The following is a 72,089-nucleotide window of genomic DNA, read 5'->3' on the forward strand; positions in this document are numbered from 1 at the left end:
TTATATTGAAAAGAATCAATTTTAAGTTTTTCTACAAGTGTCTTCTTTAGTTACACTTATTTTATATTCAAATTCGACAAAACATGCTGGTAGATTTGTACTATCTTTTATTATTTATCATAATTATTGTTTCTCCAATCATTATACTTATTTAATAGACTTTTTTCTTTAGATGGCAATACAGCAGATCACTCAAGGCTTGCTGAGACATGACTACGCATTCATACCAGTTGAGAAAATATCATTATCCTACGTTGAAAATTAACTAGAAGATACTGATAATTATATAGGTTTTATGCAATGTACGTGAAATGGCTATTGAATGTAATTGATAGTAAATTAATAGTAGTGTAACAATTGAAATTTGTTAAAAATCTGAATAAAGGATTGGGAAACACATTTAGCTTGAAATTTTCATTCATAACACTTGCCTTAGCTGTAAAAATCTTTTAATATTATTTACTATATTTATTTCATTAATAGGTTTTAATTTAACCACATCCCAAAGTGATTTAATTTAAATTGTCAAGATTCAATAGATGTTTTACGGTGATTTTATTCAAATATAATTTCATATTATTATGTTCAAATCAGAAGTATTTCTGAAGAATAGTAATGTCATACTATATTGCAAAAAATCAATTTTATATTTTCCTATGAGTGTATTTTAAAGTTACAATTATTTTACCTTCAAATTCAACAAAACAGCTGGTAGATTTTAATAATATTTGATTGCTTATCATAAATAATGTTTCTTATCATCTATTATATGATTATATTTCATATCTTTTTGCATTTATACATTTGTATTTTAATTCATGTTACTACTGTAAGATTCTTTCAAATATTTTCTATTAAAAATGTAGTTGGTCTCTTAGTTTTTGTTTGATTGTTTTAATTTCTGAATTATTCAATGGTTACCAAACACTAGTTGTCATAAAAAGATTTTCGTTCACCTTATGGTGTGTAGTAGTGAAATTTTATCCTCCAACCATTTTATAAATTTAACTGACTAAATATTTTCAGATGGCAGTACATAGATCACTCGATGCATGCTGAGACATGAATTCACATTTCTACCACTTCGGAAAGTATCAATATCCTACATGTAAAATGGACTAGAAGATACTGAAAATATTAATGGTTTTATACAATGTACGTGTAATGGTTATCGACTGTAATTGATATTTAATTAAGAGTAGTGTGACAATAAGTTAATGCCGAGAAATTCTGACAATTACATGAAGAAAGAAATTCAAATTTTGTATTACTAACTTTCATTAATTTCATTTAAGCTTATACTTCATAAACACTATAAAACGTGTATTTATATGGTAATTTAGACAAATATAAAAATTCATATTTTTAACTGCTTATAAAACACTCAATTCTCACGTTAGTCACATCAAACTCAGATTATTAGATTAAGAAAGATATTCTAATTTTCTATTATTAACTTTCATTAATTTCATTTAAGCGTATACTTCATAAACACTATAAAACGTGTTTTTATATGATAATGTAGACAAATATAAAAATTCATAGTTTTAACTGCTTATAATAAACTCAATTCTAATGTTAATGTCATCAATCTCAGACCATTAGATTAAGAAAGATATTCTAATTTTCTATTATTAACTTTCATTAATTTCATTCAAGCTTATACTTCATAAACACTATAATACATGTTTTTATATGATAATTTAGACAATTATAAAAATTCATATGTATTTTATATTGAAAAGAATCAATTTTAAGTTTTTCTACAAGTGTCTTCTTTAGTTACACTTATTTTATATTCAAATTCGACAAAACATGCTGGTAGATTTGTACTATCTTTTATTATTTATCATAATTATTGTTTCTCCAATCATTATACTTATTTAATAGACTTTTTTCTTTAGATGGCAATACAGCAGATCACTCAAGGCTTGCTGAGACATGACTACGCATTCATACCAGTTGAGAAAATATCATTATCCTACGTTGAAAATTAACTAGAAGATACTGATAATTATATAGGTTTTATGCAATGTACGTGAAATGGCTATTGAATGTAATTGATAGTAAATTAATAGTAGTGTAACAATTGAAATTTGTTAAAAATCTGAATAAAGGATTGGGAAACACATTTAGCTTGAAATTTTCATTCATAACACTTGCCTTAGCTGTAAAAATCTTTTAATATTATTTACTATATTTATTTCATTAATAGGTTTTAATTTAACCACATCCCAAATTGATTTAATTTAAATTGTCAAGATTCAATAGATGTTTTACGGTGATTTTATTCAAATATAATTTCATATTATTATGTTCAAATCAGAATTATTTCTGAAGAATAGTAATGTCATACTATATTGCAAAAAATCAATTTTATATTTTCCTATGAGTGTATTTTAAAGTTACAATTATTTTACCTTCAAATTCAACAAAACAGCTGGTAGATTTTAATAATATTTGATTGCTTATCATAAATAATGTTTCTTATCATCTATTATATGATTATATTTCATATCTTTTTGCATTTATACATTTGTATTTTAATTCATGTTACTACTGTAAGATTCTTTCAAATATTTTCTATTAAGAATGTAGTTGGTCTCTTAGTTTTTGTTTGATTGTTTTAATTTCTGAATTATTCAATGGTTACCAAACACTAGTTGTCATAAAAAGATTTTCGTTCACCTTATGGTGTGTAGTAGTGAAATTTTATCCTCCAACCATTTTATAAATTTAACTGACTAAATATTTTCAGATGGCAGTACATAGATCACTCGATGCATGCTGAGACATGAATTCACATTTCTACCACTTCGGAAAGTATTAATATCCTACATGTAAAATGGACTAGAAGATACTGAAAATATTAATGGTTTTATACAATGTACGTGTAATGGTTATCGACTGTAATTGATATTTAATTAAGAGTAGTGTGACAATAAGTTAATGCCGAGAAATTCTGACAATTACATGAAGAAAGAAATTCAAATTTTGTATTACTAACTTTCATTAATTTCATTTAAGCTTATACTTCATAAACACTATAAAACGTGTATTTATATGGTAATTTAGACAAATATAAAAATTCATATTTTTAACTGCTTATAAAACACTCAATTCTCACGTTAGTCACATCAAACTCAGATTATTAGATTAAGAAAGATATTCTAATTTTCTATTATTAACTTTCATTAATTTCATTTAAGCGTATACTTCATAAACACTATAAAACGTGTTTTTATATGATAATTTAGACAAATATAAAAATTCATAGTTTTAACTGCTTATAATAAACTCAATTCTAATGTTAATGTCATCAAACTCAGACCATTAGATTAAGAAAGATATTCTAATTTTCTATTATTAACTTTCATTAATTTCATTCAAGCTTATACTTCATAAACACTATAATACATGTTTTTATATGATAATTTAGACAATTATAAAAATTCATATGTATTTTATATTGAAAAGAATCAATTTTAAGTTTTTCTACAAGTGTCTTCTTTAGTTACACTTATTTTATATTCAAATTCGACAAAACATGCTGGTAGATTTGTACTATCTTTTATTATTTATCATAATTATTGTTTCTCCAATCATTATACTTATTTAATAGACTTTTTTCTTTAGATGGCAATACAGCAGATCACTCAAGGCTTGCTGAGACATGACTACGCATTCATACCAGTTGAGAAAATATCATTATCCTACGTTGAAAATTAACTAGAAGATACTGATAATTATATAGGTTTTATGCAATGTACGTGAAATGGCTATTGAATGTAATTGATAGTAAATTAATAGTAGTGTAACAATTGAAATTTGTTAAAAATCTGAATAAAGGATTGGGAAACACATTTAGCTTGAAATTTTCATTCATAACACTTGCCTTAGCTGTAAAAATCTTTTAATATTATTTACTATATTTATTTCATTAATAGGTTTTAATTTAACCACATCCCAAATTGATTTAATTTAAATTGTCAAGATTCAATAGATGTTTTACGGTGATTTTATTCAAATATAATTTCATATTATTATGTTCAAATCAGAATTATTTCTGAAGAATAGTAATGTCATACTATATTGCAAAAAATCAATTTTATATTTTCCTATGAGTGTATTTTAAAGTTACAATTATTTTACCTTCAAATTCAACAAAACAGCTGGTAGATTTTAATAATATTTGATTGCTTATCATAAATAATGTTTCTTATCATCTATTATATGATTATATTTCATATCTTTTTGCATTTATACATTTGTATTTTAATTCATGTTACTACTGTAAGATTCTTTCAAATATTTTCTATTAAGAATGTAGTTGGTCTCTTAGTTTTTGTTTGATTGTTTTAATTTCTGAATTATTCAATGGTTACCAAACACTAGTTGTCATAAAAAGATTTTCGTTCACCTTATGGTGTGTAGTAGTGACATTTTATCCTCCAACCATTTTATAAATTTAACTGACTAAATATTTTCAGATGGCAGTACATAGATCACTCGATGCATGCTGAGACATGAATTCACATTTCTACCACTTCGGAAAGTATTAATATCCTACATGTAAAATGGACTAGAAGATACTGAAAATATTAATGGTTTTATACAATGTACGTGTAATGGTTATCGACTGTAATTGATATTTAATTAAGAGTAGTGTGACAATAAGTTAATGCCGAGAAATTCTGACAATTACATGAAGAAAGAAATTCAAATTTTGTATTACCAACTTTCATTAATTTCATTTAAGCTTATACTTCATAAACACTATAAAACGTGTATTTATATGGTAATTTAGACAAATATAAAAATTCATATTTTTAACTGCTTATAAAACACTCAATTCTCACGTTAGTCACATCAAACTCAGATTATTAGATTAAGAAAAATATTCTAATTTTCTATTATTAACTTTCATTAATTTCATTTAAGCTTATACTTCATAAACACTATAAAACGTGTTTTTATATGATAATTTAGACAAATATAAAAATTCATAGTTTTTACTGCTTATAATAAACTCAATTCTAATGTTAATGTCATCAAACTCAGACCATTAGATTAAGAAAGATATTCTAATTTTCTATTATTAATTTTCATTAATTTCATTTAAGCGTATACTTCATAAACACTATAAAACGTGTTTTTATATGATAATTTAGACAAATATAAAAATTCATAGTTTTAACTGCTTATAATAAACTCAATTCTAATGTTAATGTCATCAAACTCAGACCATTAGATTAAGAAAGATATTCTAATTTTCTATTATTAACTTTCATTAATTTCATTCAAGCTTATACTTCATAAACACTATAATACATGTTTTTATATGATAATTTAGACAATTATAAAAATTCATATGTATTTTATATTGAAAAGAATCAATTTTAAGTTTTTCTACAAGTGTCTTCTTTAGTTACACTTATTTTATATTCAAATTCGACAAAACATGCTGGTAGATTTGTACTATCTTTTATTATTTATCATAATTATTGTTTCTCCAATCATTATACTTATTTAATAGACTTTTTTCTTTAGATGGCAATACAGCAGATCACTCAAGGCTTGCTGAGACATGACTACGCATTCATACCAGTTGAGAAAATATCATTATCCTACGTTGAAAATTAACTAGAAGATACTGATAATTATATAGGTTTTATGCAATGTACGTGAAATGGCTATTGAATGTAATTGATAGTAAATTAATAGTAGTGTAACAATTGAAATTTGTTAAAAATCTGAATAAAGGATTGGGAAACACATTTAGCTTGAAATTTTCATTCATAACACTTGCCTTAGCTGTAAAAATCTTTTAATATTATTTACTATATTTATTTCATTAATAGGTTTTAATTTAACCACATCCCAAAGTGATTTAATTTAAATTGTCAAGATTCAATAGATGTTTTACGGTGATTTTATTCAAATATAATTTCATATTATTATGTTCAAATCAGAATTATTTCTGAAGAATAGTAATGTCATACTATATTGCAAAAAATCAATTTTATATTTTCCTATGAGTGTATTTTAAAGTTACAATTATTTTACCTTCAAATTCAACAAAACAGCTGGTAGATTTTAATAATATTTGATTGCTTATCATAAATAATGTTTCTTATCATCTATTATATGATTATATTTCATATCTTTTTGCATTTATACATTTGTATTTTAATTCATGTTACTACTGTAAGATTCTTTCAAATATTTTCTATTAAAAATGTAGTTGGTCTCTTAGTTTTTGTTTGATTGTTTTAATTTCTGAATTATTCAATGGTTACCAAACACTAGTTGTCATAAAAAGATTTTCGTTCACCTTATGGTGTGTAGTAGTGAAATTTTATCCTCCAACCATTTTATAAATTTAACTGACTAAATATTTTCAGATGGCAGTACATAGATCACTCGATGCATGCTGAGACATGAATTCACATTTCTACCACTTCGGAAAGTATTAATATCCTACATGTAAAATGGACTAGAAGATACTGAAAATATTAATGGTTTTATACAATGTACGTGTAATGGTTATCGACTGTAATTGATATTTAATTAAGAGTAGTGTGACAATAAGTTAATGCCGAGAAATTCTGACAATTACATGAAGAAAGAAATTCAAATTTTGTATTACTAACTTTCATTAATTTCATTTAAGCTTATACTTCATAAACACTATAAAACGTGTATTTATATGGTAATTTAGACAAATATAAAAATTCATATTTTTAACTGCTTATAAAACACTCAATTCTCACGTTAGTCACATCAAACTCAGATTATTAGATTAAGAAAGATATTCTAATTTTCTATTATTAACTTTCATTAATTTCATTTAAGCGTATACTTCATAAACACTATAAAACGTGTTTTTATATGATAATTTAGACAAATATAAAAATTCATAGTTTTAACTGCTTATAATAAACTCAATTCTAATGTTAATGTCATCAAACTCAGACCATTAGATTAAGAAAGATATTCTAATTTTCTATTATTAACTTTCATTAATTTCATTCAAGCTTATACTTCATAAACACTATAATACATGTTTTTATATGATAATTTAGACAATTATAAAAATTCATATGTATTTTATATTGAAAAGAATCAATTTTAAGTTTTTCTACAAGTGTCTTCTTTAGTTACACTTATTTTATATTCAAATTCGACAAAACATGCTGGTAGATTTGTACTATCTTTTATTATTTATCATAATTATTGTTTCTCCAATCATTATACTTATTTAATAGACTTTTTTCTTTAGATGGCAATACAGCAGATCACTCAAGGCTTGCTGAGACATGACTACGCATTCATACCAGTTGAGAAAATATCATTATCCTACGTTGAAAATTAACTAGAAGATACTGATAATTATATAGGTTTTATGCAATGTACGTGAAATGGCTATTGAATGTAATTGATAGTAAATTAATAGTAGTGTAACAATTGAAATTTGTTAAAAATCTGAATAAAGGATTGGGAAACACATTTAGCTTGAAATTTTCATTCATAACACTTGCCTTAGCTGTAAAAATCTTTTAATATTATTTACTATATTTATTTCATTAATAGGTTTTAATTTAACCACATCCCAAATTGATTTAATTTAAATTGTCAAGATTCAATAGATGTTTTACGGTGATTTTATTCAAATATAATTTCATATTATTATGTTCAAATCAGAATTATTTCTGAAGAATAGTAATGTCATACTATATTGCAAAAAATCAATTTTATATTTTCCTATGAGTGTATTTTAAAGTTACAATTATTTTACCTTCAAATTCAACAAAACAGCTGGTAGATTTTAATAATATTTGATTGCTTATCATAAATAATGTTTCTTATCATCTATTATATGATTATATTTCATATCTTTTTGCATTTATACATTTGTATTTTAATTCATGTTACTACTGTAAGATTCTTTCAAATATTTTCTATTAAAAATGTAGTTGGTCTCTTAGTTTTTGTTTGATTGTTTTAATTTCTGAATTATTCAATGGTTACCAAACACTAGTTGTCATAAAAAGATTTTCGTTCACCTTATGGTGTGTAGTAGTGAAATTTTATCCTCCAACCATTTTATAAATTTAACTGACTAAATATTTTCAGATGGCAGTACATAGATCACTCGATGCATGCTGAGACATGAATTCACATTTCTACCACTTCGGAAAGTATTAATATCCTACATGTAAAATGGACTAGAAGATACTGAAAATATTAATGGTTTTATACAATGTACGTGTAATGGTTATCGACTGTAATTGATATTTAATTAAGAGTAGTGTGACAATAAGTTAATGCCGAGAAATTCTGACAATTACATGAAGAAAGAAATTCAAATTTTGTATTACTAACTTTCATTAATTTCATTTAAGCTTATACTTCATAAACACTATAAAACGTGTATTTATATGGTAATTTAGACAAATATAAAAATTCATATTTTTAACTGCTTATAAAACACTCAATTCTCACGTTAGTCACATCAAACTCAGATTATTAGATTAAGAAAGATATTCTAATTTTCTATTATTAACTTTCATTAATTTCATTTAAGCGTATACTTCATAAACACTATAAAACGTGTTTTTATATGATAATTTAGACAAATATAAAAATTCATAGTTTTAACTGCTTATAATAAACTCAATTCTAATGTTAATGTCATCAAACTCAGACCATTAGATTAAGAAAGATATTCTAATTTTCTATTATTAACTTTCATTAATTTCATTCAAGCTTATACTTCATAAACACTATAATACATGTTTTTATATGATAATTTAGACAATTATAAAAATTCATATGTATTTTATATTGAAAAGAATCAATTTTAAGTTTTTCTACAAGTGTCTTCTTTAGTTACACTTATTTTATATTCAAATTCGACAAAACATGCTGGTAGATTTGTACTATCTTTTATTATTTATCATAATTATTGTTTCTCCAATCATTATACTTATTTAATAGACTTTTTTCTTTAGATGGCAATACAGCAGATCACTCAAGGCTTGCTGAGACATGACTACGCATTCATACCAGTTGAGAAAATATCATTATCCTACGTTGAAAATTAACTAGAAGATACTGATAATTATATAGGTTTTATGCAATGTACGTGAAATGGCTATTGAATGTAATTGATAGTAAATTAATAGTAGTGTAACAATTGAAATTTGTTAAAAATCTGAATAAAGGATTGGGAAACACATTTAGCTTGAAATTTTCATTCATAACACTTGCCTTAGCTGTAAAAATCTTTTAATATTATTTACTATATTTATTTCATTAATAGGTTTTAATTTAACCACATCCCAAATTGATTTAATTTAAATTGTCAAGATTCAATAGATGTTTTACGGTGATTTTATTCAAATATAATTTCATATTATTATGTTCAAATCAGAATTATTTCTGAAGAATAGTAATGTCATACTATATTGCAAAAAATCAATTTTATATTTTCCTATGAGTGTATTTTAAAGTTACAATTATTTTACCTTCAAATTCAACAAAACAGCTGGTAGATTTTAATAATATTTGATTGCTTATCATAAATAATGTTTCTTATCATCTATTATATGATTATATTTCATATCTTTTTGCATTTATACATTTGTATTTTAATTCATGTTACTACTGTAAGATTCTTTCAAATATTTTCTATTAAGAATGTAGTTGGTCTCTTAGTTTTTGTTTGATTGTTTTAATTTCTGAATTATTCAATGGTTACCAAACACTAGTTGTCATAAAAAGATTTTCGTTCACCTTATGGTGTGTAGTAGTGAAATTTTATCCTCCAACCATTTTATAAATTTAACTGACTAAATATTTTCAGATGGCAGTACATAGATCACTCGATGCATGCTGAGACATGAATTCACATTTCTACCACTTCGGAAAGTATCAATATCCTACATGTAAAATGGACTAGAAGATACTGAAAATATTAATGGTTTTATACAATGTACGTGTAATGGTTATCGACTGTAATTGATATTTAATTAAGAGTAGTGTGACAATAAGTTAATGCCGAGAAATTCTGACAATTACATGAAGAAAGAAATTCAAATTTTGTATTACTAACTTTTATTAATTTCATTTAAGCTTATACTTCATAAACACTATAAAACGTGTATTTATATGGTAATTTAGACAAATATAAAAATTCATATTTTTAACTGCTTATAAAACACTCAATTCTCACGTTAGTCACATCAAACTCAGATTTTTAGATTAAGAAAAATATTCTAATTTTCTATTATTAACTTTCATTAATTTCATTTAAGCTTATACTTCATAAACACTATAAAACGTGTTTTTATATGATAATTTAGACAAATATAAAAATTCATAGTTTTAACTGCTTATAATAAACTCAATTCTAATGTTAATGTCATCAAACTCAGACCATTAGATTACGAAAGATATTCTAATTTTCTATTATTAACTTTCATTAATTTCATTTAAGCGTATACTTCATAAACACTATAAAACGTGTTTTTATATGATAATTTAGACAAATATAAAAATTCATAGTTTTAACTGCTTATAATAAACTCAATTCTAATGTTAATGTCATCAAACTCAGACCATTAGATTAAGAAAGATATTCTAATTTTCTATTATTAACTTTCATTAATTTCATTCAAGCTTATACTTCATAAACACTATAATACATGTTTTTATATGATAATTTAGACAATTATAAAAATTCATATGTATTTTATATTGAAAAGAATCAATTTTAAGTTTTTCTACAAGTGTCTTCTTTAGTTACACTTATTTTATATTCAAATTCGACAAAACATGCTGGTAGATTTGTACTATCTTTTATTATTTATCATAATTATTGTTTCTCCAATCATTATACTTATTTAATAGACTTTTTTCTTTAGATGGCAATACAGCAGATCACTCAAGGCTTGCTGAGACATGACTACGCATTCATACCAGTTGAGAAAATATCATTATCCTACGTTGAAAATTAACTAGAAGATACTGATAATTATATAGGTTTTATGCAATGTACGTGAAATGGCTATTGAATGTAATTGATAGTAAATTAATAGTAGTGTAACAATTGAAATTTGTTAAAAATCTGAATAAAGGATTGGGAAACACATTTAGCTTGAAATTTTCATTCATAACACTTGCCTTAGCTGTAAAAATCTTTTAATATTATTTACTATATTTATTTCATTAATAGGTTTTAATTTAACCACATCCCAAATTGATTTAATTTAAATTGTCAAGATTCAATAGATGTTTTACGGTGATTTTATTCAAATATAATTTCATATTATTATGTTCAAATCAGAATTATTTCTGAAGAATAGTAATGTCATACTATATTGCAAAAAATCAATTTTATATTTTCCTATGAGTGTATTTTAAAGTTACAATTATTTTACCTTCAAATTCAACAAAACAGCTGGTAGATTTTAATAATATTTGATTGCTTATCATAAATAATGTTTCTTATCATCTATTATATGATTATATTTCATATCTTTTTGCATTTATACATTTGTATTTTAATTCATGTTACTACTGTAAGATTCTTTCAAATATTTTCTATTAAGAATGTAGTTGGTCTCTTAGTTTTTGTTTGATTGTTTTAATTTCTGAATTATTCAATGGTTACCAAACACTAGTTGTCATAAAAAGATTTTCGTTCACCTTATGGTGTGTAGTAGTGACATTTTATCCTCCAACCATTTTATAAATTTAACTGACTAAATATTTTCAGATGGCAGTACATAGATCACTCGATGCATGCTGAGACATGAATTCACATTTCTACCACTTCGGAAAGTATCAATATCCTACATGTAAAATGGACTAGAAGATACTGAAAATATTAATGGTTTTATACAATGTACGTGTAATGGTTATCGACTGTAATTGATATTTAATTAAGAGTAGTGTGACAATAAGTTAATGCCGAGAAATTCTGACAATTACATGAAGAAAGAAATTCAAATTTTGTATTACTAACTTTTATTAATTTCATTTAAGCTTATACTTCATAAACACTATAAAACGTGTATTTATATGGTAATTTAGACAAATATAAAAATTCATATTTTTAACTGCTTATAAAACACTCAATTCTCACGTTAGTCACATCAAACTCAGATTTTTAGATTAAGAAAAATATTCTAATTTTCTATTATTAACTTTCATTAATTTCATTTAAGCTTATACTTCATAAACACTATAAAACGTGTTTTTATATGATAATTTAGACAAATATAAAAATTCATAGTTTTAACTGCTTATAATAAACTCAATTCTAATGTTAATGTCATCAAACTCAGACCATTAGATTAAGAAAGATATTCTAATTTTCTATTATTAACTTTCATTAATTTCATTTAAGCGTATACTTCATAAACACTATAAAACGTGTTTTTATATGATAATTTAGACAAATATAAAAATTCATAGTTTTAACTGCTTATAATAAACTCAATTCTAATGTTAATGTCATCAAACTCAGACCATTAGATTAAGAAAGATATTCTAATTTTCTATTATTAACTTTCATTAATTTCATTCAAGCTTATACTTCATAAACACTATAATACATGTTTTTATATGATAATTTAGACAATTATAAAAATTCATATGTATTTTATATTGAAAAGAATCAATTTTAAGTTTTTCTACAAGTGTCTTCTTTAGTTACACTTATTTTATATTCAAATTCGACAAAACATGCTGGTAGATTTGTACTATCTTTTATTATTTATCATAATTATTGTTTCTCCAATCATTATACTTATTTAATAGACTTTTTTCTTTAGATGGCAATACAGCAGATCACTCAAGGCTTGCTGAGACATGACTACGCATTCATACCAGTTGAGAAAATATCATTATCCTACGTTGAAAATTAACTAGAAGATACTGATAATTATATAGGTTTTATGCAATGTACGTGAAATGGCTATTGAATGTAATTGATAGTAAATTAATAGTAGTGTAACAATTGAAATTTGTTAAAAATCTGAATAAAGGATTGGGAAACACATTTAGCTTGAAATTTTCATTCATAACACTTGCCTTAGCTGTAAAAATCTTTTAATATTATTTACTATATTTATTTCATTAATAGGTTTTAATTTAACCACATCCCAAATTGATTTAATTTAAATTGTCAAGATTCAATAGATGTTTTACGGTGATTTTATTCAAATATAATTTCATATTATTATGTTCAAATCAGAATTATTTCTGAAGAATAGTAATGTCATACTATATTGCAAAAAATCAATTTTATATTTTCCTATGAGTGTATTTTAAAGTTACAATTATTTTACCTTCAAATTCAACAAAACAGCTGGTAGATTTTAATAATATTTGATTGCTTATCATAAATAATGTTTCTTATCATCTATTATATGATTATATTTCATATCTTTTTGCATTTATACATTTGTATTTTAATTCATGTTACTACTGTAAGATTCTTTCAAATATTTTCTATTAAGAATGTAGTTGGTCTCTTAGTTTTTGTTTGATTGTTTTAATTTCTGAATTATTCAATGGTTACCAAACACTAGTTGTCATAAAAAGATTTTCGTTCACCTTATGGTGTGTAGTAGTGAAATTTTATCCTCCAACCATTTTATAAATTTAACTGACTAAATATTTTCAGATGGCAGTACATAGATCACTCGATGCATGCTGAGACATGAATTCACATTTCTACCACTTCGGAAAGTATCAATATCCTACATGTAAAATGGACTAGAAGATACTGAAAATATTAATGGTTTTATACAATGTACGTGTAATGGTTATCGACTGTAATTGATATTTAATTAAGAGTAGTGTGACAATAAGTTAATGCCGAGAAATTCTGACAATTACATGAAGAAAGAAATTCAAATTTTGTATTACTAACTTTCATTAATTTCATTTAAGCTTATACTTCATAAACACTATAAAACGTGTATTTATATGGTAATTTAGACAAATATAAAAATTCATATTTTTAACTGCTTATAAAACACTCAATTCTCACGTTAGTCACATCAAACTCAGATTATTAGATTAAGAAAAATATTCTAATTTTCTATTATTAACTTTCATTAATTTCATTTAAGCTTATACTTCATAAACACTATAAAACGTGTTTTTATATGATAATTTAGACAAATATAAAAATTCATAGTTTTTACTGCTTATAATAAACTCAATTCTAATGTTAATGTCATCAAACTCAGACCATTAGATTAAGAAAGATATTCTAATTTTCTATTATTAATTTTCATTAATTTCATTTAAGCGTATACTTCATAAACACTATAAAACGTGTTTTTATATGATAATTTAGACAAATATAAAAATTCATAGTTTTAACTGCTTATAATAAACTCAATTCTAATGTTAATGTCATCAAACTCAGACCATTAGATTAAGAAAGATATTCTAATTTTCTATTATTAACTTTCATTAATTTCATTCAAGCTTATACTTCATAAACACTATAATACATGTTTTTATATGATAATTTAGACAATTATAAAAATTCATATGTATTTTATATTGAAAAGAATCAATTTTAAGTTTTTCTACAAGTGTCTTCTTTAGTTACACTTATTTTATATTCAAATTCGACAAAACATGCTGGTAGATTTGTACTATCTTTTATTATTTATCATAATTATTGTTTCTCCAATCATTATACTTATTTAATAGACTTTTTTCTTTAGATGGCAATACAGCAGATCACTCAAGGCTTGCTGAGACATGACTACGCATTCATACCAGTTGAGAAAATATCATTATCCTACGTTGAAAATTAACTAGAAGATACTGATAATTATATAGGTTTTATGCAATGTACGTGAAATGGCTATTGAATGTAATTGATAGTAAATTAATAGTAGTGTAACAATTGAAATTTGTTAAAAATCTGAATAAAGGATTGGGAAACACATTTAGCTTGAAATTTTCATTCATAACACTTGCCTTAGCTGTAAAAATCTTTTAATATTATTTACTATATTTATTTCATTAATAGGTTTTAATTTAACCACATCCCAAAGTGATTTAATTTAAATTGTCAAGATTCAATAGATGTTTTACGGTGATTTTATTCAAATATAATTTCATATTATTATGTTCAAATCAGAATTATTTCTGAAGAATAGTAATGTCATACTATATTGCAAAAAATCAATTTTATATTTTCCTATGAGTGTATTTTAAAGTTACAATTATTTTACCTTCAAATTCAACAAAACAGCTGGTAGATTTTAATAATATTTGATTGCTTATCATAAATAATGTTTCTTATCATCTATTATATGATTATATTTCATATCTTTTTGCATTTATACATTTGTATTTTAATTCATGTTACTACTGTAAGATTCTTTCAAATATTTTCTATTAAAAATGTAGTTGGTCTCTTAGTTTTTGTTTGATTGTTTTAATTTCTGAATTATTCAATGGTTACCAAACACTAGTTGTCATAAAAAGATTTTCGTTCACCTTATGGTGTGTAGTAGTGAAATTTTATCCTCCAACCATTTTATAAATTTAACTGACTAAATATTTTCAGATGGCAGTACATAGATCACTCGATGCATGCTGAGACATGAATTCACATTTCTACCACTTCGGAAAGTATTAATATCCTACATGTAAAATGGACTAGAAGATACTGAAAATATTAATGGTTTTATACAATGTACGTGTAATGGTTATCGACTGTAATTGATATTTAATTAAGAGTAGTGTGACAATAAGTTAATGCCGAGAAATTCTGACAATTACATGAAGAAAGAAATTCAAATTTTGTATTACTAACTTTCATTAATTTCATTTAAGCTTATACTTCATAAACACTATAAAACGTGTATTTATATGGTAATTTAGACAAATATAAAAATTCATATTTTTAACTGCTTATAAAACACTCAATTCTCACGTTAGTCACATCAAACTCAGATTATTAGATTAAGAAAGATATTCTAATTTTCTATTATTAACTTTCATTAATTTCATTTAAGCGTATACTTCATAAACACTATAAAACGTGTTTTTATATGATAATTTAGACAAATATAAAAATTCATAGTTTTAACTGCTTATAATAAACTCAATTCTAATGTTAATGTCATCAAACTCAGACCATTAGATTAAGAAAGATATTCTAATTTTCTATTATTAACTTTCATTAATTTCATTCAAGCTTATACTTCATAAACACTATAATACATGTTTTTATATGATAATTTAGACAATTATAAAAATTCATATGTATTTTATATTGAAAAGAATCAATTTTAAGTTTTTCTACAAGTGTCTTCTTTAGTTACACTTATTTTATATTCAAATTCGACAAAACATGCTGGTAGATTTGTACTATCTTTTATTATTTATCATAATTATTGTTTCTCCAATCATTATACTTATTTAATAGACTTTTTTCTTTAGATGGCAATACAGCAGATCACTCAAGGCTTGCTGAGACATGACTACGCATTCATACCAGTTGAGAAAATATCATTATCCTACGTTGAAAATTAACTAGAAGATACTGATAATTATATAGGTTTTATGCAATGTACGTGAAATGGCTATTGAATGTAATTGATAGTAAATTAATAGTAGTGTAACAATTGAAATTTGTTAAAAATCTGAATAAAGGATTGGGAAACACATTTAGCTTGAAATTTTCATTCATAACACTTGCCTTAGCTGTAAAAATCTTTTAATATTATTTACTATATTTATTTCATTAATAGGTTTTAATTTAACCACATCCCAAATTGATTTAATTTAAATTGTCAAGATTCAATAGATGTTTTACGGTGATTTTATTCAAATATAATTTCATATTATTATGTTCAAATCAGAATTATTTCTGAAGAATAGTAATGTCATACTATATTGCAAAAAATCAATTTTATATTTTCCTATGAGTGTATTTTAAAGTTACAATTATTTTACCTTCAAATTCAACAAAACAGCTGGTAGATTTTAATAATATTTGATTGCTTATCATAAATAATGTTTCTTATCATCTATTATATGATTATATTTCATATCTTTTTGCATTTATACATTTGTATTTTAATTCATGTTACTACTGTAAGATTCTTTCAAATATTTTCTATTAAGAATGTAGTTGGTCTCTTAGTTTTTGTTTGATTGTTTTAATTTCTGAATTATTCAATGGTTACCAAACACTAGTTGTCATAAAAAGATTTTCGTTCACCTTATGGTGTGTAGTAGTGAAATTTTATCCTCCAACCATTTTATAAATTTAACTGACTAAATATTTTCAGATGGCAGTACATAGATCACTCGATGCATGCTGAGACATGAATTCACATTTCTACCACTTCGGAAAGTATCAATATCCTACATGTAAAATGGACTAGAAGATACTGAAAATATTAATGGTTTTATACAATGTACGTGTAATGGTTATCGACTGTAATTGATATTTAATTAAGAGTAGTGTGACAATAAGTTAATGCCGAGAAATTCTGACAATTACATGAAGAAAGAAATTCAAATTTTGTATTACTAACTTTCATTAATTTCATTTAAGCTTATACTTCATAAACACTATAAAACGTGTATTTATATGGTAATTTAGACAAATATAAAAATTCATATTTTTAACTGCTTATAAAACACTCAATTCTCACGTTAGTCACATCAAACTCAGATTATTAGATTAAGAAAAATATTCTAATTTTCTATTATTAACTTTCATTAATTTCATTTAAGCTTATACTTCATAAACACTATAAAACGTGTTTTTATATGATAATTTAGACAAATATAAAAATTCATAGTTTTAACTGCTTATAATAAACTCAATTCTAATGTTAATGTCATCAAACTCAGACCATTAGATTAAGAAAGATATTCTAATTTTCTATTATTAACTTTCATTAATTTCATTTAAGCTTATACTTCATAAACACTATAAAACGTGTTTTTATATGATAATTTAGACAAATATAAAAATTCATAGTTTTAACTGCTTATAATAAACTCAATTCTAATGTTAATGTCATCAAACTCAGACCATTAGATTAAGAAAGATATTCTAATTTTCTATTATTAACTTTCATTAATTTCATTTAAGCGTATACTTCATAAACACTATAAAACGTGTTTTTATATGATAATTTAGACAAATATAAAAATTCATAGTTTTAACTGCTTATAATAAACTCAATTCTAATGTTAATGTCATCAAACTCAGACCATTAGATTAAGAAAGATATTCTAATTTTCTATTATTAACTTTCATTAATTTCATTCAAGCTTATACTTCATAAACACTATAATACATGTTTTTATATGATAATTTAGACAATTATAAAAATTCATATGTATTTTATATTGAAAAGAATCAATTTTAAGTTTTTCTACAAGTGTCTTCTTTAGTTACACTTATTTTATATTCAAATTCGACAAAACATGCTGGTAGATTTGTTCTATCTTTTATTATTTATCATAATTATTGTTTCTCCAATCATTATACTTATTTAATAGACTTTTTTCTTTAGATGGCAATACAGCAGATCACTCAAGGCTTGCTGAGACATGACTACGCATTCATACCAGTTGAGAAAATATCATTATCCTACGTTGAAAATTAACTAGAAGATACTGATAATTATATAGGTTTTATGCAATGTACGTGAAATGGCTATTGAATGTAATTGATAGTAAATTAATAGTAGTGTAACAATTGAAATTTGTTAAAAATCTGAATAAAGGATTGGGAAACACATTTAGCTTGAAATTTTCATTCATAACACTTGCCTTAGCTGTAAAAATCTTTTAATATTATTTACTATATTTATTTCATTAATAGGTTTTAATTTAACCACATCCCAAATTGATTTAATTTAAATTGTCAAGATTCAATAGATGTTTTACGGTGATTTTATTCAAATATAATTTCATATTATTATGTTCAAATCAGAATTATTTCTGAAGAATAGTAATGTCATACTATATTGCAAAAAATCAATTTTATATTTTCCTATGAGTGTATTTTAAAGTTACAATTATTTTACCTTCAAATTCAACAAAACAGCTGGTAGATTTTAATAATATTTGATTGCTTATCATAAATAATGTTTCTTATCATCTATTATATGATTATATTTCATATCTTTTTGCATTTATACATTTGTATTTTAATTCATGTTACTACTGTAAGATTCTTTCAAATATTTTCTATTAAGAATGTAGTTGGTCTCTTAGTTTTTGTTTGATTGTTTTAATTTCTGAATTATTCAATGGTTACCAAACACTAGTTGTCATAAAAAGATTTTCGTTCACCTTATGGTGTGTAGTAGTGACATTTTATCCTCCAACCATTTTATAAATTTAACTGACTAAATATTTTCAGATGGCAGTACATAGATCACTCGATGCATGCTGAGACATGAATTCACATTTCTACCACTTCGGAAAGTATCAATATCCTACATGTAAAATGGACTAGAAGATACTGAAAATATTAATGGTTTTATACAATGTACGTGTAATGGTTATCGACTGTAATTGATATTTAATTAAGAGTAGTGTGACAATAAGTTAATGCCGAGAAATTCTGACAATTACATGAAGAAAGAAATTCAAATTTTGTATTACTAACTTTCATTAATTTCATTTAAGCTTATACTTCATAAACACTATAAAACGTGTATTTATATGGTAATTTAGACAAATATAAAAATTCATATTTTTAACTGCTTATAAAACACTCAATTCTCACGTTAGTCACATCAAACTCAGATTATTAGATTAAGAAAAATATTCTAATTTTCTATTATTAACTTTCATTAATTTCATTTAAGCTTATACTTCATAAACACTATAAAACGTGTTTTTATATGATAATTTAGACAAATATAAAAATTCATAGTTTTAACTGCTTATAATAAACTCAATTCTAATGTTAATGTCATCAAACTCAGACCATTAGATTAAGAAAGATATTCTAATTTTCTATTATTAACTTTCATTAATTTCATTTAAGCGTATACTTCATAAACACTATAAAACGTGTTTTTATATGATAATTTAGACAAATATAAAAATTCATAGTTTTAACTGCTTATAATAAACTCAATTCTAATGTTAATGTCATCAAACTCAGACCATTAGATTAAGAAAGATATTCTAATTTTCTATTATTAACTTTCATTAATTTCATTCAAGCTTATACTTCATAAACACTATAATACATGTTTTTATATGATAATTTAGACAATTATAAAAATTCATATGTATTTTATATTGAAAAGAATCAATTTTAAGTTTTTCTACAAGTGTCTTCTTTAGTTACACTTATTTTATATTCAAATTCGACAAAACATGCTGGTAGATTTGTACTATCTTTTATTATTTATCATAATTATTGTTTCTCCAATCATTATACTTATTTAATAGACTTTTTTCTTTAGATGGCAATACAGCAGATCACTCAAGGCTTGCTGAGACATGACTACGCATTCATACCAGTTGAGAAAATATCATTATCCTACGTTGAAAATTAACTAGAAGATACTGATAATTATATAGGTTTTATGCAATGTACGTGAAATGGCTATTGAATGTAATTGATAGTAAATTAATAGTAGTGTAACAATTGAAATTTGTTAAAAATCTGAATAAAGGATTGGGAAACACATTTAGCTTGAAATTTTCATTCATAACACTTGCCTTAGCTGTAAAAATCTTTTAATATTATTTACTATATTTATTTCATTAATAGGTTTTAATTTAACCACATCCCAAATTGATTTAATTTAAATTGTCAAGATTCAATAGATGTTTTACGGTGATTTTATTCAAATATAATTTCATATTATTATGTTCAAATCAGAATTATTTCTGAAGAATAGTAATGTCATACTTATATTGCAAAAAATCAATTTTATATTTTCCTATGAGTGTATTTTAAAGTTACAATTATTTTACCTTCAAATTCAACAAAACAGCTGGTAGATTTTAATAATATTTGATTGCTTATCATAAATAATGTTTCTTATCATCTATTATATGATTATATTTCATATCTTTTTGCATTTATACATTTGTATTTTAATTCATGTTACTACTGTAAGATTCTTTCAAATATTTTCTATTAAGAATGTAGTTGGTCTCTTAGTTTTTGTTTGATTGTTTTAATTTCTGAATTATTCAATGGTTACCAAACACTAGTTGTCATAAAAAGATTTTCGTTCACCTTATGGTGTGTAGTAGTGACATTTTATCCTCCAACCATTTTATAAATTTAACTGACTAAATATTTTCAGATGGCAGTACATAGATCACTCGATGCATGCTGAGACATGAATTCACATTTCTACCACTTCGGAAAGTATCAATATCCTACATGTAAAATGGACTAGAAGATACTGAAAATATTAATGGTTTTATACAATGTACGTGTAATTGATATTTAATTAAGAGTAGTGTGACAATAAGTTAATGCCGAGAAATTCTGACAATTACATGAAGAAAGAAATTCAAATTTTGTATTACTAACTTTCATTAATTTCATTTAAGCTTATACTTCATAAACACTATAAAACGTGTATTTATATGGTAATTTAGACAAATATAAAAATTCATATTTTTAACTGCTTATAAAACACTCAATTCTCACGTTAGTCACATCAAACTCAGATTATTAGATTAAGAAAAATATTCTAATTTTCTATTATTAACTTTCATTAATTTCATTTAAGCTTATACTTCATAAACACTATAAAACGTGTTTTTATATGATAATTTAGACAAATATAAAAATTCATAGTTTTAACTGCTTATAATAAACTCAATTCTAATGTTAATGTCATCAAACTCAGACCATTAGATTAAGAAAGATATTCTAATTTTCTATTATTAACTTTCATTAATTTCATTTAAGCGTATACTTCATAAACACTATAAAACGTGTTTTTATATGATAATTTAGACAAATATAAAAATTCATAGTTTTAACTGCTTATAATAAACTCAATTCTAATGTTAATGTCATCAAACTCAGACCATTAGATTAAGAAAGATATTCTAATTTTCTATTATTAACTTTCATTAATTTCATTCAAGCTTATACTTCATAAACACTATAATACATGTTTTTATATGATAATTTAGACAATTATAAAAATTCATATGTATTTTATATTGAAAAGAATCAATTTTAAGTTTTTCTACAAGTGTCTTCTTTAGTTACACTTATTTTATATTCAAATTCGACAAAACATGCTGGTAGATTTGTTCTATCTTTTATTATTTATCATAATTATTGTTTCTCCAATCATTATACTTATTTAATAGACTTTTTTCTTTAGATGGCAATACAGCAGATCACTCAAGGCTTGCTGAGACATGACTACGCATTCATACCAGTTGAGAAAATATCATTATCCTACGTTGAAAATTAACTAGAAGATACTGATAATTATATAGGTTTTATGCAATGTACGTGAAATGGCTATTGAATGTAATTGATAGTAAATTAATAGTAGTGTAACAATTGAAATTTGTTAAAAATCTGAATAAAGGATTGGGAAACACATTTAGCTTGAAATTTTCATTCATAACACTTGCCTTAGCTGTAAAAATCTTTTAATATTATTTACTATATTTATTTCATTAATAGGTTTTAATTTAACCACATCCCAAATTGATTTAATTTAAATTGTCAAGATTCAATAGATGTTTTACGGTGATTTTATTCAAATATAATTTCATATTATTATGTTCAAATCAGAATTATTTCTGAAGAATAGTAATGTCATACTATATTGCAAAAAATCAATTTTATATTTTCCTATGAGTGTATTTTAAAGTTACAATTATTTTACCTTCAAATTCAACAAAACAGCTGGTAGATTTTAATAATATTTGATTGCTTATCATAAATAATGTTTCTTATCATCTATTATATGATTATATTTCATATCTTTTTGCATTTATACATTTGTATTTTAATTCATGTTACTACTGTAAGATTCTTTCAAATATTTTCTATTAAGAATGTAGTTGGTCTCTTAGTTTTTGTTTGATTGTTTTAATTTCTGAATTATTCAATGGTTACCAAACACTAGTTGTCATAAAAAGATTTTCGTTCACCTTATGGTGTGTAGTAGTGACATTTTATCCTCCAACCATTTTATAAATTTAACTGACTAAATATTTTCAGATGGCAGTACATAGATCACTCGATGCATGCTGAGACATGAATTCACATTTCTACCACTTCGGAAAGTATCAATATCCTACATGTAAAATGGACTAGAAGATACTGAAAATATTAATGGTTTTATACAATGTACGTGTAATTGATATTTAATTAAGAGTAGTGTGACAATAAGTTAATGCCGAGAAATTCTGACAATTACATGAAGAAAGAAATTCAAATTTTGTATTACTAACTTTCATTAATTTCATTTAAGCTTATACTTCATAAACACTATAAAACGTGTATTTATATGGTAATTTAGACAAATATAAAAATTCATATTTTTAACTGCTTATAAAACACTCAATTCTCACGTTAGTCACATCAAACTCAGATTATTAGATTAAGAAAAATATTCTAATTTTCTATTATTAACTTTCATTAATTTCATTCAAGCGTATACTTCATAAACACTATAAAACGTGTTTTTATATGATAATTTAGACAATTATAAAAATTCATATGTATTTTATATTGAAAAGAATCAATTTTAAGTTTTTCTACAAGTGTCTTCTTTAGTTACACTTATTTTATATTCAAATTCGACAAAACATGCTGGTAGATTTGTACTATCTTTTATTATTTATCATAATTATTGTTTCTCCAATCATTATACTTATTTAATAGACTTTTTTCTTTAGATGGCAATACAGCAGATCACTCAAGGCTTGCTGAGACATGACTACGCATTCATACCAGTTGAGAAAATATCATTATCCTACGTTGAAAATTAACTAGAAGATACTGATAATTATATAGGTTTTATGCAATGTACGTGAAATGGCTATTGAATGTAATTGATAGTAAATTAATAGTAGTGTAACAATTGAAATTTGTTAAAAATCTGAATAAAGGATTGGGAAACACATTTAGCTTGAAATTTTCATTCATAACACTTGCCTTAGCTGTAAAAATCTTTTAATATTATTTACTATATTTATTTCATTAATAGGTTTTAATTTAACCACATCCCAAATTGATTTAATTTAAATTGTCAAGATTCAATAGATGTTTTACGGTGATTTTATTCAAATATAATTTCATATTATTATGTTCAAATCAGAATTATTTCTGAAGAATAGTAATGTCATACTATATTGCAAAAAATCAATTTTATATTTTCCTATGAGTGTATTTTAAAGTTACAATTATTTTACCTTCAAATTCAACAAAACAGCTGGTAGATTTTAATAATATTTGATTGCTTATCATAAATAATGTTTCTTATCATCTATTATATGATTATATTTCATATCTTTTTGCATTTATACATTTGTATTTTAATTCATGTTACTACTGTAAGATTCTTTCAAATATTTTCTATTAAGAATGTAGTTGGTCTCTTAGTTTTTGTTTGATTGTTTTAATTTCTGAATTATTCAATGGTTACCAAACACTAGTTGTCATAAAAAGATTTTCGTTCACCTTATGGTGTGTAGTAGTGACATTTTATCCTCCAACCATTTTATAAATTTAACTGACTAAATATTTTCAGATGGCAGTACATAGATCACTCGATGCATGCTGAGACATGAATTCACATTTCTACCACTTCGGAAAGTATCAATATCCTACATGTAAAATGGACTAGAAGATACTGAAAATATTAATGGTTTTATACAATGTACGTGTAATGGTTATCGACTGTAATTGATATTTAATTAAGAGTAGTGTGACAATAAGTTAATGCCGAGAAATTCTGACAATTACATGAAGAAAGAAATTCAAATTTTGTATTACTAACTTTCATTAATTTCATTTAAGCTTATACTTCATAAACACTATAAAACGTGTATTTATATGGTAATTTAGACAAATATAAAAATTCATATTTTTAACTGCTTATAAAACACTCAATTCTCACGTTAGTCACATCAAACTCAGATTATTAGATTAAGAAAAATATTCTAATTTTCTATTATTAACTTTCATTAATTTCATTTAAGCTTATACTTCATAAACACTATAAAACGTGTTTTTATATGATAATTTAGACAAATATAAAAATTCATAGTTTTAACTGCTTATAATAAACTCAATTCTAATGTTAATGTCATCAAACTCAGACCATTAGATTAAGAAAGATATTCTAATTTTCTATTATTAAATTTCATTAATTTCATTTAAGCGTATACTTCATAAACACTATAAAACGTGTTTTTATATGATAATTTAGACAAATATAAAAATTCATAGCTTTAACTGCTTATAATAAACTCAATTCTAATGTTAATGTCATCAAACTCAGACCATTAGATTAAGAAAGATATTCTAATTTTCTATTATTAACTTTCATTAATTTCATTCAAGCTTATACTTCATAAACACTATAATACATGTTTTTATATGATAATTTAGACAATTATAAAAATTCATATGTATTTTATATTGAAAAGAATCAATTTTAAGTTTTTCTACAAGTGTCTTCTTTAGTTACACTTATTTTATATTCAAATTCGACAAAACATGCTGGTAGATTTGTTCTATCTTTTATTATTTATCATAATTATTGTTTCTCCAATCATTATACTTATTTAATAGACTTTTTTCTTTAGATGGCAATACAGCAGATCACTCAAGGCTTGCTGAGACATGACTACGCATTCATACCAGTTGAGAAAATATCATTATCCTACGTTGAAAATTAACTAGAAGATACTGATAATTATATAGGTTTTATGCAATGTACGTGAAATGGCTATTGAATGTAATTGATAGTAAATTAATAGTAGTGTAACAATTGAAATTTGTTAAAAATCTGAATAAAGGATTGGGAAACACATTTAGCTTGAAATTTTCATTCATAACACTTGCCTTAGCTGTAAAAATCTTTTAATATTATTTACTATATTTATTTCATTAATAGGTTTTAATTTAACCACATCCCAAATTGATTTAATTTAAATTGTCAAGATTCAATAGATGTTTTACGGTGATTTTATTCAAATATAATTTCATATTATTATGTTCAAATCAGAATTATTTCTGAAGAATAGTAATGTCATACTATATTGCAAAAAATCAATTTTATATTTTCCTATGAGTGTATTTTAAAGTTACAATTATTTTACCTTCAAATTCAACAAAACAGCTGGTAGATTTTAATAATATTTGATTGCTTATCATAAATAATGTTTCTTATCATCTATTATATGATTATATTTCATATCTTTTTGCATTTATACATTTGTATTTTAATTCATGTTACTACTGTAAGATTCTTTCAAATATTTTCTATTAAGAATGTAGTTGGTCTCTTAGTTTTTGTTTGATTGTTTTAATTTCTGAATTATTCAATGGTTACCAAACACTAGTTGTCATAAAAAGATTTTCGTTCACCTTATGGTGTGTAGTAGTGACATTTTATCCTCCAACCATTTTATAAATTTAACTGACTAAATATTTTCAGATGGCAGTACATAGATCACTCGATGCATGCTGAGACATGAATTCACATTTCTACCACTTCGGAAAGTATCAATATCCTACATGTAAAATGGACTAGAAGATACTGAAAATATTAATGGTTTTATACAATGTACGTGTAATGGTTATCGACTGTAATTGATATTTAATTAAGAGTAGTGTGACAATAAGTTAATGCCGAGAAATTCTGACAATTACATGAAGAAAGAAATTCAAATTTTGTATTACTAACTTTCATTAATTTCATTTAAGCTTATACTTCATAAACACTATAAAACGTGTATTTATATGGTAATTTAGACAAATATAAAAATTCATATTTTTAACTGCTTATAAAACACTCAATTCTCACGTTAGTCACATCAAACTCAGATTATTAGATTAAGAAAAATATTCTAATTTTCTATTATTAACTTTCATTAATTTCATTTAAGCTTATACTTCATAAACACTATAAAACGTGTTTTTATATGATAATTTAGACAAATATAAAAATTCATAGTTTTAACTGCTTATAATAAACTCAATTCTAATGTTAATGTCATCAAACTCAGACCATTAGATTAAGAAAGATATTCTAATTTTCTATTATTAAATTTCATTAATTTCATTTAAGCGTATACTTCATAAACACTATAAAACGTGTTTTTATATGATAATTTAGACAAATATAAAAATTCATAGCTTTAACTGCTTATAATAAACTCAATTCTAATGTTAATGTCATCAAACTCAGACCATTAGATTAAGAAAGATATTCTAATTTTCTATTATTAACTTTCATTAATTTCATTCAAGCTTATACTTCATAAACACTATAATACATGTTTTTATATGATAATTTAGACAATTATAAAAATTCATATGTATTTTATATTGAAAAGAATCAATTTTAAGTTTTTCTACAAGTGTCTTCTTTAGTTACACTTATTTTATATTCAAATTCGACAAAACATGCTGGTAGATTTGTACTATCTTTTATTATTTATCATAATTATTGTTTCTCCAATCATTATACTTATTTAATAGACTTTTTTCTTTAGATGGCAATACAGCAGATCACTCAAGGCTTGCTGAGACATGACTACGCATTCATACCAGTTGAGAAAATATCATTATCCTACGTTGAAAATTAACTAGAAGATACTGATAATTATATAGGTTTTATGCAATGTACGTGAAATGGCTATTGAATGTAATTGATAGTAAATTAATAGTAGTGTAACAATTGAAATTTGTTAAAAATCTGAATAAAGGATTGGGAAACACATTTAGCTTGAAATTTTCATTCATAACACTTGCCTTAGCTGTAAAAATCTTTTAATATTATTTACTATATTTATTTCATTAATAGGTTTTAATTTAACCACATCCCAAATTGATTTAATTTAAATTGTCAAGATTCAATAGATGTTTTACGGTGATTTTATTCAAATATAATTTCATATTATTATGTTCAAATCAGAATTATTTCTGAAGAATAGTAATGTCATACTATATTGCAAAAAATCAATTTTATATTTTCCTATGAGTGTATTTTAAAGTTACAATTATTTTACCTTCAAATTCAACAAAACAGCTGGTAGATTTTAATAATATTTGATTGCTTATCATAAATAATGTTTCTTATCATCTATTATATGATTATATTTCATATCTTTTTGCATTTATACATTTGTATTTTAATTCATGTTACTACTGTAAGATTCTTTCAAATATTTTCTATTAAGAATGTAGTTGGTCTCTTAGTTTTTGTTTGATTGTTTTAATTTCTGAATTATTCAATGGTTACCAAACACTAGTTGTCATAAAAAGATTTTCGTTCACCTTATGGTGTGTAGTAGTGACATTTTATCCTCCAACCATTTTATAAATTTAACTGACTAAATATTTTCAGATGGCAGTACATAGATCACTCGATGCATGCTGAGACATGAATTCACATTTCTACCACTTCGGAAAGTATCAATATCCTACATGTAAAATGGACTAGAAGATACTGAAAATATTAATGGTTTTATACAATGTACGTGTAATTGATATTTAATTAAGAGTAGTGTGACAATAAGTTAATGCCGAGAAATTCTGACAATTACATGAAGAAAGAAATTCAAATTTTGTATTACTAACTTTCATTAATTTCATTTAAGCTTATACTTCATAAACACTATAAAACGTTTATTTATATGGTAATTTAGACAAATATAAAAATTCATATTTTTAACTGCTTATAAAACACTCAATTCTCACGTTAGTCACATCAAACTCAGATTATTAGATTAAGAAAAATATTCTAATTTTCTATTATTAACTTTCATTAATTTCATTTAAGCTTATACTTCATAAACACTATAAAACGTGTTTTTATATGATAATTTAGACAAATATAAAAATTCATAGTTTTAACTGCTTATAATAAACTCAATTCTAATGTTAATGTCATCAAACTCAGACCATTAGATTAAGAAAGATATTCTAATTTTCTATTATTAAATTTCATTAATTTCATTTAAGCGTATACTTCATAAACACTATAAAACGTGTTTTTATATGATAATTTAGACAAATATAAAAATTCATAGCTTTAACTGCTTATAATAAACTCAATTCTAATGTTAATGTCATCAAACTCAGACCATTAGATTAAGAAAGATATTCTAATTTTCTATTATTAACTTTCATTAATTTCATTCAAGCTTATACTTCATAAACACTATAATACATGTTTTTATATGATAATTTAGACAATTATAAAAATTCATATGTATTTTATATTGAAAAGAATCAATTTTAAGTTTTTCTACAAGTGTCTTCTTTAGTTACACTTATTTTATATTCAAATTCGACAAAACATGCTGGTAGATTTGTACTATCTTTTATTATTTATCATAATTATTGTTTCTCCAATCATTATACTTATTTAATAGACTTTTTTCTTTAGATGGCAATACAGCAGATCACTCAAGGCTTGCTGAGACATGACTACGCATTCATACCAGTTGAGAAAATATCATTATCCTACGTTGAAAATTAACTAGAAGATACTGATAATTATATAGGTTTTATGCAATGTACGTGAAATGGCTATTGAATGTAATTGATAGTAAATTAATAGTAGTGTAACAATTGAAATTTGTTAAAAATCTGAATAAAGGATTGGGAAACACATTTAGCTTGAAATTTTCATTCATAACACTTGCCTTAGCTGTAAAAATCTTTTAATATTATTTACTATATTTATTTCATTAATAGGTTTTAATTTAACCACATCCCAAATTGATTTAATTTAAATTGTCAAGATTCAATAGATGTTTTACGGTGATTTTATTCAAATATAATTTCATATTATTATGTTCAAATCAGAATTATTTCTGAAGAATAGTAATGTCATACTATATTGCAAAAAATCAATTTTATATTTTCCTATGAGTGTATTTTAAAGTTACAATTATTTTACCTTCAAATTCAACAAAACAGCTGGTAGATTTTAATAATATTTGATTGCTTATCATAAATAATGTTTCTTATCATCTATTATATGATTATATTTCATATCTTTTTGCATTTATACATTTGTATTTTAATTCATGTTACTACTGTAAGATTCTTTCAAATATTTTCTATTAAGAATGTAGTTGGTCTCTTAGTTTTTGTTTGATTGTTTTAATTTCTGAATTATTCAATGGTTACCAAACACTAGTTGTCATAAAAAGATTTTCGTTCACCTTATGGTGTGTAGTAGTGACATTTTATCCTCCAACCATTTTATAAATTTAACTGACTAAATATTTTCAGATGGCAGTACATAGATCACTCGATGCATGCTGAGACATGAATTCACATTTCTACCACTTCGGAAAGTATCAATATCCTACATGTAAAATGGACTAGAAGATACTGAAAATATTAATGGTTTTATACAATGTACGTGTAATTGATATTTAATTAAGAGTAGTGTGACAATAAGTTAATGCCGAGAAATTCTGACAATTACATGAAGAAAGAAATTCAAATTTTGTATTACTAACTTTCATTAATTTCATTTAAGCTTATACTTCATAAACACTATAAAACGTGTATTTATATGGTAATTTAGACAAATATAAAAATTCATATTTTTAACTGCTTATAAAACACTCAATTCTCACGTTAGTCACATCAAACTCAGATTATTAGATTAAGAAAAATATTCTAATTTTCTATTATTAACTTTCATTAATTTCATTTAAGCTTATACTTCATAAACACTATAAAACGTGTTTTTATATGATAATTTAGACAAATATAAAAATTCATAGTTTTAACTGCTTATAATAAACTCAATTCTAATGTTAATGTCATCAAACTCAGACCATTAGATTAAGAAAGATATTCTAATTTTCTATTATTAACTTTCATTAATTTCATTTAAGCGTATACTTCATAAACACTATAAAACGTGTTTTTATATGATAATTTAGACAAATATAAAAATTCATAGCTTTAACTGCTTATAATAAACTCAATTCTAATGTTAATGTCATCAAACTCAGACCATTAGATTAAGAAAGATATTCTAATTTTCTATTATTAACTTTCATTAATTTCATTCAAGCTTATACTTCATAAACACTATAATACATGTTTTTATATGATAATTTAGACAATTATAAAAATTCATATGTATTTTATATTGAAAAGAATCAATTTTAAGTTTTTCTACAAGTGTCTTCTTTAGTTACACTTATTTTATATTCAAATTCGACAAAACATGCTGGTAGATTTGTACTATCTTTTATTATTTATCATAATTATTGTTTCTCCAATCATTATACTTATTTAATAGACTTTTTTCTTTAGATGGCAATACAGCAGATCACTCAAGGCTTGCTGAGACATGACTACGCATTCATACCAGTTGAGAAAATATCATTATCCTACGTTGAAAATTAACTAGAAGATACTGATAATTATATAGGTTTTATGCAATGTACGTGAAATGGCTATTGAATGTAATTGATAGTAAATTAATAGTAGTGTAACAATTGAAATTTGTTAAAAATCTGAATAAAGGATTGGGAAACACATTTAGCTTGAAATTTTCATTCATAACACTTGCCTTAGCTGTAAAAATCTTTTAATATTATTTACTATATTTATTTCATTAATAGGTTTTAATTTAACCACATCCCAAATTGATTTAATTTAAATTGTCAAGATTCAATAGATGTTTTACGGTGATTTTATTCAAATATAATTTCATATTATTATGTTCAAATCAGAATTATTTCTGAAGAATAGTAATGTCATACTATATTGCAAAAAATCAATTTTATATTTTCCTATGAGTGTATTTTAAAGTTACAATTATTTTACCTTCAAATTCAACAAAACAGCTGGTAGATTTTAATAATATTTGATTGCTTATCATAAATAATGTTTCTTATCATCTATTATATGATTATATTTCATATCTTTTTGCATTTATACATTTGTATTTTAATTCATGTTACTACTGTAAGATTCTTTCAAATATTTTCTATTAAGAATGTAGTTGGTCTCTTAGTTTTTGTTTGATTGTTTTAATTTCTGAATTATTCAATGGTTACCAAACACTAGTTGTCATAAAAAGATTTTCGTTCACCTTATGGTGTGTAGTAGTGAAATTTTATCCTCCAACCATTATATAAATTTAACTGACTAAATATTTTCAGATGGCAGTACATAGATCACTCGATGCATGCTGAGACATGAATTCACATTTCTACCACTTCGGAAAGTATCAATATCCTACATGTAAAATGGACTAGAAGATACTGAAAATATTAATGGTTTTATACAATGTACGTGTAATTGATATTTAATTAAGAGTAGTGTGACAATAAGTTAATGCCGAGAAATTCTGACAATTACATGAAGAAAGAAATTCAAATTTTGTATTACTAACTTTCATTAATTTCATTTAAGCTTATACTTCATAAACACTATAAAACGTGTATTTATATGGTAATTTAGACAAATATAAAAATTCATATTTTTAACTGCTTATAAAACACTCAATTCTCACGTTAGTCACATCAAACTCAGATTATTAGATTAAGAAAAATATTCTAATTTTCTATTATTAACTTTCATTAATTTCATTTAAGCTTATACTTCATAAACACTATAAAACGTGTTTTTATATGATAATTTAGACAAATATAAAAATTCATAGTTTTAACTGCTTATAATAAACTCAATTCTAATGTTAATGTCATCAAACTCAGACCATTAGATTAAGAAAGATATTCTAATTTTCTATTATTAACTTTCATTAATTTCATTTAAGCGTATACTTCATAAACACTATAAAACGTGTTTTTATATGATAATTTAGACAAATATAAAAATTCATAGTTTTAACTGCTTATAATAAACTCAATTCTAATGTTAATGTCATCAAACTCAGACCATTAGATTAAGAAAGATATTCTAATTTTCTATTATTAACTTTCATTAATTTCATTCAAGCTTATACTTCATAAACACTATAAAACGTGTTTTTATATGATAATTTAGACAAATATAAAAATTCATAGTTTTAACTGCTTATAATAAACTCAATTCTAATGTTAATGTCATCAAACTCAGACCATTAGATTAAGAAAGATATTCTAATTTTCTATTATTAACTTTCATTAATTTCATTTAAGCGTATACTTCATAAACACTATAAAACGTGTTTTTATATGATAATTTAGACAAATATAAAAATTCATAGTTTTAACTGCTTATAATAAACTCAATTCTAATGTTAATGTCATCAAACTCAGACCATTAGATTAAGAAAGATATTCTAATTTTCTATTATTAACTTTCATTAATTTCATTCAAGCTTATACTTCATAAACACTATAATACATGTTTTTATATGATAATTTAGACAATTATAAAAATTCATATGTATTTTATATTGAAAAGAATCAATTTTAAGTTTTTCTACAAGTGTCTTCTTTAGTTACACTTATTTTATATTCAAATTCGACAAAACATGCTGGTAGATTTGTTCTATCTTTTATTATTTATCATAATTATTGTTTCTCCAATCATTATACTTATTTAATAGACTTTTTTCTTTAGATGGCAATACAGCAGATCACTCAAGGCTTGCTGAGACATGACTACGCATTCATACCAGTTGAGAAAATATCATTATCCTACGTTGAAAATTAACTAGAAGATACTGATAATTATATAGGTTTTATGCAATGTACGTGAAATGGCTATTGAATGTAATTGATAGTAAATTAATAGTAGTGTAACAATTGAAATTGGTTAAAAATCTGAATAAAGGATTGGGAAACACATTTAGCTTGAAATTTTCATTCATAACACTTGCCTTAGCTGTAAAAATCTTTTAATATTATTTACTATATTTATTTCATTAATAGGTTTTAATTTAACCACATCCCAAATTGATTTAATTTAAATTGTCAAGATTCAATAGATGTTTTACGGTGATTTTATTCAAATATAATTTCATATTATTATGTTCAAATCAGAATTATTTCTGAAGAATAGTAATGTCATACTATATTGCAAAAAATCAATTTTATATTTTCCTATGAGTGTATTTTAAAGTTACAATTATTTTACCTTCAAATTCAACAAAACAGCTGGTAGATTTTAATAATATTTGATTGCTTATCATAAATAATGTTTCTTATCATCTATTATATGATTATATTTCATATCTTTTTGCATTTATACATTTGTATTTTAATTCATGTTACTACTGTAAGATTCTTTCAAATATTTTCTATTAAGAATGTAGTTGGTCTCTTAGTTTTTGTTTGATTGTTTTAATTTCTGAATTATTCAATGGTTACCAAACACTAGTTGTCATAAAAAGATTTTCGTTCACCTTATGGTGTGTAGTAGTGACATTTTATCCTCCAACCATTTTATAAATTTAACTGACTAAATATTTTCAGATGGCAGTACATAGATCACTCGATGCATGCTGAGACATGAATTCACATTTCTACCACTTCGGAAAGTATCAATATCCTACATGTAAAATGGACTAGAAGATACTGAAAATATTAATGGTTTTATACAATGTACGTGTAATGGTTATCGACTGTAATTGATATTTAATTAAGAGTAGTGTGACAATAAGTTAATGCCGAGAAATTCTGACAATTACATGAAGAAAGAAATTCAAATTTTGTATTACTAACTTTCATTAATTTCATTTAAGCTTATACTTCATAAACACTATAAAACGTGTATTTATATGGTAATTTAGACAAATATAAAAATTCATATTTTTAACTGCTTATAAAACACTCAATTCTCACGTTAGTCACATCAAACTCAGATTATTAGATTAAGAAAAATATTCTAATTTTCTATTATTAACTTTCATTAATTTCATTTAAGCTTATACTTCATAAACACTATAAAACGTGTTTTTATATGATAATTTAGACAAATATAAAAATTCATAGTTTTAACTGCTTATAATAAACTCAATTCTAATGTTAATGTCATCAAACTCAGACCATTAGATTAAGAAAGATATTCTAATTTTCTATTATTAAATTTCATTAATTTCATTTAAGCGTATACTTCATAAACACTATAAAACGTGTTTTTATATGATAATTTAGACAAATATAAAAATTCATAGCTTTAACTGCTTATAATAAACTCAATTCTAATGTTAATGTCATCAAACTCAGACCATTAGATTAAGAAAGATATTCTAATTTTCTATTATTAACTTTCATTAATTTCATTCAAGCTTATACTTCATAAACACTATAATACATGTTTTTATATGATAATTTAGACAATTATAAAAATTCATATGTATTTTATATTGAAAAGAATCAATTTTAAGTTTTTCTACAAGTGTCTTCTTTAGTTACACTTATTTTATATTCAAATTCGACAAAACATGCTGGTAGATTTGTACTATCTTTTATTATTTATCATAATTATTGTTTCTCCAATCATTATACTTATTTAATAGACTTTTTTCTTTAGATGGCAATACAGCAGATCACTCAAGGCTTGCTGAGACATGACTACGCATTCATACCAGTTGAGAAAATATCATTATCCTACGTTGAAAATTAACTAGAAGATACTGATAATTATATAGGTTTTATGCAATGTACGTGAAATGGCTATTGAATGTAATTGATAGTAAATTAATAGTAGTGTAACAATTGAAATTTGTTAAAAATCTGAATAAAGGATTGGGAAACACATTTAGCTTGAAATTTTCATTCATAACACTTGCCTTAGCTGTAAAAATCTTTTAATATTATTTACTATATTTATTTCATTAATAGGTTTTAATTTAACCACATCCCAAATTGATTTAATTTAAATTGTCAAGATTCAATAGATGTTTTACGGTGATTTTATTCAAATATAATTTCATATTATTATGTTCAAATCAGAATTATTTCTGAAGAATAGTAATGTCATACTATATTGCAAAAAATCAATTTTATATTTTCCTATGAGTGTATTTTAAAGTTACAATTATTTTACCTTCAAATTCAACAAAACAGCTGGTAGATTTTAATAATATTTGATTGCTTATCATAAATAATGTTTCTTATCATCTATTATATGATTATATTTCATATCTTTTTGCATTTATACATTTGTATTTTAATTCATGTTACTACTGTAAGATTCTTTCAAATATTTTCTATTAAGAATGTAGTTGGTCTCTTAGTTTTTGTTTGATTGTTTTAATTTCTGAATTATTCAATGGTTACCAAACACTAGTTGTCATAAAAAGATTTTCGTTCACCTTATGGTGTGTAGTAGTGACATTTTATCCTCCAACCATTTTATAAATTTAACTGACTAAATATTTTCAGATGGCAGTACATAGATCACTCGATGCATGCTGAGACATGAATTCACATTTCTACCACTTCGGAAAGTATCAATATCCTACATGAAAAATGGACTAGAAGATACTGAAAATATTAATGGTTTTATACAATGTACGTGTAATTGATATTTAATTAAGAGTAGTGTGACAATAAGTTAATGCCGAGAAATTCTGACAATTACATGAAGAAAGAAATTCAAATTTTGTATTACTAACTTTCATTAATTTCATTTAAGCTTATACTTCATAAACACTATAAAACGTGTATTTATATGGTAATTTAGACAAATATAAAAATTCATATTTTTAACTGCTTATAAAACACTCAATTCTCACGTTAGTCACATCAAACTCAGATTATTAGATTAAGAAAAATATTCTAATTTTCTATTATTAACTTTCATTAATTTCATTTAAGCTTATACTTCATAAACACTATAAAACGTGTTTTTATATGATAATTTAGACAAATATAAAAATTCATAGTTTTAACTGCTTATAATAAACTCAATTCTAATGTTAATGTCATCAAACTCAGACCATTAGATTAAGAAAGATATTCTAATTTTCTATTATTAACTTTCATTAATTTCATTTAAGCGTATACTTCATAAACACTATAAAACGTGTTTTTATATGATAATTTAGACAAATATAAAAATTCATAGTTTTAACTGCTTATAATAAACTCAATTCTAATGTTAATGTCATCAAACTCAGACCATTAGATTAAGAAAGATATTCTAATTTTCTATTATTAACTTTCATTAATTTCATTCAAGCTTATACTTCATAAACACTATAAAACGTGTTTTTATATGATAATTTAGACAAATATAAAAATTCATAGTTTTAACTGCTTATAATAAACTCAATTCTAATGTTAATGTCATCAAACTCAGACCATTAGATTAAGAAAGATATTCTAATTTTCTATTATTAACTTTCATTAATTTCATTTAAGCGTATACTTCATAAACACTATAAAACGTGTTTTTATATGATAATTTAGACAAATATAAAAATTCATAGTTTTAACTGCTTATAATAAACTCAATTCTAATGTTAATGTCATCAAACTCAGACCATTAGATTAAGAAAGATATTCTAATTTTCTATTATTAACTTTCATTAATTTCATTCAAGCTTATACTTCATAAACACTATAATACATGTTTTTATATGATAATTTAGACAATTATAAAAATTCATATGTATTTTATATTGAAAAGAATCAATTTTAAGTTTTTCTACAAGTGTCTTCTTTAGTTACACTTATTTTATATTCAAATTCGACAAAACATGCTGGTAGATTTGTTCTATCTTTTATTATTTATCATAATTATTGTTTCTCCAATCATTATACTTATTTAATAGACTTTTTTCTTTAGATGGCAATACAGCAGATCACTCAAGGCTTGCTGAGACATGACTACGCATTCATACCAGTTGAGAAAATATCATTATCCTACGTTGAAAATTAACTAGAAGATACTGATAATTATATAGGTTTTATGCAATGTACGTGAAATGGCTATTGAATGTAATTGATAGTAAATTAATAGTAGTGTAACAATTGAAATTGGTTAAAAATCTGAATAAAGGATTGGGAAACACATTTAGCTTGAAATTTTCATTCATAACACTTGCCTTAGCTGTAAAAATCTTTTAATATTATTTACTATATTTATTTCATTAATAGGTTTTAATTTAACCACATCCCAAATTGATTTAATTTAAATTGTCAAGATTCAATAGATGTTTTACGGTGATTTTATTCAAATATAATTTCATATTATTATGTTCAAATCAGAATTATTTCTGAAGAATAGTAATGTCATACTATATTGCAAAAAATCAATTTTATATTTTCCTATGAGTGTATTTTAAAGTTACAATTATTTTACCTTCAAATTCAACAAAACAGCTGGTAGATTTTAATAATATTTGATTGCTTATCATAAATAATGTTTCTTATCATCTATTATATGATTATATTTCATATCTTTTTGCATTTATACATTTGTATTTTAATTCATGTTACTACTGTAAGATTCTTTCAAATATTTTCTATTAAGAATGTAGTTGGTCTCTTAGTTTTTGTTTGATTGTTTTAATTTCTGAATTATTCAATGGTTACCAAACACTAGTTGTCATAAAAAGATTTTCGTTCACCTTATGGTGTGTAGTAGTGACATTTTATCCTCCAACCATTTTATAAATTTAACTGACTAAATATTTTCAGATGGCAGTACATAGATCACTCGATGCATGCTGAGACATGAATTCACATTTCTACCACTTCGGAAAGTATCAATATCCTACATGTAAAATGGACTAGAAGATACTGAAAATATTAATGGTTTTATACAATGTACGTGTAATTGATATTTAATTAAGAGTAGTGTGACAATAAGTTAATGCCGAGAAATTCTGACAATTACATGAAGAAAGAAATTCAAATTTTGTATTACTAACTTTCATTAATTTCATTTAAGCTTATACTTCATAAACACTATAAAACGTTTATTTATATGGTAATTTAGACAAATATAAAAATTCATATTTTTAACTGCTTATAAAACACTCAATTCTCACGTTAGTCACATCAAACTCAGATTATTAGATTAAGAAAAATATACTAATTTTCTATTATTAACTTTCATTAATTTCATTTAAGCTTATACTTCATAAACACTATAAAACGTGTTTTTATATGATAATTTAGACAAATATAAAAATTCATAGTTTTAACTGCTTATAATAAACTCAATTCTAATGTTAATGTCATCAAACTCTAAATAAGAAATAATAATTATGATAAGCCATAAAAGATAGTACCTACAAATATACCAGAATGTTTTGTAGAATATAAATGTACCTATTATAAGTGTGACTAAAGAATACATTTGTACAACTGAAAATTTGCTCCTTTTCAATATGAAAAAAGTGGGTATCGCTCCGCTGTATAGTAGAGATGGAGAGTAGGTCACTGGTCACTTTAATGGATGTGTTAAATTTGAATGCAACGACGGGTAGCATTGTATACGAAAAACGATTCTGAACGGAGATGATTTGTCAGTCAATGATAATTAGTTGGATATATTATATTATTACCTATATTTAAATTGTAATATATCGTTATTTTACGCGATTTCGTAAAAAATTATATTTCATACGCACATAAAATGTTTTCTAAATTGACAATGGATTTTTTTTTGTTTACGGTTACTTGAAGGAAAACTTATGGATAACCTAGTATTGGATTTGTGAACCTTAAGTATAAATCACAAAGATTTTATGAATTTTCAACTTCAAAATTCTTTGCAAATTTTCGTGATTTCGATATATTTTCTAAACATTTGAACTTTAAATGCATATAAACAAAAATTGTGACTAACGATTTTTGATTTATTTTTTACTACGATAAGTTTCAATTATCTATAAGTAGCTTAAAAAATGTCAAAATATTTTGAAAATTTAATCGCAAATAGATAACGCTAATATAAACGTTTGTTGAAAATTTCAAGTATTTACAATGATTCGTTTTTGAGTTACAGCAAAATCAAAAAATCGATTTTGTCTTTTCAAAGAGGGGCTGAAGTCAAAACCGAAGCATTATTACTACTCCAAAAAGTGATGACGGACACAAAAATAATACAAACATCATTGTAAAATCAATACATTCATCACTCCGTTCAGAATCTAAAAATATTAATTTGTATTATTCGTCAAAATTGACTTGTAAAATCATATTTTATAGTTTTTATGAAGTAAAAATATCTGGTTAAATGAAACATGTGCAAGTTAAAAATTATAAATCAGAATCATTTTCGTAATCGAGTAGTCAAGGATCAAGACACTTACTTGTGTTAACTTCGGGCATAAAATATGAACAATTCGTTTATAATATCAAAAATCTTTATTAAATGAACAACAACTACACCCAATAGCTAAGTAAAAACAACCGTCAATTATGTCAAAAGGCCGTCCGGCGAACGGCACACACGCAACCAACTAGTTTTACTCTGAGGCGATCGGGCATCGGCCGACGGATGTCGTCCCCACTACCGCCCTCTGTCGGTGCATACATTTAATAATTTTGAGTGTTTTATAAGCAGTTTCAAAATGGGAATTTGTCAAAATTATCATATAAAAACATGTATTATAGTGTATTCAAAATACCAGGTTAAATGAAACACGTGAAAGATAATAATGGTAAATTTCTTAAACTATTGTTCAAGCTTCTAAACATTAACTTAATATTTGAGTGTTTTATAAATGTTTTATAATGATCATTTAAATATAGTAAAAATAAAATATATTTATAGCATAGGTAAATTTTAAGAATAAACAATACAAGCTAAAGGTGTTTACTATTATTTTATTCAGATATTTAACAAATCTCAATTGTTTCACAGCTATTAATTTAGTATCAATTATATTCAATAACCATTGCACGCACATTGCATAAATCCAATATTATTATCAGTATCTTCTAGTCCATTTTCAACATAGGATGTTGATACTTTCCTTGGTGGTAGAAATGTGAATTCGTGTCTCAGCGTGCCTTGATTGATCTGATATACTGCCAACTGAAAAAATGTAGTAAGTTAATAATGTATAACGGTTGGAGAATAACTTGAGAATATAGTGTTTTACAGGCAGTTCAAAGTATGAATTTGTAATATTAGTCAATATTATCATATAAAAAACATGTTTTATAGTGTTTATTATTAAGTATGAGCCTAAATGAAATATATGGAAGTGAATAATGGTAAATAAGAACCATTTACTTAATATAATGGTTAGGGTTTTATGACACTACCTTTTTGCAACACTACTATTAATTTAATATCAATTAAATTCAATACCCATTACACGCACGTTGCACAAAACCATTATTATTAGCAGTGTCGTCTAGTACATTTTCAACGTAGGATGTTGATATTTAGCGTAGTGGTAGAAATGTGAATTCATGTGTCAGCATGTATTGAATGATCTGCTGTACTGCCATCTAAAAATAAAAAATAGTCAGTTAAATATGTGTAGTGTTTGGAGAATAACTTGAGAATACAGTGTTTTACAAGCAGTTCAAAGTATGACTTTGTAATGTTTGTTTAAATTATCATATCAAAATTATGATATTAAATCATTTTTTATTGTGTGTATGAAGCATCAACTTAAATGTAATATTTGAAAGTCAATTATGGAAAATTAGAATCATTTGCTTATAATCTAATGGTCAGGGTTTCATGACACTGACTTTTTGTTACACTACTATTAATTTAATATCAATTAAATTCAATACCCATTACACGCACGTTGCACAAAACCATTATTATTAGCAGTATCGTCTAGTACATTTTCAACGTAGGATATTGATATTTAGCATAGTGGTAGAAATGTGAATTCATGTCTCAGCATGTATTGAATGATCTGCTGTACTGCCATCTAAAAAAAAAATAGTAAGTTAAATATGTATAATGGTTGGAGGATAGAATGTCGCTACTAGACACCGTAAGGAGGACAACAATTTTTATATAACGACTATTACGTGGACAACACTGAATAATTTTGAAATGGAAACAATCAAAACATAAACTAACAGACAAACTTCATTTTTATTACAAAATTCTTGAAAACAATTTACAGTTGAAACTCAAATACAAATACGAATGTAAAACTGGAAAATGATATGAAATATAGACATAATATATAAACAGACGATAAGAAATAATAACTATGATAAGCCATAAAAGATAGTACCTACAAATATACCAGAATGTTTTGTAGAATATAAATGTACCTATTATAAGTGTGACTAAAGAATACATTTGTACAACTGAAAATTTGCTCCTTTTCAATATGAAAAAAGTGGGTATCGCTCCGCTGTATAGTAGAGATGGAGAGTAGGTCACTGGTCACTTTAATGGATGTGTTAAATTTGAATGCAACGACGGGTAGCATTGTATACGAAAAACGATTCTGAACGGAGATGATTTGTCAGTCAATGATAATTAGTTGGATATATTATATTATTACCTATATTTAAATTGTAATATATCGTTATTTTACGCGATTTCGTAAAAAATTATATTTCATACGCACATAAAATGTTTTCTAAATTGACAATGGATTTTTTTTTGTTTACGGTTACTTGAAGGAAAACTTATGGATAACCTAGTATTGGATTTGTGAACCTTAAGTATAAATCACAAAGATTTTATGAATTTTCAACTTCAAAATTCTTTGCAAATTTTCGTGATTTCGATATATTTTCTAAACATTTGAACTTTAAATGCATATAAACAAAAATTGTGACTAACGATTTTTGATTTATTTTTTACTACGATAAGTTTCAATTATCTATAAGTAGCTTAAAAAATGTCAAAATATTTTGAAAATTTAATCGCAAATAGATAACGCTAATATAAACGTTTGTTGAAAATTTCAAGTATTTACAATGATTCGTTTTTGAGTTACAGCAAAATCAAAAAATCGATTTTGTCTTTTCAAAGAGGGGCTGAAGTCAAAACCGAAGCATTATTACTACTCCAAAAAGTGATGACGGACACAAAAATAATACAAACATCATTGTAAAATCAATACATTCATCACTCCGTTCAGAATCTAAAAATATTAATTTGTATTATTCGTCAAAATTGACTTGTAAAATCATATTTTATAGTTTTTATGAAGTAAAAATATCTGGTTAAATGAAACATGTGCAAGTTAAAAATTATAAATCAGAATCATTTTCGTAATCGAGTAGTCAAGGATCAAGACACTTCTTGTGTTAACTTCGGGCATAAAATATGAACAATTCGTTTATAATATCAAAAATCTTTATTAAATGAACAACAACTACACCCAATAGCTAAGTAAAAACAACCGTCAATTATGTCAAAAGGCCGTCCGGCGAACGGCACACACGCAACCAACTAGTTTTACTCTGAGGCGATCGGGCATCGGCCGACGGATGTCGTCCCCACTACCGCCCTCTGTCGGTGCATACATTTAATAATTTTGAGTGTTTTATAAGCAGTTTCAAAATGGGAATTTGTCAAAATTATCATATAAAAACATGTATTATAGTGTATTCAAAATACCAGGTTAAATGAAACACGTGAAAGATAATAATGGTAAATTTCTTAAACTATTGTTCAAGCTTCTAAACATTAACTTAATATTTGAGTGTTTTATAAATGTTTTATAATGATCATTTAAATATAGTAAAAATAAAATATATTTATAGCATAGGTAAATTTTAAGAATAAACAATACAAGCTAAAGGTGTTTACTATTATTTTATTCAGATATTTAACAAATCTCAATTGTTTCACAGCTATTAATTTAGTATCAATTATATTCAATAACCATTGCACGCACATTGCATAAATCCAATATTATTATCAGTATCTTCTAGTCCATTTTCAACATAGGATGTTGATACTTTCCTTGGTGGTAGAAATGTGAATTCGTGTCTCAGCGTGCCTTGATTGATCTGATATACTGCCAACTGAAAAAATGTAGTAAGTTAATAATGTATAACGGTTGGAGAATAACTTGAGAAGTATAGTGTTTTACAGGCAGTTCAAAGTATGAATTTGTAATATTAGTCAATATTATCATATAAAAAACATGTTTTATAGTGTTTATTATTAAGTATGAGCCTAAATGAAATATATGGAAGTGAATAATGGTAAATAAGAACCATTTACTTAATATAATGGTTAGGGTTTTATGACACTACCTTTTTGCAACACTACTATTAATTTAATATCAATTAAATTCAATACCCATTACACGCACGTTGCACAAAACCATTATTATTAGCAGTGTCGTCTAGTACATTTTCAACGTAGGATGTTGATATTTAGCGTAGTGGTAGAAATGTGAATTCATGTGTCAGCATGTATTGAATGATCTGCTGTACTGCCATCTAAAAATAAAAAATAGTCAGTTAAATATGTGTAGTGTTTGGAGAATAACTTGAGAATACAGTGTTTTACAAGCAGTTCAAAGTATGACTTTGTAATGTTTGTTTAAATTATCATATCAAAATTATGATATTAAATCATTTTTTATTGTGTGTATGAAGCATCAACTTAAATGTAATATTTGAAAGTCAATTATGGAAAATTAGAATCATTTGCTTATAATCTAATGGTCAGGGTTTCATGACACTGACTTTTTGTTACACTACTATTAATTTAATATCAATTAAATTCAATACCCATTACACGCACGTTGCACAAAACCATTATTATTAGCAGTATCGTCTAGTACCATTTTCAACGTAGGATATTGATATTTAGCATAGTGGTAGAAATGTGAATTCATGTCTCAGCATGTATTGAATGATCTGCTGTACTGCCATCTAAAAAAAAAATAGTAAGTTAAATATGTATAATGGTTGGAGGATAGAATGTCGCTACTAGACACCGTAAGGAGGACAACAATTTTTATATAACGACTATTACGTGGACAACACTGAATAATTTTGAAATGGAAACAATCAAAACATAAACTAACAGACAAACTTCATTTTTATTACAAAATTCTTGAAAACAATTTACAGTTGAAACTCAAATACAAATACGAATGTAAAACTGGAAAATGATATGAAATATAGACATAATATATAAACAGACGATAAGAAATAATAACTATGATAAGCCATAAAAGATAGTACCTACAAATATACCAGAATGTTTTGTAGAATATAAATGTACCTATTATAAGTGTGACTAAAGAATACATTTGTACAACTGAAAATTTGCTCCTTTTCAATATGAAAAAAGTGGGTATCGCTCCGCTGTATAGTAGAGATGGAGAGTAGGTCACTGGTCACTTTAATGGATGTGTTAAATTTGAATGCAACGACGGGTAGCATTGTATACGAAAAACGATTCTGAACGGAGATGATTTGTCAGTCAATGATAATTAGTTGGATATATTATATTATTACCTATATTTAAATTGTAATATATCGTTATTTTACGCGATTTCGTAAAAAATTATATTTCATACGCACATAAAATGTTTTCTAAATTGACAATGGATTTTTTTTTGTTTACGGTTACTTGAAGGAAAACTTATGGATAACCTAGTATTGGATTTGTGAACCTTAAGTATAAATCACAAAGATTTTATGAATTTTCAACTTCAAAATTCTTTGCAAATTTTCGTGATTTCGATATATTTTCTAAACATTTGAACTTTAAATGCATATAAACAAAAATTGTGACTAACGATTTTTGATTTATTTTTTACTACGATAAGTTTCAATTATCTATAAGTAGCTTAAAAAATGTCAAAATATTTTGAAAATTTAATCGCAAATAGATAACGCTAATATAAACGTTTGTTGAAAATTTCAAGTATTTACAATGATTCGTTTTTGAGTTACAGCAAAATCAAAAAATCGATTTTGTCTTTTCAAAGAGGGGCTGAAGTCAAAACCGAAGCATTATTACTACTCCAAAAAGTGATGACGGACACAAAAATAATACAAACATCATTGTAAAATCAATACATTCATCACTCCGTTCAGAATCTAAAAATATTAATTTGTATTATTCGTCAAAATTGACTTGTAAAATCATATTTTATAGTTTTTATGAAGTAAAAATATCTGGTTAAATGAAACATGTGCAAGTTAAAAATTATAAATCAGAATCATTTTCGTAATCGAGTAGTCAAGGATCAAGACACTTACTTGTGTTAACTTCGGGCATAAAATATGAACAATTCGTTTATAATATCAAAAATCTTTATTAAATGAACAACAACTACACCCAATAGCTAAGTAAAAACAACCGTCAATTATGTCAAAAGGCCGTCCGGCGAACGGCACACACGCAACCAACTAGTTTTACTCTGAGGCGATCGGGCATCGGCCGACGGATGTCGTCCCCACTACCGCCCTCTGTCGGTGCATACATTTAATAATTTTGAGTGTTTTATAAGCAGTTTCAAAATGGGAATTTGTCAAAATTATCATATAAAAACATGTATTATAGTGTATTCAAAATACCAGGTTAAATGAAACACGTGAAAGATAATAATGGTAAATTTCTTAAACTATTGTTCAAGCTTCTAAACATTAACTTAATATTTGAGTGTTTTATAAATGTTTTATAATGATCATTTAAATATAGTAAAAATAAAATATATTTATAGCATAGGTAAATTTTAAGAATAAACAATACAAGCTAAAGGTGTTTACTATTATTTTATTCAGATATTTAACAAATCTCAATTGTTTCACAGCTATTAATTTAGTATCAATTATATTCAATAACCATTGCACGCACATTGCATAAATCCAATATTATTATCAGTATCTTCTAGTCCATTTTCAACATAGGATGTTGATACTTTCCTTGGTGGTAGAAATGTGAATTCGTGTCTCAGCGTGCCTTGATTGATCTGATATACTGCCAACTGAAAAAATGTAGTAAGTTAATAATGTATAACGGTTGGAGAATAACTTGAGAATATAGTGTTTTACAGGCAGTTCAAAGTATGAATTTGTAATATTAGTCAATATTATCATATAAAAAACATGTTTTATAGTGTTTATTATTAAGTATGAGCCTAAATGAAATATATGGAAGTTAATAATGGTAAATAAGAACCATTTACTTAATATAATGGTTAGGGTTTTATGACACTACCTTTTTGTAACACTACTATTAATTGAATATCAATTACATTCAATACCCATTACACGCACGTTGCATAAAACCATTAATATTAGCAGTACCTTCTATTCCATTTTCAACGGAAGATGTTGTAACTTTCCCAAGTGATAGAAATGTTAATTCATGGTCTCAGCATGCCTCGAGTGATCTGCTATACTGCCATCTAAAACACAAAGTAGTCAGTTAAATATGTATAATGGTTAAAGAAATAATTATAATGCTTAGCAACAAAAGAGATAGTACAAATCTACCAGAATGTTTTGTTGAGTTTTAATGTAAAACAAAATATAAGTAAAGAATACACTTGTACATTAACATAAAATTGCTGATTTTCAATATTAAAATAATAAGAGTTTGTAATACTTGTATACATTATACAATAAGAATCATTGTCATAATCTAGTAATCAAGGTTTCTAGACACTAACATGAGAATTGAGTGTTTTATAAGTATTATCAGTATCTTCTAGTCCATTTTCAACATAGGATGTTGATACTTTCCTTGGTGGTAGAAATGTGAATTCGTGTCTCAGCGTGCCTTGATTGATCTGATATACTGCCAACTGAAAAAATGTAGTAAGTTAATAATGTATAACGGTTGGAGAATAACTTGAGAATATAGTGTTTTACAGGCAGTTCAAAGTATGAATTTGTAATATTAGTCAATATTATCATATAAAAAACATGTTTTATAGTGTTTATTATTAAGTATGAGCCTAAATGAAATATATGGAAGTGAATAATGGTAAATAAGAACCATTTACTTAATATAATGGTTAGGGTTTTATGACACTACCTTTTTGCAACACTACTATTAATTTAATATCAATTAAATTCAATACCCATTACACGCACGTTGCACAAAACCATTATTATTAGCAGTGTCGTCTAGTACATTTTCAACGTAGGATGTTGATATTTAGCGTAGTGGTAGAAATGTGAATTCATGTGTCAGCATGTATTGAATGATCTGCTGTACTGCCATCTAAAAATAAAAAATAGTCAGTTAAATATGTGTAGTGTTTGGAGAATAACTTGAGAATACAGTGTTTTACAAGCAGTTCAAAGTATGACTTTGTAATGTTTGTTTAAATTATCATATCAAAATTATGATATTAAATCATTTTTTATTGTGTGTATGAAGCATCAACTTAAATGTAATATTTGAAAGTCAATTATGGAAAATTAGAATCATTTGCTTATAATCTAATGGTCAGGGTTTCATGACACTGACTTTTTGTTACACTACTATTAATTTAATATCAATTAAATTCAATACCCATTACACGCACGTTGCACAAAACCATTATTATTAGCAGTATCGTCTAGTACATTTTCAACGTAGGATATTGATATTTAGCATAGTGGTAGAAATGTGAATTCATGTCTCAGCATGTATTGAATGATCTGCTGTACTGCCATCTAAAAAAAAAATAGTAAGTTAAATATGTATAATGGTTGGAGGATAGAATGTCGCTACTAGACACCGTAAGGAGGACAACAATTTTTATATAACGACTATTACGTGGACAACACTGAATAATTTTGAAATGGAAACAATCAAAACATAAACTAACAGACAAACTTCATTTTTATTACAAAATTCTTGAAAACAATTTACAGTTGAAACTCAAATACAAATACGAATGTAAAACTGGAAAATGATATGAAATATAGACATAATATATAAACAGACGATAAGAAATAATAACTATGATAAGCCATAAAAGATAGTACCTACAAATATACCAGAATGTTTTGTAGAATATAAATGTACCTATTATAAGTGTGACTAAAGAATACATTTGTACAACTGAAAATTTGCTCCTTTTCAATATGAAAAAAGTGGGTATCGCTCCGCTGTATAGTAGAGATGGAGAGTAGGTCACTGGTCACTTTAATGGATGTGTTAAATTTGAATGCAACGACGGGTAGCATTGTATACGAAAAACGATTCTGAACGGAGATGATTTGTCAGTCAATGATAATTAGTTGGATATATTATATTATTACCTATATTTAAATTGTAATATATCGTTATTTTACGCGATTTCGTAAAAAATTATATTTCATACGCACATAAAATGTTTTCTAAATTGACAATGGATTTTTTTTTGTTTACGGTTACTTGAAGGAAAACTTATGGATAACCTAGTATTGGATTTGTGAACCTTAAGTATAAATCACAAAGATTTTATGAATTTTCAACTTCAAAATTCTTTGCAAATTTTCGTGATTTCGATATATTTTCTAAACATTTGAACTTTAAATGCATATAAACAAAAATTGTGACTAACGATTTTTGATTTATTTTTTACTACGATAAGTTTCAATTATCTATAAGTAGCTTAAAAAATGTCAAAATATTTTGAAAATTTAATCGCAAATAGATAACGCTAATATAAACGTTTGTTGAAAATTTCAAGTATTTACAATGATTCGTTTTTGAGTTACAGCAAAATCAAAAAATCGATTTTGTCTTTTCAAAGAGGGGCTGAAGTCAAAACCGAAGCATTATTACTACTCCAAAAAGTGATGACGGACACAAAAATAATACAAACATCATTGTAAAATCAATACATTCATCACTCCGTTCAGAATCTAAAAATATTAATTTGTATTATTCGTCAAAATTGACTTGTAAAATCATATTTTATAGTTTTTATGAAGTAAAAATATCTGGTTAAATGAAACATGTGCAAGTTAAAAATTATAAATCAGAATCATTTTCGTAATCGAGTAGTCAAGGATCAAGACACTTACTTGTGTTAACTTCGGGCATAAAATATGAACAATTCGTTTATAATATCAAAAATCTTTATTAAATGAACAACAACTACACCCAATAGCTAAGTAAAAACAACCGTCAATTATGTCAAAAGGCCGTCCGGCGAACGGCACACACGCAACCAACTAGTTTTACTCTGAGGCGATCGGGCATCGGCCGACGGATGTCGTCCCCACTACCGCCCTCTGTCGGTGCATACATTTAATAATTTTGAGTGTTTTATAAGCAGTTTCAAAATGGGAATTTGTCAAAATTATCATATAAAAACATGTATTATAGTGTATTCAAAATACCAGGTTAAATGAAACACGTGAAAGATAATAATGGTAAATTTCTTAAACTATTGTTCAAGCTTCTAAACATTAACTTAATATTTGAGTGTTTTATAAATGTTTTATAATGATCATTTAAATATAGTAAAAATAAAATATATTTATAGCATAGGTAAATTTTAAGAATAAACAATACAAGCTAAAGGTGTTTACTATTATTTTATTCAGATATTTAACAAATCTCAATTGTTTCACAGCTATTAATTTAGTATCAATTATATTCAATAACCATTGCACGCACATTGCATAAATCCAATATTATTATCAGTATCTTCTAGTCCATTTTCAACATAGGATGTTGATACTTTCCTTGGTGGTAGAAATGTGAATTCGTGTCTCAGCGTGCCTTGATTGATCTGATATACTGCCAACTGAAAAAATGTAGTAAGTTAATAATGTATAACGGTTGGAGAATAACTTGAGAATATAGTGTTTTACAGGCAGTTCAAAGTATGAATTTGTAATATTAGTCAATATTATCATATAAAAAACATGTTTTATAGTGTTTATTATTAAGTATGAGCCTAAATGAAATATATGGAAGTGAATAATGGTAAATAAGAACCATTTACTTAATATAATGGTTAGGGTTTTATGACACTACCTTTTTGCAACACTACTATTAATTTAATATCAATTAAATTCAATACCCATTACACGCACGTTGCACAAAACCATTATTATTAGCAGTGTCGTCTAGTACATTTTCAACGTAGGATGTTGATATTTAGCGTAGTGGTAGAAATGTGAATTCATGTGTCAGCATGTATTGAATGATCTGCTGTACTGCCATCTAAAAATAAAAAATAGTCAGTTAAATATGTGTAGTGTTTGGAGAATAACTTGAGAATACAGTGTTTTACAAGCAGTTCAAAGTATGACTTTGTAATGTTTGTTTAAATTATCATATCAAAATTATGATATTAAATCATTTTTTATTGTGTGTATGAAGCATCAACTTAAATGTAATATTTGAAAGTCAATTATGGAAAATTAGAATCATTTGCTTATAATCTAATGGTCAGGGTTTCATGACACTGACTTTTTGTTACACTACTATTAATTTAATATCAATTAAATTCAATACCCATTACACGCACGTTGCACAAAACCATTATTATTAGCAGTATCGTCTAGTACATTTTCAACGTAGGATATTGATATTTAGCATAGTGGTAGAAATGTGAATTCATGTCTCAGCATGTATTGAATGATCTGCTGTACTGCCATCTAAAAAAAAAATAGTAAGTTAAATATGTATAATGGTTGGAGGATAGAATGTCGCTACTAGACACCGTAAGGAGGACAACAATTTTTATATAACGACTATTACGTGGACAACACTGAATAATTTTGAAATGGAAACAATCAAAACATAAACTAACAGACAAACTTCATTTTTATTACAAAATTCTTGAAAACAATTTACAGTTGAAACTCAAATACAAATACGAATGTAAAACTGGAAAATGATATGAAATATAGACATAATATATAAACAGACGATAAGAAATAATAACTATGATAAGCCATAAAAGATAGTACCTACAAATATACCAGAATGTTTTGTAGAATATAAATGTACCTATTATAAGTGTGACTAAAGAATACATTTGTACAACTGAAAATTTGCTCCTTTTCAATATGAAAAAAGTGGGTATCGCTCCGCTGTATAGTAGAGATGGAGAGTAGGTCACTGGTCACTTTAATGGATGTGTTAAATTTGAATGCAACGACGGGTAGCATTGTATACGAAAAACGATTCTGAACGGAGATGATTTGTCAGTCAATGATAATTAGTTGGATATATTATATTATTACCTATATTTAAATTGTAATATATCGTTATTTTACGCGATTTCGTAAAAAATTATATTTCATACGCACATAAAATGTTTTCTAAATTGACAATGGATTTTTTTTTGTTTACGGTTACTTGAAGGAAAACTTATGGATAACCTAGTATTGGATTTGTGAACCTTAAGTATAAATCACAAAGATTTTATGAATTTTCAACTTCAAAATTCTTTGCAAATTTTCGTGATTTCGATATATTTTCTAAACATTTGAACTTTAAATGCATATAAACAAAAATTGTGACTAACGATTTTTGATTTATTTTTTACTACGATAAGTTTCAATTATCTATAAGTAGCTTAAAAAATGTCAAAATATTTTGAAAATTTAATCGCAAATAGATAACGCTAATATAAACGTTTGTTGAAAATTTCAAGTATTTACAATGATTCGTTTTTGAGTTACAGCAAAATCAAAAAATCGATTTTGTCTTTTCAAAGAGGGGCTGAAGTCAAAACCGAAGCATTATTACTACTCCAAAAAGTGATGACGGACACAAAAATAATACAAACATCATTGTAAAATCAATACATTCATCACTCCGTTCAGAATCTAAAAATATTAATTTGTATTATTCGTCAAAATTGACTTGTAAAATCATATTTTATAGTTTTTATGAAGTAAAAATATCTGGTTAAATGAAACATGTGCAAGTTAAAAATTATAAATCAGAATCATTTTCGTAATCGAGTAGTCAAGGATCAAGACACTTACTTGTGTTAACTTCGGGCATAAAATATGAACAATTCGTTTATAATATCAAAAATCTTTATTAAATGAACAACAACTACACCCAATAGCTAAGTAAAAACAACCGTCAATTATGTCAAAAGGCCGTCCGGCGAACGGCACACACGCAACCAACTAGTTTTACTCTGAGGCGATCGGGCATCGGCCGACGGATGTCGTCCCCACTACCGCCCTCTGTCGGTGCATACATTTAATAATTTTGAGTGTTTTATAAGCAGTTTCAAAATGGGAATTTGTCAAAATTATCATATAAAAACATGTATTATAGTGTATTCAAAATACCAGGTTAAATGAAACACGTGAAAGATAATAATGGTAAATTTCTTAAACTATTGTTCAAGCTTCTAAACATTAACTTAATATTTGAGTGTTTTATAAATGTTTTATAATGATCATTTAAATATAGTAAAAATAAAATATATTTATAGCATAGGTAAATTTTAAGAATAAACAATACAAGCTAAAGGTGTTTACTATTATTTTATTCAGATATTTAACAAATCTCAATTGTTTCACAGCTATTAATTTAGTATCAATTATATTCAATAACCATTGCACGCACATTGCATAAATCCAATATTATTATCAGTATCTTCTAGTCCATTTTCAACATAGGATGTTGATACTTTCCTTGGTGGTAGAAATGTGAATTCGTGTCTCAGCGTGCCTTGATTGATCTGATATACTGCCAACTGAAAAAATGTAGTAAGTTAATAATGTATAACGGTTGGAGAATAACTTGAGAATATAGTGTTTTACAGGCAGTTCAAAGTATGAATTTGTAATATTAGTCAATATTATCATATAAAAAACATGTTTTATAGTGTTTATTATTAAGTATGAGCCTAAATGAAATATATGGAAGTTAATAATGGTAAATAAGAACCATTTACTTAATATAATGGTTAGGGTTTTATGACACTACCTTTTTGTAACACTACTATTAATTGAATATCAATTACATTCAATACCCATTACACGCACGTTGCATAAAACCATTAATATTAGCAGTACCTTCTATTCCATTTTCAACGGAAGATGTTGTAACTTTCCCAAGTGATAGAAATGTTAATTCATGGTCTCAGCATGCCTCGAGTGATCTGCTATACTGCCATCTAAAACACAAAGTAGTCAGTTAAATATGTATAATGGTTAAAGAAATAATTATAATGCTTAGCAACAAAAGAGATAGTACAAATCTACCAGAATGTTTTGTTGAGTTTTAATGTAAAACAAAATATAAGTAAAGAATACACTTGTACATTAACATAAAATTGCTGATTTTCAATATTAAAATAATAAGAGTTTGTAATACTTGTATACATTATACAATAAGAATCATTGTCATAATCTAGTAATCAAGGTTTCTAGACACTAACATGAGAATTGAGTGTTTTATAAGCAGTTAAAAATATGACTTTGTAATATTTGTTAAAATTACCATATAAAATCATTTTTTATAGTGTTTATGAAGTATCAGCTTAAATGACCAATATGGATGTTAGTAATGGTAAATAAGAATCATTTACTTAATCTAATTGTCTAGGTTTCATGACACTAACTTGATAATTGAGATTCTTATGAGCAGCTAAAAATATGAATTTGTAATATGAGTCAAAATTGTGATATATAAGCACGTTTTATAGTGTTTATTATTAAGTATGAGCCTAAATGAAATATATGGAAGTGAATAATGGTAAATAAGAACCATTTACTTAATATAATGGTTAGGGTTTTATGACACTACCTTTTTGCAACACTACTATTAATTTAATATCAATTAAATTCAATACCCATTACACGCACGTTGCACAAAACCATTATTATTAGCAGTGTCGTCTAGTACATTTTCAACGTAGGATGTTGATATTTAGCGTAGTGGTAGAAATGTGAATTCATGTGTCAGCATGTATTGAATGATCTGCTGTACTGCCATCTAAAAATAAAAAATAGTCAGTTAAATATGTGTAGTGTTTGGAGAATAACTTGAGAATACAGTGTTTTACAAGCAGTTCAAAGTATGACTTTGTAATGTTTGTTTAAATTATCATATCAAAATTATGATATTAAATCATTTTTTATTGTGTGTATGAAGCATCAACTTAAATGTAATATTTGAAAGTCAATTATGGAAAATTAGAATCATTTGCTTATAATCTAATGGTCAGGGTTTCATGACACTGACTTTTTGTTACACTACTATTAATTTAATATCAATTAAATTCAATACCCATTACACGCACGTTGCACAAAACCATTATTATTAGCAGTATCGTCTAGTACATTTTCAACGTAGGATATTGATATTTAGCGTAGTGGTAGAAATGTGAATTCATGTCTCAGCATGTATTGAATGATCTGCTGTACTGCCATCTAAAAAAAAAATAGTAAGTTAAATATGTATAATGGTTGGAGGATAGAATGTCGCTACTAGACACCGTAAGGAGGACAACAATTTTTATATAACGACTATTACGTGGACAACACTGAATAATTTTGAAATGGAAACAATCAAAACATAAACTAACAGACAAACTTCATTTTTATTACAAAATTCTTGAAAACAATTTACAGTTGAAACTCAAATACAAATACGAATGTAAAACTGGAAAATGATATGAAATATAGACATAATATATAAACAGACGATAAGAAATAATAACTATGATAAGCCATAAAAGATAGTACCTACAAATATACCAGAATGTTTTGTAGAATATAAATGTACCTATTATAAGTGTGACTAAAGAATACATTTGTACAACTGAAAATTTGCTCCTTTTCAATATGAAAAAAGTGGGTATCGCTCCGCTGTATAGTAGAGATGGAGAGTAGGTCACTGGTCACTTTAATGGATGTGTTAAATTTGAATGCAACGACGGGTAGCATTGTATACGAAAAACGATTCTGAACGGAGATGATTTGTCAGTCAATGATAATTAGTTGGATATATTATATTATTACCTATATTTAAATTGTAATATATCGTTATTTTACGCGATTTCGTAAAAAATTATATTTCATACGCACATAAAATGTTTTCTAAATTGACAATGGATTTTTTTTTGTTTACGGTTACTTGAAGGAAAACTTATGGATAACCTAGTATTGGATTTGTGAACCTTAAGTATAAATCACAAAGATTTTATGAATTTTCAACTTCAAAATTCTTTGCAAATTTTCGTGATTTCGATATATTTTCTAAACATTTGAACTTTAAATGCATATAAACAAAAATTGTGACTAACGATTTTTGATTTATTTTTTACTACGATAAGTTTCAATTATCTATAAGTAGCTTAAAAAATGTCAAAATATTTTGAAAATTTAATCGCAAATAGATAACGCTAATATAAACGTTTGTTGAAAATTTCAAGTATTTACAATGATTCGTTTTTGAGTTACAGCAAAATCAAAAAATCGATTTTGTCTTTTCAAAGAGGGGCTGAAGTCAAAACCGAAGCATTATTACTACTCCAAAAAGTGATGACGGACACAAAAATAATACAAACATCATTGTAAAATCAATACATTCATCACTCCGTTCAGAATCTAAAAATATTAATTTGTATTATTCGTCAAAATTGACTTGTAAAATCATATTTTATAGTTTTTATGAAGTAAAAATATCTGGTTAAATGAAACATGTGCAAGTTAAAAATTATAAATCAGAATCATTTTCGTAATCGAGTAGTCAAGGATCAAGACACTTACTTGTGTTAACTTCGGGCATAAAATATGAACAATTCGTTTATAATATCAAAAATCTTTATTAAATGAACAACAACTACACCCAATAGCTAAGTAAAAACAACCGTCAATTATGTCAAAAGGCCGTCCGGCGAACGGCACACACGCAACCAACTAGTTTTACTCTGAGGCGATCGGGCATCGGCCGACGGATGTCGTCCCCACTACCGCCCTCTGTCGGTGCATACATTTAATAATTTTGAGTGTTTTATAAGCAGTTTCAAAATGGGAATTTGTCAAAATTATCATATAAAAACATGTATTATAGTGTATTCAAAATACCAGGTTAAATGAAACACGTGAAAGATAATAATGGTAAATTTCTTAAACTATTGTTCAAGCTTCTAAACATTAACTTAATATTTGAGTGTTTTATAAATGTTTTATAATGATCATTTAAATATAGTAAAAATAAAATATATTTATAGCATAGGTAAATTTTAAGAATAAACAATACAAGCTAAAGGTGTTTACTATTATTTTATTCAGATATTTAACAAATCTCAATTGTTTCACAGCTATTAATTTAGTATCAATTATATTCAATAACCATTGCACGCACATTGCATAAATCCAATATTATTATCAGTATCTTCTAGTCCATTTTCAACATAGGATGTTGATACTTTCCTTGGTGGTAGAAATGTGAATTCGTGTCTCAGCGTGCCTTGATTGATCTGATATACTGCCAACTGAAAAAATGTAGTAAGTTAATAATGTATAACGGTTGGAGAATAACTTGAGAATATAGTGTTTTACAGGCAGTTCAAAGTATGAATTTGTAATATTAGTCAATATTATCATATAAAAAACATGTTTTATAGTGTTTATTATTAAGTATGAGCCTAAATGAAATATATGGAAGTGAATAATGGTAAATAAGAACCATTTACTTAATATAATGGTTAGGGTTTTATGACACTACCTTTTTGCAACACTACTATTAATTTAATATCAATTAAATTCAATACCCATTACACGCACGTTGCACAAAACCATTATTATTAGCAGTGTCGTCTAGTACATTTTCAACGTAGGATGTTGATATTTAGCGTAGTGGTAGAAATGTGAATTCATGTGTCAGCATGTATTGAATGATCTGCTGTACTGCCATCTAAAAATAAAAAATAGTCAGTTAAATATGTGTAGTGTTTGGAGAATAACTTGAGAATACAGTGTTTTACAAGCAGTTCAAAGTATGACTTTGTAATGTTTGTTTAAATTATCATATCAAAATTATGATATTAAATCATTTTTTATTGTGTGTATGAAGCATCAACTTAAATGTAATATTTGAAAGTCAATTATGGAAAATTAGAATCATTTGCTTATAATCTAATGGTCAGGGTTTCATGACACTGACTTTTTGTTACACTACTATTAATTTAATATCAATTAAATTCAATACCCATTACACGCACGTTGCACAAAACCATTATTATTAGCAGTATCGTCTAGTACATTTTCAACGTAGGATATTGATATTTAGCATAGTGGTAGAAATGTGAATTCATGTCTCAGCATGTATTGAATGATCTGCTGTACTGCCATCTAAAAAAAAAATAGTAAGTTAAATATGTATAATGGTTGGAGGATAGAATGTCGCTACTAGACACCGTAAGGAGGACAACAATTTTTATATAACGACTATTACGTGGACAACACTGAATAATTTTGAAATGGAAACAATCAAAACATAAACTAACAGACAAACTTCATTTTTATTACAAAATTCTTGAAAACAATTTACAGTTGAAACTCAAATACAAATACGAATGTAAAACTGGAAAATGATATGAAATATAGACATAATATATAAACAGACGATAAGAAATAATAACTATGATAAGCCATAAAAGATAGTACCTACAAATATACCAGAATGTTTTGTAGAATATAAATGTACCTATTATAAGTGTGACTAAAGAATACATTTGTACAACTGAAAATTTGCTCCTTTTCAATATGAAAAAAGTGGGTATCGCTCCGCTGTATAGTAGAGATGGAGAGTAGGTCACTGGTCACTTTAATGGATGTGTTAAATTTGAATGCAACGACGGGTAGCATTGTATACGAAAAACGATTCTGAACGGAGATGATTTGTCAGTCAATGATAATTAGTTGGATATATTATATTATTACCTATATTTAAATTGTAATATATCGTTATTTTACGCGATTTCGTAAAAAATTATATTTCATACGCACATAAAATGTTTTCTAAATTGACAATGGATTTTTTTTTGTTTACGGTTACTTGAAGGAAAACTTATGGATAACCTAGTATTGGATTTGTGAACCTTAAGTATAAATCACAAAGATTTTATGAATTTTCAACTTCAAAATTCTTTGCAAATTTTCGTGATTTCGATATATTTTCTAAACATTTGAACTTTAAATGCATATAAACAAAAATTGTGACTAACGATTTTTGATTTATTTTTTACTACGATAAGTTTCAATTATCTATAAGTAGCTTAAAAAATGTCAAAATATTTTGAAAATTTAATCGCAAATAGATAACGCTAATATAAACGTTTGTTGAAAATTTCAAGTATTTACAATGATTCGTTTTTGAGTTACAGCAAAATCAAAAAATCGATTTTGTCTTTTCAAAGAGGGGCTGAAGTCAAAACCGAAGCATTATTACTACTCCAAAAAGTGATGACGGACACAAAAATAATACAAACATCATTGTAAAATCAATACATTCATCACTCCGTTCAGAATCTAAAAATATTAATTTGTATTATTCGTCAAAATTGACTTGTAAAATCATATTTTATAGTTTTTATGAAGTAAAAATATCTGGTTAAATGAAACATGTGCAAGTTAAAAATTATAAATCAGAATCATTTTCGTAATCGAGTAGTCAAGGATCAAGACACTTACTTGTGTTAACTTCGGGCATAAAATATGAACAATTCGTTTATAATATCAAAAATCTTTATTAAATGAACAACAACTACACCCAATAGCTAAGTAAAAACAACCGTCAATTATGTCAAAAGGCCGTCCGGCGAACGGCACACACGCAACCAACTAGTTTTACTCTGAGGCGATCGGGCATCGGCCGACGGATGTCGTCCCCACTACCGCCCTCTGTCGGTGCATACATTTAATAATTTTGAGTGTTTTATAAGCAGTTTCAAAATGGGAATTTGTCAAAATTATCATATAAAAACATGTATTATAGTGTATTCAAAATACCAGGTTAAATGAAACACGTGAAAGATAATAATGGTAAATTTCTTAAACTATTGTTCAAGCTTCTAAACATTAACTTAATATTTGAGTGTTTTATAAATGTTTTATAATGATCATTTAAATATAGTAAAAATAAAATATATTTATAGCATAGGTAAATTTTAAGAATAAACAATACAAGCTAAAGGTGTTTACTATTATTTTATTCAGATATTTAACAAATCTCAATTGTTTCACAGCTATTAATTTAGTATCAATTATATTCAATAACCATTGCACGCACATTGCATAAATCCAATATTATTATCAGTATCTTCTAGTCCATTTTCAACATAGGATGTTGATACTTTCCTTGGTGGTAGAAATGTGAATTCGTGTCTCAGCGTGCCTTGATTGATCTGATATACTGCCAACTGAAAAAATGTAGTAAGTTAATAATGTATAACGGTTGGAGAATAACTTGAGAATATAGTGTTTTACAGGCAGTTCAAAGTATGAATTTGTAATATTAGTCAATATTATCATATAAAAAACATGTTTTATAGTGTTTATTATTAAGTATGAGCCTAAATGAAATATATGGAAGTTAATAATGGTAAATAAGAACCATTTACTTAATATAATGGTTAGGGTTTTATGACACTACCTTTTTGTAACACTACTATTAATTGAATATCAATTACATTCAATACCCATTACACGCACGTTGCATAAAACCATTAATATTAGCAGTACCTTCTATTCCATTTTCAACGGAAGATGTTGTAACTTTCCCAAGTGATAGAAATGTTAATTCATGGTCTCAGCATGCCTCGAGTGATCTGCTATACTGCCATCTAAAACACAAAGTAGTCAGTTAAATATGTATAATGGTTAAAGAAATAATTATAATGCTTAGCAACAAAAGAGATAGTACAAATCTACCAGAATGTTTTGTTGAGTTTTAATGTAAAACAAAATATAAGTAAAGAATACACTTGTACATTAACATAAAATTGCTGATTTTCAATATTAAAATAATAAGAGTTTGTAATACTTGTATACATTATACAATAAGAATCATTGTCATAATCTAGTAATCAAGGTTTCTAGACACTAACATGAGAATTGAGTGTTTTATAAGCAGTTAAAAATATGACTTTGTAATATTTGTTAAAATTACCATATAAAATCATTTTTTATAGTGTTTATGAAGTATCAGCTTAAATGACCAATATGGATGTTAGTAATGGTAAATAAGAATCATTTACTTAATCTAATTGTCTAGGTTTCATGACACTAACTTGATAATTGAGATTCTTATGAGCAGCTAAAAATATGAATTTGTAATATGAGTCAAAATTGTGATATATAAGCACGTTTTATAGTGTTTATTATTAAGTATGAGCCTAAATGAAATATATGGAAGTGAATAATGGTAAATAAGAACCATTTACTTAATATAATGGTTAGGGTTTTATGACACTACCTTTTTGCAACACTACTATTAATTTAATATCAATTAAATTCAATACCCATTACACGCACGTTGCACAAAACCATTATTATTAGCAGTGTCGTCTAGTACATTTTCAACGTAGGATGTTGATATTTAGCGTAGTGGTAGAAATGTGAATTCATGTGTCAGCATGTATTGAATGATCTGCTGTACTGCCATCTAAAAATAAAAAATAGTCAGTTAAATATGTGTAGTGTTTGGAGAATAACTTGAGAATACAGTGTTTTACAAGCAGTTCAAAGTATGACTTTGTAATGTTTGTTTAAATTATCATATCAAAATTATGATATTAAATCATTTTTTATTGTGTGTATGAAGCATCAACTTAAATGTAATATTTGAAAGTCAATTATGGAAAATTAGAATCATTTGCTTATAATCTAATGGTCAGGGTTTCATGACACTGACTTTTTGTTACACTACTATTAATTTAATATCAATTAAATTCAATACCCATTACACGCACGTTGCACAAAACCATTATTATTAGCAGTATCGTCTAGTACATTTTCAACGTAGGATATTGATATTTAGCGTAGTGGTAGAAATGTGAATTCATGTCTCAGCATGTATTGAATGATCTGCTGTACTGCCATCTAAAAAAAAAATAGTAAGTTAAATATGTATAATGGTTGGAGGATAGAATGTCGCTACTAGACACCGTAAGGAGGACAACAATTTTTATATAACGACTATTACGTGGACAACACTGAATAATTTTGAAATGGAAACAATCAAAACATAAACTAACAGACAAACTTCATTTTTATTACAAAATTCTTGAAAACAATTTACAGTTGAAACTCAAATACAAATACGAATGTAAAACTGGAAAATGATATGAAATATAGACATAATATATAAACAGACGATAAGAAATAATAACTATGATAAGCCATAAAAGATAGTACCTACAAATATACCAGAATGTTTTGTAGAATATAAATGTACCTATTATAAGTGTGACTAAAGAATACATTTGTACAACTGAAAATTTGCTCCTTTTCAATATGAAAAAAGTGGGTATCGCTCCGCTGTATAGTAGAGATGGAGAGTAGGTCACTGGTCACTTTAATGGATGTGTTAAATTTGAATGCAACGACGGGTAGCATTGTATACGAAAAACGATTCTGAACGGAGATGATTTGTCAGTCAATGATAATTAGTTGGATATATTATATTATTACCTATATTTAAATTGTAATATATCGTTATTTTACGCGATTTCGTAAAAAATTATATTTCATACGCACATAAAATGTTTTCTAAATTGACAATGGATTTTTTTTTGTTTACGGTTACTTGAAGGAAAACTTATGGATAACCTAGTATTGGATTTGTGAACCTTAAGTATAAATCACAAAGATTTTATGAATTTTCAACTTCAAAATTCTTTGCAAATTTTCGTGATTTCGATATATTTTCTAAACATTTGAACTTTAAATGCATATAAACAAAAATTGTGACTAACGATTTTTGATTTATTTTTTACTACGATAAGTTTCAATTATCTATAAGTAGCTTAAAAAATGTCAAAATATTTTGAAAATTTAATCGCAAATAGATAACGCTAATATAAACGTTTGTTGAAAATTTCAAGTATTTACAATGATTCGTTTTTGAGTTACAGCAAAATCAAAAAATCGATTTTGTCTTTTCAAAGAGGGGCTGAAGTCAAAACCGAAGCATTATTACTACTCCAAAAAGTGATGACGGACACAAAAATAATACAAACATCATTGTAAAATCAATACATTCATCACTCCGTTCAGAATCTAAAAATATTAATTTGTATTATTCGTCAAAATTGACTTGTAAAATCATATTTTATAGTTTTTATGAAGTAAAAATATCTGGTTAAATGAAACATGTGCAAGTTAAAAATTATAAATCAGAATCATTTTCGTAATCGAGTAGTCAAGGATCAAGACACTTACTTGTGTTAACTTCGGGCATAAAATATGAACAATTCGTTTATAATATCAAAAATCTTTATTAAATGAACAACAACTACACCCAATAGCTAAGTAAAAACAACCGTCAATTATGTCAAAAGGCCGTCCGGCGAACGGCACACACGCAACCAACTAGTTTTACTCTGAGGCGATCGGGCATCGGCCGACGGATGTCGTCCCCACTACCGCCCTCTGTCGGTGCATACATTTAATAATTTTGAGTGTTTTATAAGCAGTTTCAAAATGGGAATTTGTCAAAATTATCATATAAAAACATGTATTATAGTGTATTCAAAATACCAGGTTAAATGAAACACGTGAAAGATAATAATGGTAAATTTCTTAAACTATTGTTCAAGCTTCTAAACATTAACTTAATATTTGAGTGTTTTATAAATGTTTTATAATGATCATTTAAATATAGTAAAAATAAAATATATTTATAGCATAGGTAAATTTTAAGAATAAACAATACAAGCTAAAGGTGTTTACTATTATTTTATTCAGATATTTAACAAATCTCAATTGTTTCACAGCTATTAATTTAGTATCAATTATATTCAATAACCATTGCACGCACATTGCATAAATCCAATATTATTATCAGTATCTTCTAGTCCATTTTCAACATAGGATGTTGATACTTTCCTTGGTGGTAGAAATGTGAATTCGTGTCTCAGCGTGCCTTGATTGATCTGATATACTGCCAACTGAAAAAATGTAGTAAGTTAATAATGTATAACGGTTGGAGAATAACTTGAGAATATAGTGTTTTACAGGCAGTTCAAAGTATGAATTTGTAATATTAGTCAATATTATCATATAAAAAACATGTTTTATAGTGTTTATTATTAAGTATGAGCCTAAATGAAATATATGGAAGTGAATAATGGTAAATAAGAACCATTTACTTAATATAATGGTTAGGGTTTTATGACACTACCTTTTTGCAACACTACTATTAATTTAATATCAATTAAATTCAATACCCATTACACGCACGTTGCACAAAACCATTATTATTAGCAGTGTCGTCTAGTACATTTTCAACGTAGGATGTTGATATTTAGCGTAGTGGTAGAAATGTGAATTCATGTGTCAGCATGTATTGAATGATCTGCTGTACTGCCATCTAAAAATAAAAAATAGTCAGTTAAATATGTGTAGTGTTTGGAGAATAACTTGAGAATACAGTGTTTTACAAGCAGTTCAAAGTATGACTTTGTAATGTTTGTTTAAATTATCATATCAAAATTATGATATTAAATCATTTTTTATTGTGTGTATGAAGCATCAACTTAAATGTAATATTTGAAAGTCAATTATGGAAAATTAGAATCATTTGCTTATAATCTAATGGTCAGGGTTTCATGACACTGACTTTTTGTTACACTACTATTAATTTAATATCAATTAAATTCAATACCCATTACACGCACGTTGCACAAAACCATTATTATTAGCAGTATCGTCTAGTACATTTTCAACGTAGGATATTGATATTTAGCATAGTGGTAGAAATGTGAATTCATGTCTCAGCATGTATTGAATGATCTGCTGTACTGCCATCTAAAAAAAAAATAGTAAGTTAAATATGTATAATGGTTGGAGGATAGAATGTCGCTACTAGACACCGTAAGGAGGACAACAATTTTTATATAACGACTATTACGTGGACAACACTGAATAATTTTGAAATGGAAACAATCAAAACATAAACTAACAGACAAACTTCATTTTTATTACAAAATTCTTGAAAACAATTTACAGTTGAAACTCAAATACAAATACGAATGTAAAACTGGAAAATGATATGAAATATAGACATAATATATAAACAGACGATAAGAAATAATAACTATGATAAGCCATAAAAGATAGTACCTACAAATATACCAGAATGTTTTGTAGAATATAAATGTACCTATTATAAGTGTGACTAAAGAATACATTTGTACAACTGAAAATTTGCTCCTTTTCAATATGAAAAAAGTGGGTATCGCTCCGCTGTATAGTAGAGATGGAGAGTAGGTCACTGGTCACTTTAATGGATGTGTTAAATTTGAATGCAACGACGGGTAGCATTGTATACGAAAAACGATTCTGAACGGAGATGATTTGTCAGTCAATGATAATTAGTTGGATATATTATATTATTACCTATATTTAAATTGTAATATATCGTTATTTTACGCGATTTCGTAAAAAATTATATTTCATACGCACATAAAATGTTTTCTAAATTGACAATGGATTTTTTTTTGTTTACGGTTACTTGAAGGAAAACTTATGGATAACCTAGTATTGGATTTGTGAACCTTAAGTATAAATCACAAAGATTTTATGAATTTTCAACTTCAAAATTCTTTGCAAATTTTCGTGATTTCGATATATTTTCTAAACATTTGAACTTTAAATGCATATAAACAAAAATTGTGACTAACGATTTTTGATTTATTTTTTACTACGATAAGTTTCAATTATCTATAAGTAGCTTAAAAAATGTCAAAATATTTTGAAAATTTAATCGCAAATAGATAACGCTAATATAAACGTTTGTTGAAAATTTCAAGTATTTACAATGATTCGTTTTTGAGTTACAGCAAAATCAAAAAATCGATTTTGTCTTTTCAAAGAGGGGCTGAAGTCAAAACCGAAGCATTATTACTACTCCAAAAAGTGATGACGGACACAAAAATAATACAAACATCATTGTAAAATCAATACATTCATCACTCCGTTCAGAATCTAAAAATATTAATTTGTATTATTCGTCAAAATTGACTTGTAAAATCATATTTTATAGTTTTTATGAAGTAAAAATATCTGGTTAAATGAAACATGTGCAAGTTAAAAATTATAAATCAGAATCATTTTCGTAATCGAGTAGTCAAGGATCAAGACACTTACTTGTGTTAACTTCGGGCATAAAATATGAACAATTCGTTTATAATATCAAAAATCTTTATTAAATGAACAACAACTACACCCAATAGCTAAGTAAAAACAACCGTCAATTATGTCAAAAGGCCGTCCGGCGAACGGCACACACGCAACCAACTAGTTTTACTCTGAGGCGATCGGGCATCGGCCGACGGATGTCGTCCCCACTACCGCCCTCTGTCGGTGCATACATTTAATAATTTTGAGTGTTTTATAAGCAGTTTCAAAATGGGAATTTGTCAAAATTATCATATAAAAACATGTATTATAGTGTATTCAAAATACCAGGTTAAATGAAACACGTGAAAGATAATAATGGTAAATTTCTTAAACTATTGTTCAAGCTTCTAAACATTAACTTAATATTTGAGTGTTTTATAAATGTTTTATAATGATCATTTAAATATAGTAAAAATAAAATATATTTATAGCATAGGTAAATTTTAAGAATAAACAATACAAGCTAAAGGTGTTTACTATTATTTTATTCAGATATTTAACAAATCTCAATTGTTTCACAGCTATTAATTTAGTATCAATTATATTCAATAACCATTGCACGCACATTGCATAAATCCAATATTATTATCAGTATCTTCTAGTCCATTTTCAACATAGGATGTTGATACTTTCCTTGGTGGTAGAAATGTGAATTCGTGTCTCAGCGTGCCTTGATTGATCTGATATACTGCCAACTGAAAAAATGTAGTAAGTTAATAATGTATAACGGTTGGAGAATAACTTGAGAATATAGTGTTTTACAGGCAGTTCAAAGTATGAATTTGTAATATTAGTCAATATTATCATATAAAAAACATGTTTTATAGTGTTTATTATTAAGTATGAGCCTAAATGAAATATATGGAAGTTAATAATGGTAAATAAGAACCATTTACTTAATATAATGGTTAGGGTTTTATGACACTACCTTTTTGTAACACTACTATTAATTGAATATCAATTACATTCAATACCCATTACACGCACGTTGCATAAAACCATTAATATTAGCAGTACCTTCTATTCCATTTTCAACGGAAGATGTTGTAACTTTCCCAAGTGATAGAAATGTTAATTCATGGTCTCAGCATGCCTCGAGTGATCTGCTATACTGCCATCTAAAACACAAAGTAGTCAGTTAAATATGTATAATGGTTAAAGAAATAATTATAATGCTTAGCAACAAAAGAGATAGTACAAATCTACCAGAATGTTTTGTTGAGTTTTAATGTAAAACAAAATATAAGTAAAGAATACACTTGTACATTAACATAAAATTGCTGATTTTCAATATTAAAATAATAAGAGTTTGTAATACTTGTATACATTATACAATAAGAATCATTGTCATAATCTAGTAATCAAGGTTTCTAGACACTAACATGAGAATTGAGTGTTTTATAAGCAGTTAAAAATATGACTTTGTAATATTTGTTAAAATTACCATATAAAATCATTTTTTATAGTGTTTATGAAGTATCAGCTTAAATGACCAATATGGATGTTAGTAATGGTAAATAAGAATCATTTACTTAATCTAATTGTCTAGGTTTCATGACACTAACTTGATAATTGAGATTCTTATGAGCAGCTAAAAATATGAATTTGTAATATGAGTCAAAATTGTGATATATAAGCACGTTTTATAGTGTTTATTATTAAGTATGAGCCTAAATGAAATATATGGAAGTTAATAATGGTAAATAAGAACCATTTACTTAATATAATGGTTAGGGTTTTATGACACTACCTTTTTGCAACACTACTATTAATTTAATATCAATTAAATTCAATACCCATTACACGCACGTTGCACAAAACCATTATTATTAGCAGTGTCGTCTAGTACATTTTCAACGTAGGATGTTGATATTTAGCGTAGTGGTAGAAATGTGAATTCATGTGTCAGCATGTATTGAATGATCTGCTGTACTGCCATCTAAAAATAAAAAATAGTCAGTTAAATATGTGTAGTGTTTGGAGAATAACTTGAGAATACAGTGTTTTACAAGCAGTTCAAAGTATGACTTTGTAATGTTTGTTTAAATTATCATATCAAAATTATGATATTAAATCATTTTTTATTGTGTGTATGAAGCATCAACTTAAATGTAATATTTGAAAGTCAATTATGGAAAATTAGAATCATTTGCTTATAATCTAATGGTCAGGGTTTCATGACACTGACTTTTTGTTACACTACTATTAATTTAATATCAATTAAATTCAATACCCATTACACGCACGTTGCACAAAACCATTATTATTAGCAGTATCGTCTAGTACATTTTCAACGTAGGATATTGATATTTAGCGTAGTGGTAGAAATGTGAATTCATGTCTCAGCATGTATTGAATGATCTGCTGTACTGCCATCTAAAAAAAAAATAGCAAGTTAAATATGTATAATGGTTGGAGGATAGAATGTCGCTACTAGACACCGTAAGGAGGACAACAATTTTTATATAACGACTATTACGTGGACAACACTGAATAATTTTGAAATGGAAACAATCAAAACATAAACTAACAGACAAACTTCATTTTTATTACAAAATTCTTGAAAACAATTTACAGTTGAAACTCAAATACAAATACGAATGTAAAACTGGAAAATGATATGAAATATAGACATAATATATAAACAGACGATAAGAAATAATAACTATGATAAGCCATAAAAGATAGTACCTACAAATATACCAGAATGTTTTGTAGAATATAAATGTACCTATTATAAGTGTGACTAAAGAATACATTTGTACAACTGAAAATTTGCTCCTTTTCAATATGAAAAAAGTGGGTATCGCTCCGCTGTATAGTAGAGATGGAGAGTAGGTCACTGGTCACTTTAATGGATGTGTTAAATTTGAATGCAACGACGGGTAGCATTGTATACGAAAAACGATTCTGAACGGAGATGATTTGTCAGTCAATGATAATTAGTTGGATATATTATATTATTACCTATATTTAAATTGTAATATATCGTTATTTTACGCGATTTCGTAAAAAATTATATTTCATACGCACATAAAATGTTTTCTAAATTGACAATGGATTTTTTTTTGTTTACGGTTACTTGAAGGAAAACTTATGGATAACCTAGTATTGGATTTGTGAACCTTAAGTATAAATCACAAAGATTTTATGAATTTTCAACTTCAAAATTCTTTGCAAATTTTCGTGATTTCGATATATTTTCTAAACATTTGAACTTTAAATGCATATAAACAAAAATTGTGACTAACGATTTTTGATTTATTTTTTACTACGATAAGTTTCAATTATCTATAAGTAGCTTAAAAAATGTCAAAATATTTTGAAAATTTAATCGCAAATAGATAACGCTAATATAAACGTTTGTTGAAAATTTCAAGTATTTACAATGATTCGTTTTTGAGTTACAGCAAAATCAAAAAATCGATTTTGTCTTTTCAAAGAGGGGCTGAAGTCAAAACCGAAGCATTATTACTACTCCAAAAAGTGATGACGGACACAAAAATAATACAAACATCATTGTAAAATCAATACATTCATCACTCCGTTCAGAATCTAAAAATATTAATTTGTATTATTCGTCAAAATTGACTTGTAAAATCATATTTTATAGTTTTTATGAAGTAAAAATATCTGGTTAAATGAAACATGTGCAAGTTAAAAATTATAAATCAGAATCATTTTCGTAATCGAGTAGTCAAGGATCAAGACACTTACTTGTGTTAACTTCGGGCATAAAATATGAACAATTCGTTTATAATATCAAAAATCTTTATTAAATGAACAACAACTACACCCAATAGCTAAGTAAAAACAACCGTCAATTATGTCAAAAGGCCGTCCGGCGAACGGCACACACGCAACCAACTAGTTTTACTCTGAGGCGATCGGGCATCGGCCGACGGATGTCGTCCCCACTACCGCCCTCTGTCGGTGCATACATTTAATAATTTTGAGTGTTTTATAAGCAGTTTCAAAATGGGAATTTGTCAAAATTATCATATAAAAACATGTATTATAGTGTATTCAAAATACCAGGTTAAATGAAACACGTGAAAGATAATAATGGTAAATTTCTTAAACTATTGTTCAAGCTTCTAAACATTAACTTAATATTTGAGTGTTTTATAAATGTTTTATAATGATCATTTAAATATAGTAAAAATAAAATATATTTATAGCATAGGTAAATTTTAAGAATAAACAATACAAGCTAAAGGTGTTTACTATTATTTTATTCAGATATTTAACAAATCTCAATTGTTTCACAGCTATTAATTTAGTATCAATTATATTCAATAACCATTGCACGCACATTGCATAAATCCAATATTATTATCAGTATCTTCTAGTCCATTTTCAACATAGGATGTTGATACTTTCCTTGGTGGTAGAAATGTGAATTCGTGTCTCAGCGTGCCTTGATTGATCTGATATACTGCCAACTGAAAAAATGTAGTAAGTTAATAATGTATAACGGTTGGAGAATAACTTGAGAATATAGTGTTTTACAGGCAGTTCAAAGTATGAATTTGTAATATTAGTCAATATTATCATATAAAAAACATGTTTTATAGTGTTTATTATTAAGTATGAGCCTAAATGAAATATATGGAAGTTAATAATGGTAAATAAGAACCATTTACTTAATATAATGGTTAGGGTTTTATGACACTACCTTTTTGCAACACTACTATTAATTTAATATCAATTAAATTCAATACCCATTACACGCACGTTGCACAAAACCATTATTATTAGCAGTGTCGTCTAGTACATTTTCAACGTAGGATGTTGATATTTAGCGTAGTGGTAGAAATGTGAATTCATGTGTCAGCATGTATTGAATGATCTGCTGTACTGCCATCTAAAAATAAAAAATAGTCAGTTAAATATGTGTAGTGTTTGGAGAATAACTTGAGAATACAGTGTTTTACAAGCAGTTCAAAGTATGACTTTGTAATGTTTGTTTAAATTATCATATCAAAATTATGATATTAAATCATTTTTTATTGTGTGTATGAAGCATCAACTTAAATGTAATATTTGAAAGTCAATTATGGAAAATTAGAATCATTTGCTTATAATCTAATGGTCAGGGTTTCATGACACTGACTTTTTGTTACACTACTATTAATTTAATATCAATTAAATTCAATACCCATTACACGCACGTTGCACAAAACCATTATTATTAGCAGTATCGTCTAGTACATTTTCAACGTAGGATATTGATATTTAGCGTAGTGGTAGAAATGTGAATTCATGTCTCAGCATGTATTGAATGATCTGCTGTACTGCCATCTAAAAAAAAAATAGCAAGTTAAATATGTATAATGGTTGGAGGATAGAATGTCGCTACTAGACACCGTAAGGAGGACAACAATTTTTATATAACGACTATTACGTGGACAACACTGAATAATTTTGAAATGGAAACAATCAAAACATAAACTAACAGACAAACTTCATTTTTATTACAAAATTCTTGAAAACAATTTACAGTTGAAACTCAAATACAAATACGAATGTAAAACTGGAAAATAATATGAAATATAGACATAATATATAAACAGACGATAAGAAATAATAACTATGATAAGCCATAAAAGATAGTACCTACAAATATACCAGAATGTTTTGTAGAATATAAATGTACCTATTATAAGTGTGACTAAAGAATACATTTGTACAAC

This window comes from Rhopalosiphum padi, unplaced genomic scaffold (assembly GCF_020882245.1).
Source record: "Rhopalosiphum padi isolate XX-2018 unplaced genomic scaffold, ASM2088224v1 scaffold1, whole genome shotgun sequence".
NCBI lineage: Eukaryota > Metazoa > Arthropoda > Insecta > Hemiptera > Aphididae > Rhopalosiphum > Rhopalosiphum padi.